Source organism: Phyllobates terribilis, unplaced genomic scaffold, assembly GCF_046119375.1.
Source record: "Phyllobates terribilis strain yellow unplaced genomic scaffold, ASM4611937v1 Scaffold_460__1_contigs__length_1441810, whole genome shotgun sequence".
NCBI classification, from domain to species: Eukaryota; Metazoa; Chordata; class Amphibia; order Anura; family Dendrobatidae; genus Phyllobates; species Phyllobates terribilis.
This window is the reverse complement of record NW_027363220.1, coordinates 722,211-794,299: the sequence shown is the minus strand read 5'-3', so window position 1 is coordinate 794,299 and position 72,089 is coordinate 722,211. Positions and strand designations below refer to the sequence as shown.

Below are 72,089 nucleotides of genomic sequence, written 5' to 3'. Positions count from 1 at the left end.
AAGGGACATGGAAGTGGACGTTCTGGTGATGGTGCATGCAGAGGACGGGGCCGTGGCCAAGGTGAAAATGTGCCACAACCAACAGCCATATCTTCTCGCTCCCACTTCTTGACCGAATTACTAGGGAAGCACAGAACAACACCAGATCAGTGTGAACAGGTTATTAATTGGATAGCAGATAATACTTCCAGTTACCTGGGCACCACCACCTCCGGTCTGTCTTCCACACGGTCAACTCTTAGTAGCCATGAGTCTCGACCGCATACTCCTCCTCACCCTGATGCTCCTCCCTCCCACCATGCCGAGTGTCGTCAGACAGCAACTGATCCCACACTTGGACACTCTGAAGAGCTGTTCACTGGTCCATTTCCAGATTTGTGCCCCTCGCCTGCTCCGCTTGAAGTGGTGGAAGAGGAGATCCCATGTAGAGATGCCCAAATATTTGAACAGCCACGGCCAGAGGAAGTCAACGCTGGCAATTTGTCACAAGAGGTTGACGATGACGAGACACAATTGCCAGGAAGTGAGGAGGAGGATCGTGGTGCGCAAGTGGAAGAGGAGGAGGTGGTGGATGATCTAGTAACTGACCCAATGTGGCAGGAGGACATGCAGAGCGAGGCCAGCAGCAGACAGGGTGAGGGAGGCAGAGTACCCCAACAGGCAAAAAAAAGCAGTGTGGTGGCCGCACACAGAAGGCCGGCAACAGTTCCCCGTAACACCAACACGAGGGACGTTGCCAGTACAACCTGTAGGTCTTCCAGAGTCTGGAATTTTTTTAAAGACTCTGCTGATATCCCCAAAAAGGCCATTTGTACCACCTGCCATGCCAGCATCAGCAGGGGTGACAAAACTACCAGCCTGACCACCACCAGCATGATCAGGCACATGGCAGCAAAGCACCCGACTTTGTGGGGCGAACCCCAGGGTCCATGACCAGTGTCAGCGGGTGTCACCTGTTGTGTGTGCATGGCAATCCCCTGTCCATACTGCATGCAAAGATGCCCCCTCCTCTCAGTCTTTATGGCAGTCTCTCAAGAGTGTGCAAAGCAGTCATCAAAGCAAAAGGTGGCTACTTTGAAGAACCTAGAATATAAGACATATTTTCAGTTGTTTCACGCTTTTTTGTTAAGTATATAATTCCACATGTGTTAATTCATAGTTTTGATGCCTTCAGTGTGAATGTACAATTTTCATAGTCATGAAAATACAGAAAAATCTTTAAATGAGAAGGTGTGTCCAAACTTTTGGTCTGTACTGTATGTACCATCTTGACAAACTTTGAGGAGTCCACCAAGATGGTGAGTGGCGATGACGCCATCATTAGCGTCAGCATTCCACTTGTCTGTCTTTTGCAATGCTCTCTGCAGAGAATTAAAGAGGAGGCATTGCTGCCAGAGTATGATGAAATGGATCAAGAAGCCGTAGCGGTCGATTACACACAGCCCAGCCTCATCTCATCCCAACGTGCATTGGGGGACAATGAGGGAGAGGAGGAGGAGGAAGAACAGGAGCTTGTATCATGCGCTGTAGACGGTAGTACCTGTACAACTGTCATACTGTCAGTTCAGCGTGGGTGGCCTGAGGACAGGGGGGGGGGGGGGGGGAGAGCATGGTCAGTCGTCATCTTGGTGAGGACACGGAAGTCTTGCCCGTTACCAGTCTGGCACGCATGGCTGACTTTATGTTACTCTGCCTTAACCGTGACCCTCGCGTTGTCAAAATGTTGGGTGACAGTCATTACTGGTTGGTGACACTTTTAGACCCCCGCTACAAGGAGAACTTTCACTCTCTTATTCCTGAGGTGGAGAGGTCTACGAAAATGGGGCAGTACCAGAAGGCCCTTGCTGCAGAACTGTTAAAAAAAAATTCCCATCTGAACACGCTAGCGGCAGAGGTCACAGTTCGTTGACCAACCAAGGCGTACAAGCGAGAGAGAGGCAACTCCAATCCAGCAGAGGCAGGGGAACACTGTCAACATTCTGGGACAGTTTTCTGAGACCTGCCCAGCTTACAGGCCCTGAGGCGCGGGGTACTCTCACAAGCAGTGGAAAGTTTCAAACGATGGTGAGGGAGTACCTTGCCGACCGTACCAGCGTCCTCCGTGATTCCTCTGTGCCTTTTAATTATTGGGTATCCAAGCTGGACACCTGGAATGAAATCGCTCTGTACGCCTTGGAGGTCCTGGCCTGCCCTGCCGCTAGCGTGTTATCGGTGCGTGTTTTTAGTGCTGCTGGGGTAATTATAACTGATAAGCGCACTCGCCTGTCAACTGACAATGCTGACAAGCTGACCCTTATCAAAATGAACAGTAGCTGGATTGGGCCAGACTTCTCATCACCACCAAATGACAGCAGAGTAACATAAAGTCAAATCCACTGTGTTATTTCGGAAGGTGTATTCACATGCACCGCTTCACACCCACACATGGGTATACGCTTCCTCATTTCGGCTGTTTTATGTTCTTCTCCTTATCCTCAGCCTCCACCACCACTATACCACCAGGGTGACCGTGGTCCGTGTTGCCATTATTGAAAGTTCCTCCGTCCTTATTTTTGTCAGCTTTTGCTTGGAAGGCATAAGCAAAGACTGTGGGAGACCCACTCCCCAATAATGGGAATAATATTTTTAAAATGCTGTACTGTATGGCTCTTGTAAGGGGCATTAAAAGCGTCTTGTTAAGCTACTGCGACCTCCACCACTTTTCCGAGGAGCATTAAAACCGTCTTGTTAATCTACTGGGACTTCCACATCTCTTCCAAGGGCCATTCAAACCGTCTTGTTAAGCTACTGGGACCTCCACGTCTCTTCTGAGAGGCATTAAAAGCGTATTGTTAAGCTACTGGGACCTCCACGTCTCTTCTGAGAGGCATTAAAAGCGTATTGTTAAGCTACTGGGACCTCCACCACTTTTCCGAGGGGCATTAAAACCGTCTTGTTAAGCTACTGGGACCTCCACCACTTTTCCGAGGGGCATTAAAACCGTCATTTTAAGCTACTGGTACCTCCACGTCTCTTCCAAGGGGCATTCAAACCATCTTGTTAAGCTACTGGGACCTGCACCACTTTTCCAAGGGGCATTCAAACAGTCTTGTTAAGCTACTACGACCTCCACCACTTTTCCAAGGGGCATTAAAACCATCTTGTTAAGCTACTGGGACCTCCACTTTTCCGAGGGGCATTAAAAGCATCTTGTTAAGCTACTGGGACCTCCACCACTTTTCCGAGGAGCATTAAAACCATCTTGTTAAGCTACCGTGACCTCCACGTCTCTTCCAAGGGGCATTCAAAGTATCTTGTTAAGCTACTGGGACCTCCACCACTTTTCCGAGGGGCATTAAAAGCATCTTGTTAAGCTACTGGGACCTCCACCACTTTTCTGAGGGGCATTAAAAGCGTCTTATTAAGCTACTGGTACGTCCACCACTTTTCCGAGGGGCATTAAAAACGTCTTGTTAAGCTAGTGGGACCTCCACGTCTCTTCCAAGGGGCATTCAAACTGTCTTGTTAAGCTACTGGGACCTCCACGTCTCTTCCAAGGGGCATTCAAACCGTCTTGGTAAGCTACTGCGACCTCCACCACTTTTTCGAGGGGCATTAAAAGCGTCTTATTAAGCTACTGGGACCTCCACCACTTTTCCGAGAAGCATTAAAACCGTCTTGTTAAGCTACTGGGACCTCCACGTCTCTTCCAAGGGGCATTCAAACCGTCTTCTTAAGCTACTGGGACCTCCACGTTTCTTCCAAGGGGCATTCAAACCGTCTTGTTAAGCTACTGGGACCTCCACGTCTCTTCTGAGAGGCATTAAAAGCGTATTGTTAAGCTACTGGGACCTCCACCACTTTTCCGAGGGGCATTAAAACCGTCTTGTTAAGCTACTGGGACTTCCACCACTTTTCCGAGGGGCATTAAAACCGTCATTTTAAGCTACTGGTACCTCCACGTCTCTTCCAAGGGGCATTCAAACCATCTTGTTAAGCTACTGGGACCTGCACCACTTTTCCAAGGGGCATTCAAACAGTCTTGTTAAGCTACTACGACCTCCACCACTTTTCCAAGGGGCATTAAAACCATCTTGTTAAGCTACTGGGACCTCCACTTTTCCGAGGGGCATTAAAAGCATCTTGTTAAGCTACTGGGACCTCCACCACTTTTCCGAGGAGCATTAAAACCATCTTGTTAAGCTACTGTGACCTCCACGTCTCTTCCAAGGGGCATTCAAAGCGTCTTGTTAAGCTACTGGGACCTCCACCACTTTTCCGAGGGGCATTAAAAGCATCTTGTTAAGCTACTGGGACTTCCACCACTTTTCTGAGGGGCATTAAAAGCGTCTTATTAAGCTACTGGTACGTCCACCACTTTTCCGAGGGGCATTAAAAACGTCTTGTTAAGCTAGTGGGACCTCCACGTCTCTTCCAAGGGGCATTCAAACTGTCTTGTTAAGCTACTGGGACCTCCACGTCTCTTCCAAGGGGCATTCAAACCGTCTTGGTAAGCTACTGCGACCTCCACCACTTTTTCGAGGGGCATTAAAAGCGTCTTATTAAGCTACTGGGACCTCCACCACTTTTCCGAGAAGCATTAAAACCGTCTTGTTAAGCTACTGGGACCTCCACGTCTCTTCCAAGGGGCATTCAAACTGTCTTCTTAAGCTACTGGGACCTCCACGTCTCTTCCAAGGGGCATTCAAACCGTCTTTTTAAGCTACTGGGACCTCCACGTCTCTTCTGAGAGGCATTAAAAGCGTATTGTTAAGCTACTGGGACCTCCACCACTTTTCCGAGGGGCATTAAAACCGTCTTGTTAAGCTACTGAGACCTCCACCACTTTTCCGAGGGGCATTAAAACCGTCTTTTTAAGCTACTGGTACCTCCACGTCTCTTCCAAGGGGCATTCAAACCATCTTGTTAAGCTACTGGGACCTGCACCACTTTTCCAAGGGGCATTCAAACAGTCTTGTTAAGCTACTACGACCTCCACCACTTTTCCAAGGGGCATTAAAACCGTCTTGTTAAGCTACTGGGACCTCCACTTTTCCGAGGGGCATTAAAAGCATCTTGTTAAGCTACTGGGACCTCCACCACTTTTCCGAGGAGCATTAAAACCATCTTTTTAAGCTACTGTGACCTCCACGTCTCTTCCAAGGGGCATTCAAAGCGTCTTGTTAAGCTACTGGGACCTCCACCACTTTTCCGAGGGGCATTAAAAGCATCTTGTTAAGCTACTGGGACCTCCACCACTTTTCCGAGGAGCATTAAAACCATCTTGTTAAGCTACTGTGACCTCAACGTCTCTTCCAAGGGGCATTCTAACCGTCTTGTTAAGCTACTGTGACCTCCACGTCTCTTCCAAGGGGCATTCAAACCGTCTTGTTAAGCTACTGGGATCTCCACTTCTCTTCTGAGGGGCATTAAAAGCGACTTGTTAAGCTACTGTGACCTCCACCACTTTTCCGAGGGGCATTAAAACCGTCTTGTTAAGCTACTGGGACCTCCACGTCTCTTCCAAGGGGCATTCAAACTGTCTTGTTAAGCTACTGGGACCTCCACGTCTCTACCAAGGGGCATTCAAACCATCTTGTTAAGCTACTGCGACCTCCACCACTTTTTCGCGGGGCAGTAAAAGCGTATTTTTAGCTACTGGGACCTCCACCACTTTGCCGAGAAGCATTAAAACCTTCTTGTTAAGCTACTGGGACCTCCACTTCTCTTCCAAGGGGCATTCAAACCATCTTGTTAAGCTACTGGGACCTCCACGTCTCTTCTGAGAGGCATTAAAAGCATCTTGTTAAGCTACTGTGACCTCCACAACTTTTCCGAGGGGCATTAAAACTGTCTTGTTAAGCTACTGGGACCTCCACGTCTCTTCCAAGGGGCATTCAAACCGTCTTGTTAAGCTACTGGGACCTCCACATCTCTTCCAAGGGGCATTCAAACCGTCTTGTTAAGCTACTGGGACCTCCACGTCTCTTCCAAGGGGCATTCAAACCGTCTTGTTAAGCTACTTGGACCTCCACGTCTCTTCCGAGGGGCATTAAAAGCGTCTTGTTAAGCTACTGCGACCTCCACCATTTTTCCAAGGGGCATTAAAACCGTCTTGTTAAGCTACTGGGACCTCCACCACTTTTCTGAGGAGCATTAAAACCGTCTTGTTAAACTACTGGGACCTCCACGTCTCTTCCAAGGGGCATTCAAACCGTCTTGTTAAGCTACTGCGACCTCCACCACTTTTCCTAGGGGCATTAAAACCGTCTTGTTAAGCTACTGGGACCTCCACCACTTTTCTGAGGAGCATTAAAACCGTCTTGTTAAGCTACTGAGACCTCCACGTCTCTACTGAGGGGCATTAATAGCGTTTTGTTAAGCTACTGTGACCTCCACCACTTTTCCAAGGGGCATTTAAACCGGCCAGTTAAGCTACTGGGACCTCCACGTCTCTTCCAAGGGGCATTCAAACAGTCTTGTTAAGCTACTGGGACCTCCACTACGTTTCTGAGGGGCATTAAAACCATTTTGTTAAGCTACTGGAACCTCCACCACTTTTCTGAGGAGCATTAAAACCGTCATGTTAAGCTGCTGGAACCTCCACGTCTCTTCTGAGGGGCATTAATAGCGTCTTGTTAAGCTACTGTGACCTCCACGTCTCTTCCAAGGGGCATTCAAACCGTCTTGTTAAGCTGCTGGGACCTCCACGTCTCTTCTGAGGGGCATTAATAGCGTCTTGTTAAGCTACTGCGACCTCCACCACTTTTCCAAGGGGCATTAAAACCGTCTTGTTAAGCTACTGGGATCTCCACGTTTCTTCTGTGGGGCATTAAAAGCGTCTTCTTAAGCTACTGTGACCTCCACCACTTTTCCGAGGGGTATTAAAACCGTCTTGTTAAGCTACTGGGACCTCCACCACTTTTCCAAGGGGTATTAAAACCGTCTTGTTAAGCTACTGGGACCTCCACATCTCTTTTGAGGGGCATTAATAGCGTCTTGTTAAACCACTCTGAACTCCACAGCTCTTCCAAGGGGCATTGATATGTTGTTTTTAATTAACTCTAACCTCCACGACTCTTCGAACGGGCATTGCAGTTCCTCTTAATTTTTGGCAGCTTTTTCTTGGAAGGCATAAGCAAATACTATGGGAGACCCACTCCCCAATAATGGGAATAATGTTTGTAATATGCTGTACTGCATGGCTCTTGTAAAGGGCATTGCAAGCTCCTTCGTCCTAATTTTTGGCAGCTTTTGCTTGGAAGGCATAAGCAAAGACTATGGGAGACCCACTCCCCAATAATGGGAATAATGTTTGGAATATGCTGTACTGCATGGCTCTTGTAAGGGGCATTGCAAGTTCCTCCGTCCCAATTTTTGGCAGCTTTTGCTTGGAAGGCATAAGCAATGACTATGGGATACACACTCCCCAATAATGGGAATAATGTTTGTACTATGCTGTACTGTATGGCTCTTGGAAGGGGCATTAAAAGCCCCTCTTCCGAGGGGCATTCAAACCGTCTGGTTAAGCTACTGGGACCTCCACGTCTTTTCCGAGGGGCATTAAAACCATCTTGTTAAGCTACTGTGACCTCCATGTCTCTTCAAAGGGACATTAAAACAGTCTTCTTAAGCCACTCTGAACTCCACAGCTCTTCCTAGGGGCATTGAAATGTTGTTTTTAATTATCTCTAACCTCCACAACTCTTCCAACGGACATTGCATTTCCTCCTAATTTTAGTCAGCTTTTGCTTTTCAATGCAAAGGCGAATACTAAGGGAGACCCACTCCCCAATAGTGGGTAGAAGGTTTTTAGTACGCTGTAATCCACGTCTGTTTCAAGGGGCATTGCAGTTCCTCATAATTTTTGGAAAGCCTTCCATTCACTGTTTAGGCCAACAGTGTACAGGAGACCCAGTTGCTATAAATGAAAAAAACTGTTTAGTTAAGGCCCTCTGACCTCCATGTCATTTCCAAGGTACATTGGAGTGCCTCGAAATTTTTGGTAGGCATTGCACTCACTGTATGCCCTATAACTGTGTAGCCAAACCGCTCCTTTTGTTACAGAAACATATCCTACAAGACATATGTGGTTGACTGGCCTGATATTGATGTGAATGGTCCCTGTTCCACCTGCTCTCCTTTGCCACCACCTCATCCATCATTCATCACCTGAAGCTTTGTTTTAACGGGAGTCATAGAACTGGGATAGTAGCAGGAAAACATCCAGCAATCCTCGGAGGAGGTAGGATATGCGCCAAAACGCTGACCACCTCAGGCCTTGCCGCTACTACATACATGCGCTTGCATTCCAACAAAACAAAGCAGATGCTAACTTGTATCATCATCATGGTCCTCACCTTGGCACTCTCAACTCCCCTGATGGAGAAGCCAGGGCCCACCGGAGGAGTCTGGTTCTCTGGTGGGCTCGTCCAATGCTGCCCTAAAGCAGGCCAGGCTAAGAAAAGTGTGTGGGGGGATGTTCCAAGGAGAAATAGGGGCGGCTGGGGACCGTTTATGGACACCCGGCTGCCCCCAGGCGGCTGGCGACCGATTATGGACACCCGGCCGCCCCCTGGCGGTTGGGGACCGAGTGTGGACACCCCGCCCCCGGGCGGCTGGGGACTGAGTATGGATACCAGGCCGCCAACGCTGCCATGACATGGTGGCCAAATTCCGCCTCCACATGCCTAAAAGGCCCAATTTCAAGTGCAAGCAAGCAGTATGGTATTGCAGTCTGGGGGTGGGTGGGTGGTTGGCTGCATATTTGCGCTTGCATTGCAAGGAATGGGGGAGGTACAATTGAACCCTGCCCTGGGACAAGAACTTGCACGGGGATAGTTGCAAGTCTGCATCTTCTGATGCGGCAAGGATGACTTCTGATGGGCACACTTTTAGGCAGTGACCGGGGAGTCAGAGATGCTTCCAGGGGTCTTCCCCATGCTGTCTCCATGTCTTTTCAGCACTGTATGCATGTGTCACACAGCACATGGCCAGATAAGGTTGTAAAATGTTAAAATGACATTTCCCGGTGAATGCATTTGTCACGGTTGAAGCAATACTAAAGTGCAAAAACGCATTAAAAATGCTACTTGTGAACATAGCCCAAGGTGTGGAGGAGTATTTTTTATTTTTTTTGTTATTTATTTTACCTTATACACAAGTCTTTACCCTGGAAAGGAACTTCCTTAACATATTTCACAGGAAAGCAGTTTCAGTTTAGTTTTTGAACGTTTTATTGTGAGCCCTTAAAAGTGGCTTAATACCTCTGACCACGTTGTTGACAGAAGTGACCTGGGGGTCAGAAATGCTTCCTGGGGCGATCCCCATGCTGTCCCCATGTCATTTGAGCACTGTCACTATCGTTTTGGGCACTTGTTAGGCTTTTAAAAGACAGCCGGGGATGCCGCCGCGAAAATGCTCGGGTCTCCCATAGACTAACTGTTAGAACCTTGCTGTTAGGTTTTTTTTCCTTTGCTGGTCACATGACCTTGTTGGCCTATTTAATCCTGCTCCGCCCTTCTGGCTTTGCTGGACTTCATTGTATATCTACTTTCTAGCTAGCCTGTGCTCTGTATCTACTCTGTTAGTTTGCTTGGTCTACGGACCTCTATGTTCTATCTATTTTGTTTGTTCGTCTGTCTGCTACTATTTCTGTTAGGAGGTGTCCCATATTCCTCCCAGTCCTTAGTACTTGTAGGGATTCCCTCCCCACATCTATAGGTCTTCGTACAGACTAGATTAGGACTTTAGCAGGTCTGATCGCAGGATCAGGTTCCCTGTTACATCGTAGGGATTCAGCTGAGTCCTATAGTAGGGACAGATCTCCTCTCTTTCCTTAGCTTTGGTAGCAGAACATAACAGTAAGTCCAGCCTGTAAATTCTCTAAGGAAAGATTTTTTTTTGTTCCATCATGGTGTCGGTTCAGGATTTGGCTAAACACCTGCAGGGACTCTCTCTGGAAGTGGCCGAGCTCCGTCAGCACGTGAGTAACTGTCCTGGAGCATATTTCTTGGAGCCTAAGGTATGTTTGCCGGATTTATTTTTTGGTGAACATCGAGAATTTTTTTCATTTAAAAATGCTTGCTTATTGTATTTTCGTTTGAGACCCAAGTCCTCTGGGGATGAATCCCAGCGCGTAGGGTTCATAATGTCACTTTTGCGCAAAGAGCCTCAGGAGTGGGCCTTTTCTTTGCAACCTAGTGATACATGCTTCAGATCAGTGGATAGTTTTTTTTCTGCTTTAGGACTATTATATGATGATCCTGACCGTGTGGCATCAGCTGAGACTGAGTTGAGACGTTTAAAACAAGGATCAGGTAATATGGAAAAATATTGTACACATTTTCGTCGTTGGTCCACTCAAACAGGGTGGAACGATTCTGCTCTGAAAAGTCTATTTCTTGCTGGGCTCAGTGAAAGGGTTAAAGACCTGCTAATTGCTTATCCTACACCTGAGGATTTGCAACAGGCTATGCAATTAGCTATACGGGTGGATAGAAGACTGCGTGCTAGGGTTAATGAGAGCAAATCCTCTGCTATGTCAGTTTCTGGTTATGATAATGTGTGTACTAACAGTGGTGAACCGATGGAGATTGGATCGGTGGCACCTCGCTCTCAAGAAAAACACCGTCGTTTTTCAGAAGGCTTGTGTTTCTATTGCGGGAAATCTGGTCATTTGATTAAAGGCTGTGAGCTTCGTATGAAGAAAGAAAAAAAAATGGTCAGTCACGCCCGTATTGCCTGTTTAAATTCCAAGGGTATATTTTTAGCTGCTTCCACGATTGCTCAGGAAAAATTAATGGAATTTCGGGTGTTTGTTGATTGCGGGTCTACACTGAATGTAATTGATGGGGGATTCGTGGAAAAACTCAATTTAAAACCTGAACCTTTATCATCCCCCATTGCTGTGGTTTCTGTGGATGGCTCCCCTTTGAAGAATATTACTCTCAAGGTCTGTGAATTTCCTCTCACTATTAATGGTGTTCACCATGAGAAATTGGATTTGGTAGTGTTGAATAACTTGCCTTCTCCAGTAATATTGGGTTTGCCCTGGTTAAAATTTCACAATCCTGTACTGGATTGGTCTACCAGTGAAATTAAATCCTGGAGCCATAAATGTTATGACAAGTGTTGTAACGGGCGTATTGCAGCTTTGGATAGGGGAGAATTGCCTGTTCCTATTCAGGATTTTTGGAGAGTTTTTTCTGAGAAAGAATCGCAGGTTTTGCCTCCCCATAGAGACTATGATTGTTCTATTGAATTTGTCCCTGGAGCGACTCTTCCTAAAAGTCGTTTATTTAACCTTACTATTCCTGAGAGGAAGGCTTTGGAGGAATACATACAGACAAGTTTGGCCGCCGGTCACATTAGGCCCTCTAAGTCTCCTGTGGCGGTTGGATTTTTTTTTGTAAAAAAAAAGGACGGCGGTTTACGTCCTTGTCTGGATTTTCGTGAGATTAACAAAATTACGGTACGCAATCCTTACCCACTGCCATTGATTCCTGATCTGTTTAACCAGTTATTGGGGGCCAAGTGGTTCTCTAAAATTGACCTTAAGGGGGCATACAATCTGTTGCGCATGAAGGAGGGTGATGAATGGAAGACTGCTTTTAACACTCCTGTGGGTCATTTTGAGAATCTGGTTATGCCTTTTGGTCTTACTAATGCTCCTGCATTTTTTCAGAATCTGATTAATGACATCCTTAGACCTTTGATCGGTAAAAATGTGGTTGTGTATTTGGATGACATTTTGATTTATTCGCCAGATCTGGAGTCTCATTGGCGGAGCGTGCGTGAGGTATTACAGTTATTAATGGACAATTCGCTTTTTGCTAAGCTGGAGAAATGTGAGTTCGCTGTACAGAGAATTAGTTTTTTGGGCTACATTATCTCCAGCAAAGGTTTTGAGATGGATCCGGTTAAGGTTCAGGCTGTGCAGGAATGGCCTAGGCCTATTGGTTTGAAATCGATACAGAGGTTTTTGGGTTTCGCCAATTACTATAGAAAATTCATAAAAATTTTTTCTAGTATTGTCAAACCTCTGACTGATCTCACCAGGAAAGGTGCTGATGCGGTTCAGTGGTCTTCTGAGGCCATTGAAGCTTTTGTGTATCTCAAGGAGAGGTTCACCTCTGCTCCCATCCTTATGCAGCCTGATGTTACTAGGCCGTTTTTGGTTGAGGTTGATGCTTCCTCTGTGGGGGTTGGCGCAGTATTGTCTCAGGATAACGGGGATGGATTTCATCCCTGTGCCTTTTTTTCAAAAAAATTTTCGGAGACTGAATTGAATTACGATATTGGTAATCGGGAATTATTGGCTATTAAACTCGCATTTGAACACTGGCGCCACTTCTTGGAAGGTGCGGAATTTCCCGTTCAGGTTCTTACGGATCATAAAAATCTGATATATCTTGACGCTGCCAAGCGCCTGAATGCCCGTCAGGCTAGGTGGGCACTGTTTTTCTCGCGGTTTAATTTCTCCGTTACTTACATCCCTGGTACTAAGAATGTTAAGGCGGATGCCTTGTCTCGCAGTTTTTCTCCCATAGTCGGTGCTGAGAAAGAGGAAAACATTTTACAAGAAGGTGTTGTGATAGCTGCTTTAGACTCCGTTTTGGAAGATGAGATTCTTAAAGCTCAGGAGAATGCCCCATCTAACACTCCTCATGGGAGGTTGTTTGTGCCTGGGACCTTTAGGAGAGATTTGTTTGTTGAGTGTCACGAATCTCGGTTGGCAGGTCATCCCGGAATCTCTGAGACCAAGAGACTGGTGGGTCGCAGTTTTTGGTGGCCTGGATGGCAGAAGGAAGTCATTAAGTGGGTGCGCCAATGTACTATATGTGCTAGATCTAAGTCCTCACATACTCCTGCTGCGGGGTTGCTTTGTCCTTTGGAGGTCCCCAGTGCTCCTTGGACACATTTGGCTATGGACTTTATAACTGACCTTCCCCCCTCTGAGGGTTTTACTGTCATCTGGGTGGTCGTGGACCGTTTTAGCAAGATGTGTCACTTGGTTCCCTTCGTCAAACTGCCCTGCGCTAAAACTCTCGCTAAGGCCTTTGTCAAGGAAATTGTCAGACTTCATGGCGTTCCGACTGACATTGTTTCTGATAGGGGTCCTCAGTTCGTGGCTCGTTTTTGGCGTGCCTTTTGTGACAGGTTGGGAATTCATTTGTCGTTTTCGTCCGGATATCATCCTGAATCTAATGGCCAGACAGAAAGGAAAAACCAGGATGTTGAGCAGTTCTTGCGTTGTTTTGTGGCAGACAATCAAGAGGGGTGGTCTGAGTTTCTGCCACTTGCCGAATTTGCTCTGAACAATCATACATCTTCTTCTGCTGGTTGTTCGCCTTTTTTTTGTTGTTCTGGGAGACATCCGTCGTTTGGGTCGTTCTCCAAGTTGGGATCTGCCGTGCCTGAGGAGGAGAATTTTTCCGGTGATTTGGAAAGAGTTTGGACGGATGTGCGTGGTAATCTTCAGGAGGCCAACAGAAAATCTAAAGACTACTTTGATAGGAAACGACAGGAGGTTTTGTTCGCTGTTGGTGACATGGTTTGGTTGTCCTCTAGGAATCTGCGGTTAAGGATTCCTTCTAAGAAATTGGGTCCCAAGTTTGTAGGGCCCTTTAAGGTGCTTCAGGTTGTCAACCAATCTGCTGTTAGGTTGGAGGTTCCTACCTCCTGGAGAATTAATCCGGTCTTTCATGTCTCTCTGTTAAAAAAAGCTGTTGTGTCGGATGGTGACGCCTCTGCCTCTGTTCCTCCGGTGGTGGAGGACAGGGAATATGAAATTTCTCGCATCCTTGACTCTAGACGGTATAGAGGTAGTTTGCAGTATCTTGTGGCCTGGAAAGGTTTCGGACCCGAGGATAACTCTTGGGTGAGGTCAGATGATGTTTCCGCGTCCAGACTTATCAGAGCGTTTCACAGGAGATTTCCTGATAAGCCTGGTCCTAGGGGATCCGGAGGATCCTCTTAGAAGGGGGGGTACTGTTAGAACCTTGCTGTTAGGTTTTTTTTCCTTTGCTGGTCACATGACCTTGTTGGCCTATTTAATCCTGCTCCGCCCTTCTGGCTTTGCTGGACTTCATTGTATATCTACTTTCTAGCTAGCCTGTGCTCTGTATCTACTCTGTTAGTTTGCTTGGTCTACGGACCTCTATGTTCTATCTATTTTGTTTGTTCGTCTGTCTGCTACCATTTCTGTTAGGAGGTGTCCCATATTCCTCCCAGTCCTTAGTACTTGTAGGGATTCCCTCCCCACATCTATAGGTCTTCGTACAGACTAGATTAGGACTTTAGCAGGTCTGATCGCAGGATCAGGTTCCCTGTTACATCGTAGGGATTCAGCTGAGTCCTATAGTAGGGACAGATCTCCTCTCTTTCCTTAGCTTTGGTAGCAGAACATAACACTAACATTGGGCTCGTGGCTCAGGTCGAGCAACCGAGTATCATGGCGAGCTCGGCCCGAGCTTTGAGCACCCGAGCATTTTAATGCTCGCTCTTCACTACTAAATACCCTTCATTATTTATTATTTTTGCACTTTGCGATTTACCCATTTACTTCTAGTTACTTGGGTATTTTGCTTGCCTTTGGTTTTTCTTTTTCTAGTGTCCTTGTGTGAACATGCATTTACATTTTGCATGCACATCAATTTATGTTTCAGTTCAGACTTCTAGGTTTTTTCTTTGTAGTGTGCTTTAGTACATATTAGGGTGTGGCCACCCTTTGTCTGAGCTGAAATGTTTATTCTGCCTCAGGTCTATGCTTCTACTAGGGGGTCAGTCTCTCTGCCCTTATCCATATGTACGTCACTTGACAAATGGTAAGGTTTTAATATTAGAGTTAGGACTGTCCCATAAGGGTTGCTATGACGTGGCGGGATAGCTTTTACATTATTTTGATCAAAATTATGTTAACTAAATACCCTTCATTATTTATTATTTTTGCACTGTGCGATTTACCCATTTACTTCCAGTTACTTGGGTATTTTGCTTGTCTTTGGTTTTTCTTTGTCTAGTGGCCGTGTGTGAACATGCATTTACATTTTGCATGCACATCAATTTATGTTTCAGTTCAGACTTCTAGGTTTTTTCTTTATATGATATATATGCTGTATGTGCGGGAAGGGAGCTTGTCTGTACACTGCTTGCTATGTGTGGGGGAGGGAAGCTGTCGGACAAAGAGGGGTCCTGCAAACATCCAACTAATGGCCCCCCATATATATTACAGGAAGGTAGGTCAAACCCAAGGATTTTTGCTGGAGCAGCCGACCATGTGCTGTGTATGGGGCCATCTCCCCCACACATATAACCACATTCATGTATATGGGGGAGTCGGGATGTGTTGTGTGGACAAGCGTCCGGTCTAAAGCTAACTAGTGTATGGGCATCTGAGACTAAGGCAAGTTATCATCCAGAAAGTCATTCTCCAGCCTGCTGCAAAAATACCGGATAGAGAAAGGCTTTTATCACCTAAGCCAGATCTCACTGGAGGGGAAGCAAGAAGAAAAAAGGAGAAATGTAAAATAAGACACAAGTTCAGACAGTTGTCATCCAAAACTTTATCTGGTATCGACCAAGAAAATTACAATCAGTAAAAGTATAATCCACATTTAGGAAAAACACAGATGAGCTGCGGGACCATCGCTTCTTCTTCTGGGACTTTTTGGCGGACAGGTTGCTCTGCTGTCGGAGGCCTTTCTTGTTCTTGGACTTCTCCTTCATGTGGATTCTGAAGACTAGGAGGCTCCTGAGGGTCCATCTCTCCTGCCGGCAGCTCAGAGTGACTTGGAGATATGTTTCCTTCAGTCCAGGAAAGCAAGAGAGGAAAAAGATGAATGTGATGTAATAACAAGACAAACCTAAAAAAAACCATGTATAAAAAATCATGTAACTGCAAACTGCACAAAAATGACCCCAATAACATAAGTGCTGTAGCATTAAAGAACCTGCAAAACGAGTGGTGTGAAAAGACCTGCGACTTGTCAGAAATATGTAATGTTTTGTCTAAAATGACAAAAAAAAAGAAAAGATTCAAGGGATGAGCAGCATTTTATAACAGGTAAAAAATATACAAATTTGTGACAAGTGACCGGTATTAAGTATTGTGGATGATAACCAGACGTTTATTTCAAATGAAGAGTTTAATGAACGTCTTGTATTCGGCCAATTGGAACCTTCCCGGAAATGTCTGCGCCGGTGATAAAATCTACTTACTAATAGAGTTCCCGACTGGACACAAAGAACTGCAGCTCATGGAGGAATGAAGCTTCTTTCCTTCTCAGCCAAGAACTTCTTATACCAGTCCCGTACGGCCTCTATCATGTCCTGATATCTAGCAGAAAGAGAAAAAATCAATTATAAACTAAATAAAATTTATTAAAGAAAAAAAAACCTCCTGCGAACATGAAGCATTTGTAGCAAAGCACAGCCATTATTTACAGAGCACAATTGTTTTACTTTATTCTATATTAGTGGCCTCTCTGTGCAAAAACTTGTGGGAAATTACTGCAGCACTAATATTGTCCACCCAGAGAGCACCCAAGTATTCCCCAATTTCTGACTCCACCGCCCGATTGCCCCCACAAGCACAATGCTGCACCGCTGTCACCTGCCTGGTACAGGCTCCTTTATAGGGTCCTTTCAGCTGTTGTTCACCAAGATGTGAAGTAATCCGAGTACAGGGTTTCCCATGTCTGAGTGCAGGGGTGGAGAGCAGAGAGGATCAGACAGGGACAGGCCCATACACAGACTGTTGGTATATAGAGGACAAATCTCACTGAACAGCAGCCACAAGAAGCTTCTGGATGGGGGCAGTGGGGGTGAGACAGCACTTCAGCAACGTGTTTGGGAGAGAAGGAAGAAAATAAGCAAATGAAGAAAATTTATAAAGTTCACAAGTCTGCAATGTGAGGAGGATAATTACATGAAGAAAACCCTCTAGGTGCAGCGTCCGCAACCGGAAAACCGCCCAAGGTCCACCTGTGTCATCAGCGCCCCCCTGCTGGACCCCTAATCAGTTGTACTGCAGACTCTGATGATTGATAGTGACACTAGGTCAGCTCTTTCCCAATGGCGGCACTAGCTGACCATCCTGTGGATAGGACAGGTGCCGGATCATTCAGTCCTTTCCCTCTTCCCCAACGTGAAGCAAACATCCCTCTGACCAGACAAACATCCCCCTGACCAGACAAACATCCCCCTGACCAGGCAAACATCCCCCTGACCAGGCAAACATCCCTCTGACCAGGCAAACATCCCTCTGACCAGACAAACATCCCCATGACCAGGCAAACATCCCTCTGACCAGGCAAACATACAACCCCTTTTTTTCTTTCCCATTTTACTTGCTTTATTAATTTCACCTCCAACATTACTGACAACTCCAAGTTCAATAGTTTGATAGTCTCATCTCCTGCCTTTGTATGTGGAGGAGGCAATAAACAGCCGTATACATCCTAAACCTGTCACAAGGACTTTCTCTGCAACTCCCTACTCTCAGCTGTCCCCCTGTAACAATCCACCTTTTTCTCTTTCTCGCTCATACATTTCAGACACTTTATTAACATGTTAATCATATTTCCAAACTTACTGCATTCCACTTCATCTGATCGTACATCACCGTTTAAAAGAATCACAATCACTTACTTGTCTGCTGCGGTAATTCTTGGATTGTTTTCTTGCTGTTGCTTGGTCTTATTTTGCTGTTTGCTGTCCTTAAACCACCATCTGCCGCACAGTGTCCACATCTTGTTCCACCGGGTCGCTCTTTTGATCCCTGCAACAACAGACACTATGCGAGTATGACTTCACATGTGACATTTCCAAGTCCCTTGACCATTGTGGTGCCAATGGAGTACCCCTTTTCTCGTTATCATGCCACCAAAGCACACCATTTCCAGCTAGCATGCCACCGTAGCACACCTTTTCCCGTTAGTATGCCACCGGGCACACCTATTCCAGTTAGCATGCCATCGGAGCACACCTATTCCCGTTAGCATGCCACCGGAGCACACCTTTACCATTAGCATGTGACCGCAGAACACCTTTACCGTTAGAATGCCACTGGAGCACACCTTTACCATTAGCATGCCACCGGAGCACACCTTTTACCGTTGGCTTGCCACCGGAGCACGCCACTTTCCCGCTGGCTTGCCACCGAAGCACGCCACAGTCCCGTTGGCTTGCCACCGGACCACGCCACAGTCCCGTTGGCTTGCCACCGGAGCACGCCACTTTCCCGTTGGCTTGCCACCGGAGCACGCCACTTTCCCGTTGGCTTGCCACCGGAGCACGCCACTTTCCCGCTGGCTTGCCACCGAAGCACGCCACAGTCCCGTTGGCTTGCCACCGGAGCACGCCACAGTCCCGTTGGCTTGCCACCGGAGCACGCCACTTTCCCGTTGGCTTGCCACCGGAGCACGCCACTTTCCCGTTGGCTTGCCACCGGAGCACGCCACTTTCCCGTTGGCTTGCCACCGGAGCACGCCACTTTCCCGTTGGCTTGCCACTGGAGCACGCCTTTACCATTAGCATGTGACCGCAGAACACCTTTACCGTTAGAATGCCACTGGAGCACACCTTTACCATTAGCATGCCACCGGAGCACACCTTTTACCGTTGGCTTGCCACCGGAGCACGCCACTTTCCCGCTGGCTTGCCACCGAAGCACGCCACAGTCCCGTTGGCTTGCCACCGGAGCACGCCACAGTCCCGTTGGCTTGCCACCGGAGCACGCCACTTTCCCGTTGGCTTGCCACCGGAGCACGCCACTTTCCCGTTGGCTTGCCACCGGAGCACGCCACTTTCCCGCTGGCTTGCCACCGAAGCACGCCACAGTCCCGTTGGCTTGCCACCGGAGCACGCCACAGTCCCGTTGGCTTGCCACCGGAGCACGCCACTTTCCCGTTGGCTTGCCACCGGAGCACGCCACTTTCCCGTTGGCTTGCCACCGGAGCACGCCACTTTCCCGTTGGCTTGCCACCGGAGCACGCCACTTTCCCGTTGGCTTGCCACCGGAGCACGCCACTTTCCCGTTGGCTTGCCACCGAAGCACGCCACTTTCCCGTTGGCTTGCCACCGGAGCACGCCACTTTCCCGTTGGCTTGCCACCGGAGCACGCCACTTTCCCGTTGGCTTGCCACCGGAGCACGCCACTCTCCCGTTGGCTTGCCACCGGAGCACGCCACTTTCACGTTGGCTTGCCACCGGAGCACGCCACTTTCACGTTGGCTTGCCACCGGAGCACGCCACTTTCCCGTTGTCTTGCCACCGGAGCACGCCACTTTCCCGTTGGCTTGCCACCGGAGCACGCCACAGTCCCGTTGGCTTGCCACCGGAGCACGCCACTTTCCCGTTGGCTTGCCACCGGAGCACGCCACTTTCCCGTTGGCTTGCCACCGGAGCACGCCACTTTCCCGTTGGCTTGCCACCGAAGCACGCCACTTTCCCGTTGGCTTGTCACCGGAGCACGCCACTTTCCCGTTGGCTTGCCACCGGAGCACGCCACTTTCCCGTTGGCTTGCCACCGGAGCACGCCACTCTCCCGTTGGCTTGCCACCGGAGCACGCCACTTTCACGTTGGCTTGCCACCGGAGCACGCCACTTTCCCGTTGTCTTGCCACCGGAGCACGCCACTTTCCCGTTGTCTTGCCACCGGAGCACGCCACTTTCCCGTTGGCTTGCCACCGGAGCACGCCACTTTCCCGTTGGCTTGCCACCGGAGCACGCCACAGTCCCGTTGGCTTGCCACCGGAGCACGCCACTTTCCCGTTGGCTTGCCACCGGAGCACGCCACTTTCCCGTTGGCTTGCCACCGGAGCACGCCACTTTCCCGTTGGCTTGCCACCGAAGCACGCCACTTTCCCGTTGGCTTGCCACCGGAGCACGCCACTTTCCCGTTGGCTTGCCACCGGAGCACGCCACTTTCCCGTTGGCTTGCCAACGGAGCACGCCACTCTCCCGTTGGCTTGCCACCGGAGCACGCCACTTTCACGTTGGCTTGCCACCGGAGCACGCCACTTTCACGTTGGCTTGCCACCGGAGCACGCCACTTTCCCGTTGGCTTGCCACCGGAGCACGCCACTTTCCCGTTGGCTTGCCACCGGAGCACGCCACTTTCTCGCTGGCTTGCCACCGGAGCACGCCACTTTCCCGTTGGCTTGCCACCGGAGCACGCCACTTTTCCGTTGGCTTGCCACCGGAGCACGCCACTTTCCCGTTGGCTTGCCACCGGAGCACGCCACTTAACCGTTGGCTTCCCACCGGAGCACGCCACTTTCCCGTTGGCTTGCCACCGGAGCACGCCACTTTCCCGTTGGCTTGCCACCGGAGCACGCCACTTTCCCGTTGGCTTGCCACCGGAGCACGCCACTTTCCCGTTGGCTTGCCACCGGAGCACGCCACTTTCCCGTTGGCTTGCCACCGGAGCACGCCACTGTCCCGTTGGCTTGCCACCGGAGCACGCCACAGTCCCGTTGGCTTGCCACCGGAGCACGCCACAGTCCCGTTGGCTTGCCACCGGAGCACGCCACAGTCCCGTTGGCTTGCCACCGGAGCACGCCACTTTCCCGTTGGCTTGCCACCGGAGCACGCCACTTTCCCGTTGGCTTGCCACCGGAGCACGCCACTTTCCCGTTGGCTTGCCACCGGAGCACGCCACTTTCCCGTTAGCTTGCCACCGGAGCACGCCACTTTCCCGTTGGCTTGCCACCGGAGCACGCCACTTTCCCGTTGGCTTGCCACCGGAGCACGCCACAGTCCCGTTGGCTTGCCACCGGAGCACGCCACATTCCCGTTGGCTTGCCACCGGAGCAAGCCACAGTCCCGTTGGCTTGCCACCGGAGCACGCCACTTTCCCGTTGGCTTGCCACCGGAGCACGCCACTTTCCCGTTGGCTTGCCACCGGAGCACGCCACAGTCCCGTTGGCTTGCCACCGGAGCACGCCACAGTCCCGTTGGCTTGCCACCGGAGCACGCCACTTTCCCGTTGGCTTGCCACCGGAACACGCCACTTTCCCGTTGGCTTGCCACCGGAGCACGCCACTTTCCCGTTGGCTTGCCACCGGAGCACGCCACTTTCCCGTTGGCTTGCCACCGGAGCACGCCACTGTCCCGTTGGCTTGCCACCGGAGCACGCCACTGTCCCGTTGGCTTGCCACCGGAGCACGCCACTGTCCCGTTGGCTTGCCACCGGAGCACGCCACTGTCCCGTTGGCTTGCCACCAGAGCACGCCACTGTCCCGTTGGCTTGCCACCGGAGCACGCCACTGTCCCGTTGGCTTGCCACCGGAGCACGCCACTTTCCCGTTGGCTTGCCACCGGAGCACGCCACTTTCCCGTTGGCTTGCCACCGGAGCACGCCACTTTCCCGTTGGCTTGCCACCGGAGCACGCCACAGTCCCGTTGGCTTGCCACCGGAGCACGCCACTTTCCCGTTGGCTTGCCACCGGAGCACGCCACTTTCCCGTTGGCTTGCCACCGGAGCACGCCACTTTCCCGTTGGCTTGCCACCGGAGCACGCCACTTTCCCGTTGGCTTGCCACCGGAGCACGCCACTTTCCCGTTGGCTTGCCACCGGAGCACGCCATTTTCCCGTTGGCTTGCCACCGAAGCACGCCACTTTACCGTTGGCTTGGCAACGGAGCACGCCACTTTCCCGTTGGCTTGCCACCGGAGCACGCCACTTTCCCGTTGGCTTGCCACCGGAGCACGCCACAGTCCCGTTGGCTTGCCACCGGAGCACGCCACTTTCCCGTTGGCTTGCCACCGGAGCACGCCACTTTCCCGTTGGCTTGCCACAGGAGCACGCCACTTTCCCGTTGGCTTGCCACCGGAGCACGCCACTTTCCCGCTGGCTTGCCACCGGAGCACGCCACTTTCCCGTTGGCTTGCCACCGGAGCACGCCACTTTCCCGTTGGCTTGCCACCGGAGCACGCCACTTTCCCGTTGGCTTGCCACCGGAGCACGCCACTTTCCCGTTGGCTTGCCACCGGAGCACGCCACTTTCCCGTTGGCTTGCCACCGGAGCACGCCACTTTCCCGTTGGCTTGCCACCGGAGCACGCCACTTTCCCGTTGGCTTGCCACCGGAGCACGCCACTTTCCCGTTGGCTTGCCACCGGAGCACGCCACAGTCCCGTTGGCTTGCCACCGGAGCACGCCACTTTCCCGTTGGCTTGCCACCGGAGCACGCCACTTTCCCGTTGGCTTGCCACCGGAGCACGCCACTTTCCCGTTGGCTTGCCACCGGAGCACGCCACTTTCCCGTTGGCTTGCCACCGGAGCACGCCACTTTCTCGTTGGCTTGCCACCGGAGCACGCCACTTTCTCGTTGGCTTGCCACCGGAGCACGCCACTTTCTCGTTGGTTTGCCACCGGAGCACGCCACTTTTCCGTTGGCTTGCCACCGGAGCACGCCACTTTCCCGTTGGCTTGCCACCGGAGCACGCCACTTTTCCGTTGGCTTGCCACCGGAGCACGCCACTTTCCCGTTGGCTTGCCACCGGAGCACGCCACTTTCCCGCTGGCTTGCCACCGGAGCACGCCACTTTCCCGCTGGCTTGCCACCGGAGCACGCCACTGTCCCGCTGGCTTGCCACCGGAAGCACCCCACTTTCCCGCTGGCTTGCCAAGGGAGCACGCCATCATCCATTTAATAAAATGGGCCACACTTAGCTTTTTCTTTTATATAATGGGTCCATATAGTTTTTCATTGAATATATTGGGCCCTACATAACCTTACATTTAATATATATAATCGTCTTATCATGTCTGTCTGTCCTTCTGTCCAGGAAGTCCTGCGTCGCTGATTGGTCCGACCGTGGTCAATCAGCTACGTGGGATTTCAGAAAAAGATGGCGGCCATTAGCAGCTCATCTACCGCACGGAGGTCAGCGGCGATGTAGCCGGGAGATGACCGGCGCTAGCAGCAGAAGTACCCCGACCAGCGGCGCCGCTGACCTCCATGCGGCTACCGTCGGGAGATCAGCGGTTAGGGCCGCTGATCTTCCGACGGAAAGTGTGAAGGGAGGACCGGGGAGCGGCGCCACCGGTCGGGATACTTCTGCTGCGAGCAGCCGGTCATTTCCCGGCTGCTCGCAGTGGAAGTACCCGCACAGGCAGCGCCGCTCCCCTGTCCTCACTAATACGATTCGGCGGCCACGACCAATCAGCGATATTGGCTCCAAATTTAAACACCGCTCTGCACAGAGGTCAGTGGCGATGCAGCCGGTCATCTCCCGGCTGCTCGCAGCAGAAGTACCCCGACCTGCGGCGCCGCTGACCTTCATGCGGCTACCTTCGCTAGATCAGCGGCTAGGGCCGCTGATCTCCCGACGGCAAGTGTGAAGGGAGGACCGGGGAGCGGCGCCGCTGGTTGGGATACTTCTGCTGCGAGCAGCCGGTCATCTCCCGGCTGCTCACAGTGGAAGTACCCGCTCCCCGGTTCTCACTAATACGATTCGCTGATTGGTCGCGGCCGCCAGCCGTGACCAATCACCGGTTTTGGCGCCAAATTTAAACATGCTCTCCGGTCCTCACTAACACGGTTCGCTGATTGGTCGCGGCCGGCCGCATACATATTCTAGAATACCCGATGAGTTAGAATCGGGCCACCATCTAGTTTAATATAATGGGCCACAAATTGCCTTCTAGTTATTACAAGAGGTCCTGCATAGTCTTCCATTTATTTTAATAGGCACCATATAACCTTTCAGCATCTGAAACAACGGATACTGAAAGCCTGTGCTAGCATTTCTTCTGCGGTGTTGCTATCAGTGTGTCAAGAGTGGGAGAAGAGGGTTGCATTGACAATCCAACACAATGGGCAGCACTTTAAACACATTTTATAAGTGGTCATAAACTTGTAAAAAATTCATGAAAGAATAAAGTTATGTTAAAACCAAGCACACCATTGTATTTTCTTATGAAATTCTCAATGAGTTTGATGTGTCACATCACCCTCTTCCCATTGAAAAAAATAAAGTTAGATCTAAAATGGCCGACTTCAAAATGGCCGCCATAGTCACCACCCATCTGGAAAAGTTTCCCCCTCCCATATACTAATGTGCCATAAACAGGAAGTTGACATCACCAACCATTCAATTTAATTTAGGTGTATCCATATAAATAGCCCACCCTGTATTATTACCATTTTTATTATTGCTGTACATACTGTAGCTTTTCATTTAATTTATTGGGCCCCATATAGGCTTCCATTTAATATAATGGGCCCCACATAGCCTTCCATTTAATTTAATGGGGTCCACATAGCCTTCCATTTAACTTAATGGGGTCCACATAGCCTTCCATTTTATTTAATGGGGCCCACATATGTTTTTATTTAATATAAAGAGCCCCACATAAGCCCCTAATTCATATAATGGGCCCCACCTTGCTTTCCATATAAAATAATGGGTCCCACATAGCCCTCCCTTTTGTTATGATGAGCCTTACATATCACACCATTTCCCGATGGTCTGCCACCGAAGTACACCATTGGCTGCTGGGGTGCCACTGGAACACACTCTTTACAGTTGGGGTGCCAAAAGAGCACACCTTTCACCATTAGCATGCCACCGGAGTACACTTTTTGCCACTGGCATGCCACTGAAGCACACCCTTTACCATTGGAGTACCATCGGGCACACCCTTTACCGTTGGTGTGCCATCGGAGAACTCTATTTCCCGTAGGCCTACCAGAGGGGCCCAATATGTGACCTTTTTTGCTTACCACCGGGGCACCCATCTTGGGCTTTTTAGCTTCCACCGGGGTGCACTCTTTGGCCTTTTAGCTTACCACCGGGGCACCCAACTTGGGCTTTTTAACTGCGACCGGGGTACACTCTGACCATTTTGCTTACCACCGGGGCACTCATTTTAGGCTTTTTTAGCCTGCCACCGGGGTGCACTTTTTGGCCTTATTGCTTACCACTGGGGCGCACTCTAGGGCTTTTTAGCCTACCACCAGGGTACATTCTTTGGCCTTATTGCTTATCACTGGGGCGCACTCTAGGGCTGCTCAGTCTGCCACCAGAGTCTACTCTTTGGCCTTTTTGCCATTGGTGTGCCACCAGAGCACACCCTATGACGTTGGAGTGCCACCGGAGCACACCCTTTACCTTTGGAGTGCCACCGGAACACACAATTTGCCATTGGCAAAAGTATAATGGACCCCCACATAGAATTCTATAAAGTATAATGGCCCCCACATAGCCCTCTATATAGTATAATGAGCCGCACATTGCCTTCCATGTACTATAATTTAATTTATTGGGCTCCACATAGCTTTTCATTTAATTTATTGAACCCCACATAACCGTCAATTTAATATAATAGGCCGCACTGGACTCCATTTAATATATTGGACCTGACATAGCCTTCCATTTAATAAAATGGGGCCAAAATATCCCTCTATTTAATATAATGGGCACCAAAAAGCCTTCCATGTTTTATATTGGGCACCACATAGCCCTCTATTTAATACAATTGGCCCCACTTAACCTTCCATTTAAAATATTGGGCCCCACATAGCTTTACATTTAATTTACTGGGCTCCATATAGGCTTCCATTTAATATAATGGGCCCCACATAACCCTCCATTTAATATAATGGTCCCCACATTGCCTTCCATTTATTATAATGGAGCCAAGATACATCTCTATTTAATATAATGGACAAAACACAGGCTTCCATTTAATATAATTGGCGCTACATAGCCCTTTATTTGATAAATGCGCCTCACATAGCCCTCCATATAATATTATGGGCCCCGCAACGCTTTCCATTTAATTTAATAGGCCTCACATAGCCCTCAATTTAATACAGAGGGCCCCACAAAACCTTCCAGATAACATAGTGGGCCCCAATATAGCTTTCTTTTTAATGTATTGGTCCCCACATAGTCCTCTATTTAATATAATGGGCCTCACATAGCCTTCCATTAAATATCATGGGCCCCATATAGAATTTATCATATACGTAGATGTCCCTTTAAGATAACGGGCCCCACATAGCTTTCCCTTTAATATAATGGGCCCCACATAGCTTTCCCTTTAATATAATGGGCCCCACATAGCTTTCTCTTTAATATAATGGGCCCCACATAGCTTTCCCTTTAATATAATGTGCACCACATTGATTTTATTATTATATAATGGGCCCCACATAGCTTTCCCTTTAATATAATGGGCCCCACATAGCTTTCTCTTTAATATAATGGGCCCCACATAGCTTTCTCTTTAATAAAATGGGCCCCACATAGCTTTCTCTTTAATATAATGGGCCGCACATAGCTTTCCCTTTAATATAATGGGCCCCACATAGCTTTCCCTTTAATATAATGGGCCCCACATAGCTTTCCCTTTAATATAATGGGTCCCACATAACTTTTTCTTTAATATAATGGGCCCCACATAGCTTTCTCTTTAATATAATGGGCCCCACATAGCTTTCTCTTTAATATAATGGGCCGCACATAGCTTTCTCTTTAATATAATGGGCCCCACATAGCTTTCTCTTTAATATAATGGGCCCCACATAGCTTTCTCTTTAATATAATGGGCCCCACATAGCTTTCTCTTTAATATAATGGGCCCCACATAGCTTTCTCTTTAATATAATGGGCCCCATATAGCTTTCTCTTTAATATAATGGGCCCCATATAGCTTTCTCTTTAATATAATGGGCCCCACACAGCTTTCTCTTTAATATAATGGGCCCCACATAGCTTTCTCTTTAATATAATGGGCCCCACATAGCTTTCTCTTTAACATAATGGGCCCCACATAGCTTTCCCTTTAATATAATTGGCCCCACATAGCTTTCTCTTTAATATAATGGGCCCCACATAGCTTTCTCTTTAATATAATGGGCCCCACATAGCTTTCTCTTTAATATAATGGGCCCCACATAGCTTTCTCTTTAATATAATGGGCCCCACATAGCTTTCTCTTTAATATAATGGGCCCCACATAGCTTTCTCTTTAATATAATGGGCCCCACATAGCTTTCTCTTTAATATAATGGGCCCCACATAGCTTTCCCTTTAATATAAAAGGCCCCACATAGCTTTCCCCTTAATATAATTGGCCCCACATAGCTTTCCCTTTAATATAATTGGCCCCACATAGCTTTCCCTTTAATATAATGGGCACCACATAGATTTATTATAATATAATGGGCCCCACATATCCGTCCCTTTAATATTATGGACCCCACATAGATTTATTATAATATTATGGACCCCACATAGATTTATTATAATATTATGGACCCCACATAGATTTATTATAATATAATGGGCCCCACATAGATTTATTATAATATAATGGGCCCCACATATCCGTCCCTTTAATATTATGGGCCCCACATAGATTTATTATAATATAATGGGCCCCACATAGATTTATTATAATATTATGGACCCCACATAGATTTATTATAATATAATGGGCCCCACATAGATTTATTATAATATAATGGGCCCCACATAGATTTATTATAATATAATGGGCCCCACATAGATTTATTATTATATAATGGGCCCCACATATCCGTCCCTTTAATATTATGGACCCCACATAGATTTATTATAATATTATGGACCCCACATAGATTTATTATAATATTATGGACCCCACATAGATTTATTATAATATTATGGACCCCACATAGATTTTATTATTATATAATGGGCCCCACATATCCGTCCCTTTAATATTATGGACCCCACATAGATTTATTATAATATGATGGGCCCCACATAGATTTATTATAATATAATGGGCCCCACCTAACCCTCCAGTTTATACACTGCAGTCGCTCTCTTTCTTCTCTTCTTTACCTAGTCCAGTCTTTCGTGACGACTTCCCGCCATGATTCGTCTTTGCAGTTTGCTGTCCAGGTTTCGGCTGCTCCGCACTTTTCAGCAGATCACCGCACTCCTGAAAAACAAAAATGTTACAAATATAAGCGACTTAAATAAATAATGCCGCCCACTGTGCCACCAAATGCAAATATGTGCCACACTGTGCCCATGAGTATATCATTCACCGCAATGAAGTCTGCTCCACTGAGAATATAAATCAGTCACTAGCTTGTGCCCCCGTTATAAATAGTGTTGAGCGAGCACTAAAATGCTCGGGTGCTCGAAGCTCGGCCCAAGCTCGCCGTGATACTCGGGTGCTCGACCTGAGCAACGAGCCCATGTTAGTCTATGGGAGACCCGAGCATTTTTGCGGAGGCACCCCCGGCAGTCTGTAGAAAGCCTAAAAAGTGCCCAAAATGATAGTGACAGTGCTCAGATGACATGGGGACAGCATGGGGATCGCCCCAGGAAGCATTTCTGACCCCCAGGTCACTGTTGTCAACAACGTGGTCAGAGGTATTAAGCCACTTTTACAGGCTCATAAGAAAATGTTCAAAAACGAAAGTGAAACTTTTTTCCTGTGAAATATGTTAAGGAATTTCTTTTCCAGGGTAATGACTTGTGTATAAGGTAAAATAAATAACCAAAAACAAAAATACTCCTCCACACCTTGGGCTATGTTCACAAGTAGCATTTTTTATGCGTTTTTGCACTTTTGTATTGCTTTCAACTGTGACAAATGCATTCACTGGGAAATGTCATTTTAACATTTTACAACCTTATCTGGCCATGTGCTGTGTGACACATGCATATAGTGCTGAAAAGACATGGGAACAGCATGGGGAAGACCCCTGGAAGGATCTCTGACTCCCAGGTCACTGCCTAAAAGTGTGCCCATCAGAAGTGATCCTTGCCGCATCAGAAGATGCAGACTTGCAACTATCCCCGTGCAAGTCCTTGTCCCAGGGCAGTGTTCAATTATACCTCCCCCATTCCTTGCAATGCAAGCGCAAATATGCAGCCAACCACCCACCCACCCCCAGGCTGCAATACCATACTGCTAGCTTGCACTTGAAATTGGGCCTTTTAGTTTTGAGGAGGCCGAAGCTGGCCACTACCTCATGGCTGCTTCGGCAGCGAGGTATCCATACTCAGTCCCCAGCCGCCCGGCGGCCGGGTGTCCACACCTGGTCCCCAGCCGCCTGGGGGCGGCGGGGTGTCCATAGACGGTCCCCAGCCACCCCGATTTCTCCGCGGAACATCCCGACACACTTTTCTTAGACTGGCCTGCTTTAGGGCAGCATTGGACAAGCCCACTAGAGAAACCGACTCCATCAGGGGAGGTGAGAATGCCAAGGTGAGGAGCATGATGATGACAGAAGTTAGCATTTGCTTTGTTTTGCTGGAATGCAAGCATAAGTGTGCAACCTGCCACCAACCCACCCTGAGGCTGCAATACCATACTGCTAGCATGCGTGCACTTGAAATTGGGCCTTTTAGGCATGTGGAGGCCAGAGCTGGCTACTACCTCATGGGTGCTTCGGCAGCGAGGTATCGATACTCAGTCCCCAGCCGCCCGGCGGCCGGGTGTCCATGCTCGGTCCCCAGCCGCCAGGGGGCGGCCGGGTGTCCACACTCGGTCCCCAGCCGCCCCGCGGCCAGGTGTCCATAAACGGTTCCAAGCCGCCGCGATTTCTCCGCGGAACATCCCCACACACTTTTCTTAGACTGGCCTGCTTTAGGGCAGCATTGGACGAGCCCACCAAAGAACCCGACTTCTCCGGTGGGCCCTGGCTTCTTTATCAGGGGAATTGAGAGTGCCAAGGTGAGGAGCATGATGAGGATGATAGAAGTTAGCATCTGCTTTGTTTTCAAGGAATGCAAGCGCATGTATGTAGTAGCGGCTAGGCCTGAGGTGGTCAGCGTTTTGGCGCATATCCTACCTCCTCCGAGGATTGCTGGATGTTTTCCTGCTACTATCCAAGTTCTATGACTCTCGTTAAAACAAAGCTTCAAGTGATAAATGATGGATGAGGTAGTGGCAAAGGAGAAAGAGCAGGAGGAACAGGGACCATTCACATCAATATCAGGCCAGTCAACCACATATGTCTTGTAGGATATGTTTCTGTAACAAAAGGAGCGGTTTGGCTACACAGTTATAGGGCATACAGTGAGTGCAATGCCTACCAAAACTTTTGAGGCACTCCAATGCCCCTTGGAAATGACATGGAGGTCAGAGGGCCTTAACTAAACCTTTTTTTCCATTTATGGCAACTGGGTCTCCTGTGCACTGTTGGCCTAAGCAGTGAATGGAAGGCTTTCCAAAAATTATAAGGAACTGCAATGCCCCTGGAAACAGATGTGGATTACAGCGTACTAAAAACCTTCTACCCATTAATGGGGAGTGTGTCTCCCTTAGTTTTCACCTTTGCATTGAAAAGCAAAAGCTGACTAAAATTAGGAGGAAATGCAATGCCCGTTGGAAGAGTCATGGAGATTAGAGGTAAGGTAATTAAAAACAACATTTCAATGCCCCTTGGAAGAGCTGTGGAGTTCAGAGTGGCTTAAGAAGACGCTTTTAATGCCCCTTTGAAGAGACGTGGAGGTCACAGTAGCTTAACAAGACGGTTTTAATGCCCCTTACAAGAGCCATACAGTACAGCATCTTAAAAACATTATTCCCATTATTGGGGAGTGGGTCTCCCATAGTATTTGCTTATGCCTTCCAAGCAAAAGCTTCCAAAAATTATGAGGAAATGCAATGCCCGTTCGAAGAGTCGTGGAGGTCCCAGTAGCTTAACAAGACGCTTTTAATGCCCCTCAGAAGAGACGTGGAGGTCAGAGTGGCATAACAAGACGGTTTTAATGCCCCTTACAAGACACGTGGAGGTCAGAGTGGTATAACAAGACGCTTTTAATGCCCCTCAGAAGAGACGTGGAGGTCAGAGTGGTATAACAAGACGGTTTTAATGCCCCTTACAAGAGACGTGGAGGTCAGAGTGGTATAACAAGATGGTTTTAATGCCCCTCAGAAGAGACGTGGAGGTCAGAGTGGTATAACAAGACGGTTTTAATGCCCCTCTGAAGAGACGTGGGGGTCAGAGTGGTATAACAAGACGGTTTTAATGCCCCTTACAAGACACGTGGAGGTCAGAGTGGTATAACAAGACGGTTTTAATGCCCCTTACAAGACACGTGGAGGTCAGAGTGGTATAACAAGACGGTTTTAATGCCCCTTACAAGACACGTGGAGGTCAGAGTGGTATAACAAGACGGTTTTAATGCCCCTTACAAGAGACGCTCATTATTCTGGCATTTGGCAAATATTAAAAATGATGGTAATCCTAATTGACCTAAAATGGGAAAGGTTTATTCTGATTTCATGTCAGATATTGAGAAAAACATGCAGATGTGTCTATTTATACAGTGTATGGAAACTTCTGATTTCAACTCTGTATATATATATATATATATATATATATATATATATATATATATGTGTATAATATATACACAGCGAAGCTCACACAACACAACACCCACAGCAGAGGAACTGGCTGCACACACACCTGCTCCTGTCAGTGCTGTGAGCGCTCCTCATATCGCTGCTGGCTCCGTTCCTCATATCGCTGCTGGCTCCGCCCCTCACATCGCTGCTGGCTCCGCCCCTCATATCGCTGCTGGCTCCGCCCCTCACATCGCTGCTGGCTCCGCATCTCATATCACTGCTGGCTCCGCCCCTCATGTCGCTGCTGGCTCCGCCCCTCATATCGCTGCTGGCTCTGCCCCTCACATCGCTGCTGGCTCCGCCCATCAGCCGCTCACAGTCCTCAGCAATATGGAGACATCCGCACTGATCAGAATCCTCGGGGGCGTGGCCTGTCACTGTAGTCACACAAGGGTTGTCATGGAGATCTCAAGGGAAGGCAGGTGGGCGGGGCTTAGAGCAGGAAGTAGAAGCCGTGCAGTGTGATTGGCTCCTTACCTTCTGCCAGTAATGGAGCAGATATATGGCTCCTATATAATGGAGGGGGCTCAGGAGGGGTTCCCCACCCAAAAGGTCAGGGGATAAATAATACTGGACATGAGCGAGGGCAGGAGGACATTATTCTATATTGTAAGAAATCTGATTTCTTCTTTCCTCACAGTTTTTCCTGTGCAAGGCCACATGTATTGTGCGATAATCTGTGAATATGGGGGGATCTGCTCCTCACATCCACATCAATCCCCCCACGTCTGAGCTCTCCCTTACAGGGGTCTTCTGCTCTGCACATTGATGCCGTATCCATGGAGATGACATCATGGCCGGTACATGCGGATCTCCCCGATGGGACCCTCATGTATCTGGAGGACGAGGCACTGCTGCTCCTCGGGGAGAGGGGGCACAATTCCTGTACACATGATACAGGGGCTTCTGCCATCTCTGGGCTGAGAATAATGCTGGCAGCGCGCAGTCTACATGATGTGAGGATTACAAGTCTGCAGTCACAGAGAGTCACACAGATGACTGCAGCCTTCAGCTTCACACCGGACAATCCCTTTAAATACATGTATATTGGTCTAAAAATACTTTTTACTATTTCTCTTCATGTAATATTTGCTCTGTTCGGCCTTTACCAGCTTTTTGTTTCCCAGCAGCACATTGATGGCTGCAGAATGAGTTAACTTGAGATTCAGTCAGTGAGCTCCTTATGATGTGGAGTTTCCAGCGCTTTTATTTCTGCGATGATTTATGACTGCATCAGAGATCAGCCCAACTTTCATGCTGGTCTGTGAACATAATCAGCACAGAGAAGGTCAGAATGAGCTCACTGATAAATTCTCAGTGAGCTCATTCTGCAACTAGCAATGCAAAGGAAATAAAAAAGCCAAATTGTTTATGAAACGTTATTGAAAAAATATTTGTATGTATATATTTAGCCCAAAATGTCTGAGTGTCCATATCCTTAGTACCAGCACAGCTGAGGATTTGGTATAATTAGGGGCGTACATAGGAATCATGGGGCCCCATAGCAGAAGTTCTAATTGGGCCCCCCCCCAAAAAAAAATTTAAAAATGTAAATAATTGTCGGAGTCACAGAAGAGCAGATCTCACAACCTTCCAGCCTTTACATAGTAATTTTCCTCCTGCTGAAGTCCTAGATCCCTTTTTCATTGCCCATAAAGTGTGGTGCCAACAAAAGTGCCCCCCAAACACGGTATGATACCCCCATGGTGAATTCCTCCATATGCACAGTATAATGACCCTACTGTACCCCACCTCAACTCCCAGGGTAAAGTATGATGACACCAACACAGTATGATCCCCCAACCGCCCCACACCTCTACATACTCCATAGAGTACAATGCACTCGCCATGGTCCTCCACACAGTATAAGGCACTCGCCATGGTCCTCCACACAGTATAAGGCACTCGCCATGGTCCTCCACGCAGTATAATACAGTCCCCATGGTCCTCCACGCAGTATAATGCACTCCCTCGTGGTCCTCCACACAGTATAATGCATTCCTTCGTGGTCCTCCACGCAGTATAATGCACTCCCACGTGGTCCTCCACACAGTACAATGCACTCCCCCATGGTCCTCCACACAGTACAATGCACTCCCCCATGGTCCTCCACACAGTACAATGCACTCCCCCATGGCCCTCCACACAGTACAATGCACTCCCCCATGGTCCTCCACACAGTACAATGCACTCCCCCATGGTCCTCCACACAGTACAATGCATTCCCCCATGGTCCTCCACACAGTATAAGACTCTTGCCATGGTCCTCCACACAGTATAAGGCACTCGCCATGGTCCTCCACGCAGTATAATACAGTCCCCATGGTCCTCCACGCAGTATAATGCACTCTCTCGTGGTCCTCCACGCTGTATAATGCACTCCCTCGTGGTCCTCCACGCAGTATAATGCACTCCCACGTGGTCCTCCACACAGTACAATGCACTCCCCGTGGTCCTCCACACAGTATAATGCACTCCCCCATGGTCCTCCACACAGTACAATGCACTCCCCCATGGTCCTCCACACAGTACAATGCACTCCCCCATGGTCCTCCACACAGTATAATGCACTCCCCCATGGTCCTCCACACAGTATAAGACACTCGCCATGGTTCTCCACACAGTATAATGCATTCCCCTATGGTCCTGTACGCAGTATAATGCAGCCCCCCATAGGGTAAAATGCAGCCCCCCCCACCCGTAGGGTAAAATGCAGCCCCAGTCCTCCAGTATTATCAGTACACAATGATTTAAAAAATAAATACATACTTACCGCTCCTCGTTCCCCGCTGCTTCAGTCTCTGCAGCTGATCACCTCAGCAGCTGCCAGCTCCACTGTCTGACACAGCGTGGCGCGTCATCATGCCGCTGCGTCAGACGCAGAGGAGGAATGATGGGAGAGGGAGTGTCACATGATGCTCCCTCCTCCAGGTTTTCGTGGGCCCCGGGCGAAAGAGTCTCAGTGGCCCCTTTAACACATCCAACCATTCATGATGCACAGATACAGCAGAGAAATTATAGATATAGATATAGTACAATGCCAAACATTTCACTGACTTCTTACATTTCATGAGTGATATCTTCTGTAAATTCTACAATAGCTCAGAAACCGGTGAATCCTGACAGCGCACAGTGCAGTCCGGACAGTATAGTCCTCCATACAGTGTAATTGCACCACATAGTCCTCCATACAATATTATGGGTACCACATAGTCCTCCATACAGTATTATGAGCCCCATATAATGCTCCATACAAAATACTGGATCCCATATAATTCACCATAGAGAATACTGCCTGGTCCCCATGTAATGCCATATGCAGACTGGACCCCATACAGAGGCCCCACAAGCCCGCTGCATCCTCCCCGGGGCGCCCACAAGCCGGCTGCATCCCCCAGGGGCCCCCACAAGCCTGCAGCACCCCCCCCCCCAGAGGACCCAGAAGCCTGCACCATCCCCCCCAGAGCCCCCACAAGCCCGCAGCATCCCCCCGGAGCACCCACAAGCCCGCAGGATCCCCCCCCAGAGCACCCACAAGCCCACAGCATCCCCCCCAGAGCACCCACAAGCCTGCAGCACCCCCCCCCAGAGCACCCACAAGCCCACAGCATCCCTCCCAGGGCCCCACAAGCCCGCAGCATCCCACCCAGGGCACCCACAAGCCCACAGTATCCCCCCAAGGGCCCCCACAAACCCACAGCATCCCCCCCAGGGCCCCAGAAGCCCACAGCATCCCCCCCAGGGCCCCCACAAGCCCACAGCATCCCCCCCAGGGCCCCACAAGCCCGCAGAATCCCCCCCAGAGCACCCACAAGCCCACAGCATCCCCTCCAGGGCCCCACAAGCCCGCAGCATCTCCCCCAGGGCCACACAAGCTCGCAGCATCCCCCCCAGAGCCCCCGCAAGACCGCAAAATCCCCCTTAGGGCCCCCACAAGCCCGCAGCATCCCCCCCAGATCCCTCACAAGCCCACAGCATCCCCTTAGGGCCCCCACAAGCACACATTATCCCTGCATTATTCCCCAGAGCCCCTAAGATCTCCACAAGCATTAATTAACCCCACCAGACTGCCCTCCAGCATTAACCCCCCCAAATCCCTCACTCGCAAGTATCAAGCCCCCTCACCCCAAAAACAACAAGAAGAAAAGACATCAGACCTGCAATTAATAGAACAATCTCCTGTTTCTCAGCTTAGGATACTGACCTCCTCCTGCAGCTTCACCGGCAGCTCTGTCTCTGCATGAGACTCTGGCGTCTGGTGCTGAACTAGAACACGCCCCCGGAAATGACATCATACCTGGAAGGATCCCATACATTCTAGCGTCTAGGGCACGGGAAGAGGTAAGTATTGTGCCGGCCGGGGCCCTGAGCAGGAGGGGGGGCCCATGGCGCGCCGGGATGCCCGACGGCGAGTAAGCCCCCCGCCTGCTCAGGGCCCCGCCTCTTGCCTGGGTGCAGGAGGGGGACCCGATGCGGGGGTACACAGTGCAGGCGACTGCTATGGGGCCCCCCCAGCTCACGGGCCCCATAGCAGTCGCGTGGCCTGCCGCCATTGGCGGGACGCCACTGGGTACAATGGTGTCTGGCCTGGACAATCCTCTGTAAGGGAAACCAAGTCCGAACTGATAGATTTTCCCTGCACTGATACATTGTAGCAAACGGTCAGGACAGGAGGGGGATTGTCTACACTGAATACCATTGTAATAAATGCTCCGCTGCTGTCAGGATTAGATTTTTTTCAGGTTCTGGATATTAACAAGAATGATTTTATTCTCAGACAACAAGCAGAGATCTTACAAATGGCAGAAAAGTTGAATAATCCTTCATTGCAGAGAGGAGAACTTTCCTCCTGTATCCGGCGGATCGTCCTGTGGCTGAGAACAGTCTTTGCGGAGCGATTCCTCCCTATGAGGGGAACGTCGGCGCGGTGGAGCTGCTGTATCAGCCACGGAGGGGAATGAAGAGCAAGAAAGATTTATCCCTCATCCTGGAGGATCCGGAACTGAAGACTGCGGAGATCAAAGCTGAAGGTGAAGCCACATGTGATCTGTATACATCGGCAGAGGGGTCGTCACATGAGGAAATCCCCCCATATATATATGGAGATGGCGATCTGTGGGGGCCGGACACAGAATCGGTGTGTGGTGTAACCAAAGAGAACACTAAGTCAGCACAGGAGCTGTGTACACAAAACGGAAGCATTCTGCAAAGTTACTTTATTCTCTTTATCCCCTTCCCGACATCCGCAGAATTTAAGTGTCGCAATTCCAATGAGTTGTGGATTTTTGGTTCAAGTTGCCCAACGGGAGCAAAAAATAATGTGATAGAAAAGGATTAAAATTAAAATTTATATATATAAAAAAAATCCTTTTAAATTTCCTCCCTCCATTTGTCAATACAAAGCAAGACTAAACGATTATATATATATATTTATTTATTTAGTATTGACACACTGACAAAAAGTCCATCTATCAAATCATAAATATATTAACCCGTACAGCAAATGCCCAACAGCAAAGATAATCTAAACACCCAATTTTTTTTTCTTTTTGGGTAATTTTACCTCCCAAAAAATGCATCAAAAAGAGATGAAAAGTTTGTAGACGGCAGAGAATGGCATCAATAACCCCCGCAGGTCGGCGAGCAGAAAGCGAACCTCGCCCAGATTCATCAGCAGAAACATGGAACAGATGCAGGGTCTCACAAAATGGTGACACAATACCGGGTTATTTATTACTGTTTGGTGACACCATAATACGGCAATTCTGGCTTCTTAATTTATTTTTCCGCTATTTAACGTGCGGTTTAAATAATTTGGGCTTTGATAGGTCGGACTTTTACAGACACGACAATATAAAATGTTTCTTTTTTAATTTCTTTTTTTTTACCTCGGAAAATAGGGGTGATTTAACATTTTTGTTTATTTTTTTTCTTTTATAAAACTTTTTTCTTTTTTTTCCATTTTTACTTTCTTTTTTTATGTCCCCTTAGGGCACTTGAACCTGCCATCTCTTGACTGCTTATTCTATATACAGTAATCCTCTAGTAATGCAGTATACAGTTTATAAGATTAAGTCCAGACTGTGGATGAACTTCACAGGAGTACCAAGATGGCAGCCATGCAGGCCTTCACCATTCCCCTGACTGCCATTGTCATCCATTTCCTGGCGATAGCGCAATGTAAATGCCGCTGTTGGCTCAGGTGGCCACAGTCTACTCAAGTCGCTGCTGTCGGCTCAGGTCACCGCTGTTCTGGGCTGGCTGGCAAATTGCACACAGTAGCAACCCATCCTTACTGAGTTTTATCTGTGGCTGATTCATAAAGTGAGTAAAGGTTACAAAGCTTTAAAAAGATAAAGCCGGTGTTATGATGTAATAGTTGAGGTCAAATGCCGACTAGATTCTCATCCACTTCTATCAGTGGGCTACTCAGAGAGGTGTCTGAGACTCTAGTCAGCATGTGACCAGGCTCGGACTGGCCTGCTGGGGAATTCCCCGTTGGGCTCCACTGCAGGGCCAGCACTGACAAGAGAAGGAAGGCTCCTCCCACTCCTACCCTACCACAGCTATGCACTTGTCTATATACCGTATGCTGTGTGTGTGGGGGGGTGTGGTTTGACTTGTCTATATACCGTATGCTGTGTGTGGGGGGGACTTGTCTATATACTGTATGCTGTGTGTGTGGGGGGGGACTTGTCTATATACCGTATGCTGTGTGTGTGGGGGGGGGCTTGTCTATATACCGTATGCTGTGTGTGGGGGACTTGTCTATATACTGTATGCTGTGTGTGGGGGATTTGTCTATATACCGTATGCTGTGTGTGGGGGACTTGTCTATATACCGTATGCTGTGTGTGGGGGACTTGTCTATATACTGTATGCTGTGTAGGGGGGACTTGTCTATATACCGTATGCTGTGTGGGGGACTTGTCTATATACTGTATGCTGTGTATGGGGGACTTGTCTATATACCGTATGCTGTGTGTGGGGGACTTGTCTATATACCGTATGCTGTGTGTGGGGGACTTGTCTATATACCGTATGCTGTGTGTGGGGGACTTGTCTATATACCGTATGCTGTGTGTGGGGGACTTGTCTATATAACGTATGCTGTGTGTGGGGGACTTGTCTATATACCGTATGCTGTGTGTGAGGGACTTGTCTATATACTGTATGCTGTGTATGGGGGACTTGTCTATATACTGTATGCTGTGTGGGGGACTTGTCTATATACCGTATGCTATGTGGGGGACTTGTCTATATACCGTATGCTGTGTGTGGGGGACTTGTCTATATACCGTATGCTATGTGGGGGACTTGTCTATATACCGTATGCTGTGTGTGGAGGACTTGTCTATATACCGTATGCTGTGTGTGGGGGACTTGTCTATATACCGTATGCTGTGTGGGGGGGACTTGTCTATATACCGTATGCTGTGTGTGGGGGACTTGTCTATATACTGTATGCTGTGTATGGGGGACTTGTCTATATACTGTATGCTGTGTGGGGGACTTGTCTATATACCGTATGCTATGTGGGGGACTTGTCTATATACCGTATGCTGTGTGGGGGGGACTTGCCTATATACCGTATGCTGTGTGGGGGGGACTTGTCTATATACCGTATGCTGTGTGGGGGGGACTTGTCTATATACTGTATGCTGTGTGGGGGGGACTTGTCTATATACCGTATGCTGTGTGTGGGGGACTTGTCTATATACCGTATGCTGTGTGTGGGGGACTTGTCTATATACCGTATGCTGTGTGTGGGGGACTTGTCTATATACTGTATGCTGTGTGAGGGGGACTTGTCTATATACTGTATGCTGTGTGGGGGGGACTTGTCTATATACCGTATGCTGTGTGGGGGGGGACTTGTCTATATACCGTATGCTGTGTGGGGGGGACTTGTCTATATACCGTATGCTGTGTGGGGGGGACTTGTCTATATACCGTATGCTGTGTGGGGGGGACTTGTCTATATACCGTATGCTGTGTGTGGGGGACTTGTCTATATACTGTATGTGGGGGACTTGTCTATATACCGTATGCTGTGTGAGGGGGACTTGTCTATATACTGTATGCTGTGTGGGGGGGACTTGTCTATATACCGTATGCTGTGTGAGGAGGACTTGTCTATATACTGTATGCTGTGTGGGGGGACTTGTCTATATACCGTATGCTGTGTGGGGGGGACTTGTCTATATACCGTATGGGGGGGACTTGTCTATATACCGTAAGCTGTGTATGGGGGACTTGTCTATATACTGTATGCTGTGTGTGGGGGACTTGTCTATATACCGTATGCTGTGTGGGGGGGACTTGTGTATATACTGTATGCTATGTGTGTGGGGGACTAGTCTATATACTGTATGCTGTGTGTGGGGGACTTGTCTATATACCGTATGCTGTGTGTGGGGGACTTGTCTATATACCGTATGCTGTGTGTGGGGACTTGTCTATATACTGTATGCTGTGTGGGGGGGACTTGTGTATATAAGTGAAGAGTCTCCGCGAGCTCAAAGAACACTGGATTTTGGCTGTTGGAGCTGAAAAGAGGACATTGGTAAACCAGGGGAGGAGTCCTGAGGAGATAATTTGCATATTCCCACTGCATTTTGGGGTAAGTGAAGAGTCTCCGCGAGCTCAAAGAACACTGGATTTTGGCTGTTGGAGCTGAAAAGAGGACATCGGTAAACCAGGGGAGGAGTCCTGAGGAGATAATTTGCATATTCCCACTGCATTTTGGGGTAAGTGAAGAGTCTCCGCGAGCTCAAAGAACACTGGATTTTGGCTGTTGGAGCTGAAAAGAGGACATCGGTAAACCAGGGGAGGAGTCCTGAGGAGATAATTTGCATATTCCCACTGCATTTTGGGGTAAGTGAAGAGTCTCCGCGAGCTCAAAGAACACTGGATTTTGGCTGTTGGAGCTGAAAAGAGGACATCGGTAAACCAGGGGAGGAGTCCTGAGGAGATAATTTGCATATTCCCACTGCATTTTGGGGTAAGTGAAGAGTCTCCGCGAGCTCAAAGAACACTGGATTTTGGCTGTTGGAGCTGAAAAGAGGACATCGGTAAACCAGGGGAGGAGTCCTGAGGAGATAATTTGCATATTCCCACTGCATTTTGGGGTAAGTGAAGAGTCTCCGCGAGCTCAAAGAACACTGGATTTTGGCTGTTGGAGCTGAAAAGAGGACATCGGTAAACCAGGGGAGGAGTCCTGAGGAGATAATTTGCATATTCCCACTGCATTTTGGGGTAAGTGAAGAGTCTCCGCGAGCTCAAAGAACACTGGATTTTGGCTGTTGGAGCTGAAAAGAGGACATCGGTAAACCAGGGGAGGAGTCCTGAGGAGATAATTTGCATATTCCCACTGCATTTTGGGGTAAGTGAAGAGTCTCCGCGAGCTCAAAGAACACTGGATTTTGGCTGTTGGAGCTGAAAAGAGGACATCGGTAAACCAGGGGAGGAGTCCTGAGGAGATAATTTGCATATTCCCACTGCATTTTGGGGTAAGTGAAGAGTCTCCGCGAGCTCAAAGAACACTGGATTTTGGCTGTTGGAGCTGAAAAGAGGACATCGGTAAACCGCGCGCCGGTAGGCGCGCGCATTTTGAAGCTTTTTTTTAAGCTTTTTTCACTGTTTTCAGAACATTAACAGTAAGAACATGGAAGAGTCCAGGAGCCATTTGGTGAGCTGCATATCCTGCTACATGTTCACAGACTTGCCAGTGGAAAAGCCAAACTTCACATGCCAGAAATGCAAGCTTGTGTCCCTGTTGGAGGAAAAGTTGCGAAATCTAGAAGAGAGGTTAACTACCTTGAAAATCATTAAGGAAGGTGAAGAGTTCTTAGACAGAGCAGAATTATCTCTTCATGATTCAGAAAGAGAAGAAATTCGAACTGCACCTGACGAAACAGAGAAATGGAAGCATGTGACACAGAGAAGCAGGAGGATCGAGAGGCAGTCAGCACCCATACTGCTCAGGAACCATTACCAGGCTCTCACGCAGGAGAACCATGAAGAAATACAGCAAAATAAGACTTTGCCAGCAATGAATAACCTTGTAAGCCCTCAGAATCCTCCTGGATGGAGAAAGAAGAATGTTGTGAAGAAAAAACGGAGAGTGGTGGTTATGGGGGATTCCCTGTTAAGAGGAACAGAGGCCACTATCTGCAGACCAGACATAACCTCAAGAGAAATGTGCTGTCTTCCAGGAGCAAAAATTAAAGATGTGTCTGACAGGATATCAAGACTCTTCAGACCTACAGATCACTACCTATTCCTGCTAATACATGTGGGGACAAATGACACCGCAGGAAAGGACCTGGAAACCATCTGCAGTGACTTTGAAGACTTAGGCAAGAAAGTGAAAGAATTGGGAGCGCAGGTGGTCTTCTCATCCATCCTCCCAGTGGATGGCCATGGAACAATGAGGTGGAATAAGATTCTACAGGTGAACAACTGGCTACGTCGATGGTGCCGTCAACAAGGATTTGGATTTCTGGATCACGGAATGAATTACCTATACGATGGACTACTTGCTAGAGATGGGGTGCACCTTACGAAGACTGGAAAACATGTATTTGGAAGTCGTCTTGCTACACTCATCAGAAGAGCTTTAAACTAGAACAATGTGGGAAGGGAAGCAAAAGGCCTGAAAAAGCCATACAGCTGACAAATACTATTGAGATCTCTGCTACTGGAAGTGGAAAAGAAGAACAAAGACAAAACAATTTAAATAATAAAAATATGGGAGGAAGAGAAACCAATCACAAACTAAAATGTTTTTATACAAATGCACAAAGCATGGGCAACAAACAAGGAGAATTGGAACTACTAATGAAGGAAAAGGAATATGATGTCATTGGAATCACTGAAACTTGGTGGGACGATACACATGATTGGACTAAAAGGCTAAAAGGATACAACTTATTTGCAAGAAACAGACTTGATAAACGAGGAGGAGGTGTTGCATTGTATGTTAGAAAAGCGTATATCTGCACAGAGATTGAAGCTTCAGAGACTGGGAGTTCTGTGGAAACTGTTTGGGTAAGAATACAAGGAGAGAACAACGGAAAGGACACCATTGTAGGCATTTACTACAGGCCACCTGGGCAAGCTGAAGATATGGATGAACTCTTTATGTATCAAATGACCAAGTTCTCCAAAAAATATGACGTAGTGGTCATGGGAGATTTCAACTATCCAGACATTTGTTGGGAATCTCTCTCAAGTAAAACTAACAGGTCAAGCAAATTCTTATCCTCTCTTGCTGACAACTTTATCTTCCAAAAGGTAGGGGAGAAAACAAGGGGATCTGCTACTTTGGATCTAATCCTTATAAACAGGGAGGAAATGGTTGAGGAGGTAAAGGTGGCTGGGACCCTAGGAGGCAGCGATCATGCTATTATAGAATTTTGGATAACTAGAGGAGGAAGACATGTGAAGACTCAAACTTCAAGGTTAGATTTTAGAAAGGCAGATTTTAAGAGACTCAGAAAGAGAATAGGAGGGATCCAATGGCTGGATGTCCTTAAGGACAAAAATGTCCAGGAAGGATGGGAAATTTTTAAAAATGAGATTCTCAAAGCACAATCGTTAACAATCCCGAAAAGTAGGAAGAATGGGAAGCATTTAAGGAAACCAGGATGGATGAACACAGAACTTAAACACATGCTAAAAAGAAAGAAAGAAATGTTTATTAAATGGAAAGAGGGAGGCATATCTAAAGAAGATTATAATGCAGTCTGCAGATCCTGTAGGGCACGTATCAGGTTAGCTAAAGCTGACAATGAATTAAGGCTTGCAAGAGATGTCAAAAGCAATAAAAAAGGATTTTGGGGGTATGTCAAAAGTAAAAGAAAAGTCAAAGATGCTATAGGATTTTTACAGGATGAAAATGGAGAAATGGTAAGAGAGGATGTTGAGAAGGCCGAACTTTTTAATTCCTATTTTGCATCTGTTTTCTCTCAGAAAGAAAATGTAACATCAACTGATCTTCACTGTCCTTTTAAAGGAATAGAGGAATCCAAGTTATCTGTAAACCGAAAGATTGTGAGGGAATATTTAGCTAACATAAATGAGTTCAAGTCTCCAGGTCCAGATGAATTACACCCCAGAGTACTGAAGGAGATCGTAGAAGAAATTTTAGAACCACTCTCCATAATCTTTGAAAATTCTTGGAGAACAGGAGAAGTCCCAGAAGACTGGAGAAGAGCAAATGTTGTTCCTATCTTCAAAAAGGGGAAGAAGGTGGACCCAGGGAACTATAGGCCGGTGAGTCTGACTTCTATACCAGGAAAGATCTTTGAACAAATTATTAAACAACATGTATGTAAGTACATGGATAAGAATGAAGTGATTAACCAGAGTCAGCATGGGTTTGTAACTAACAAGTCATGTCAGACTAACTTAATTTCCTTCTATGACAGAATCACTGACTGGGTGGATCAGGGAAATGCTGTAGATATAGTATATCTTGACTTCAGCAAAGCATTTGACAAAGTATCTCACACCATCCTTATTGAAAAAATGACCAAGTATGCAATGGACCAGGCAACTGTTAGGTGGATTCATAACTGGCTTAGTGATCGGACTCAAAGGGTGGTTGTAAATGGCTTCACATCCAGCTGGATGAATGTCTCAAGTGGGGTACCACAGGGCTCCGTCCTGGGACCTGTATTGTTCAACATCTTTATCAATGATTTAGATGAAGGAATTGAGGGTAAGCTGATTAAATTTGCTGATGACACAAAGCTAGGAGGGATAGCTAATACTAGAGAAGAGAGAGAGAGGATTCAAAAAGACCTAAATAAACTGGAGCATTGGGCAGCAACCAACAGAATGGTTTTTAACAGGGAAAAATGCAAAGTACTACATCTGGGCAATAAAAATGAAAAAAGCATATACAGAATGGGAGGAATAGAGCTAAGCAACAGTACATGTGAAAAAGACTTAGGTATACTAATAGATCATAGACTGAACATGAGTCAACAGTGTGATGCAGCAGCAAAAAAGGCAAATACAATTCTGGGATGTATTAACAGAAGCATACAGTCTAGATCACGTGAAGTCATTATCGGTCTTTACTCCTCTTTGGTCAGACCTCATCTGGAATACTGTGTACAGTTTTGGGCACCACATTTTAAAAAAGACATAGACAAACTGGAGCAAGTTCAGAGAAGAGCGACCAGAATGGTGACTGGTCTGCAAACTATGTCCTATGAGGAACGGTTGCAGGATTTGGGAATGTTTAGCTTGCAAAAAAGAAGACTGAGAGGAGACTTAATAGCTGTCTACAAATATGTCAAGGGCTGTCACATTGTAGAAGGATCATCTTTATTCTCATTTGCACAAGGAAAGACTAGAAGCAATGGGATGAAACTAAATGGGAGGAGACACAGATTAGATATTAGAAAAAACTTTTTGACAGTTAGGGTGATTAATGAGTGGAACAGGCTGCCACGAGAGGTGGTGAGTTCCCCTTCAATGGACGTCTTCAAACAGAGGCTGGACAGACATCTGTCTGAGATGATCCTGCTTTGAGCAGGGGGTTGGACCAGATGACCCAGGAGGTCCCTTCCAACTCTACCATTCTATGATTCTATGATTCTATGATTCTACTGTATGCTGTGTGTGGGGGACTTGTCTATATACTGTATGCTGTGTGGGGGACTTGTCTATATACCGTATGCTGTGTGTGGGGGACTTGTCTATATACTGTCTGCTGAGCCGTGTATCTAATCCTATGCTGTGTGATACTGTCTACTGAGCTGTGTATCTAATCCTGTCCTGTGTGATACTGTCTGATGAGCTGTGTATCTAATCCTCTCCTGTGCGATACTGTCTGATGAGCCGTGTATCTAATCCTCTCCTGTGTGATACTGTCTGCTGAGCTGTGTATCTAATCCTATCCTGTGTGATACTATCTGCTGAGCTGTGTATCTAATCCTATCCTGTGTGATACTATCTGCTGAGCTGTGTATCTAATCCTCTCCTGTGTGATACTGTCTGCTGAGCCGTGTATCTAATCCTATCCTGTGTGATACTATCTGCTGAGCTGTGCATCTAATCCTATCCTGTGTGACACTATCTGCTGAGCAGTGTATCTAATCCTCTCCTGTGTGATACTGTCTGCTGAGCCGTGTATCTAATCCTCTCCTGTGTGATACTGTCTGCTGAGCTGTGTATCTAATCCTCTCCTGTGTGATACTGTCTGCTGAGCCATGTATCTAATCCTATCCTGTGTGATACTATCTGCTGAGCTGTGCATCTAATCCTATCCTGTGTTATACTATCTGCTGAGCAGTGTATCTAATCCTCTCCTGTGTGATACTGTCTGCTGAGCCGTGTATCTAATCCTCTCCTGTGTGATACTGTCTGCTGAGCTGTGTATCTAATCCTCTCCTGTGTGATACTGTCTGCTGAGCCGTGTATCTAATCCTACCCTGTGCGATACTGTCTGCTGAACCGTGTATCTAATCCTGCCCTGTGTGATACTGTCTGCTGAGCCGTGTATCTAATCCTATCCTGTGTGATACTGTTTGCTGAGCCGTGTATCTAATCCTATCCTGTGTGATACCATCTGCTGAGATGTGTATCTAATCCTCTCCTGTGTAATACTGTCTGCTGAGCTTTGTATCTAATTCTATGCTGTGCTAAACTGTCTACTGAGATGTGTATCTAATCCTATCCTGTGTGATACCATCTGCTGAGCCGTGTAACTAATCCTCTCCTGTGTGATACTGTCTGCTGAGCCCTGTATCTAATCATATCCTGTGTGATACCATCTGCTGAGCCGTGTATCTAAACCTATCCTGTGTGATACCAGCTGCTGAGCTGTGTATCTAATCCTATCCTTTGTGATACTCTCTGCTGAGCTGTGTATCTAATCCTCTCCTGTGTGATACTATCTGCTGAGCAGTGTATCTAATCCTCTCCTGTGTGATACTGTCTGCTGAGCTGTGTATCTAATCCTCTACTGTGTGATACTATCTGCTGAGCTGTGTATCTAATCCTGTCCTGTGTGATACTGTCTGCTGAGCTGTGTATCTAATCCTGTCCTGTGTGATACTGTCTGCTGAGCTGTGTATCTAATCCTCTCCTGTGTGATACTGTCTGCTGAGCTGTGCATCTAATCCTATCCTGTGTGATACTATCTGCTGAGCAGTGTATCTAATCCTATCCTGTGTGATACTGTCTGCTGAGCCGTGTATCTAATCCCGCCCTGTGCGATACTGTCTGCTGAGCCGTGTATCTAATCCTCTCCTGTGTGATACTGTCTGCTGAGCTGTGTATCTAATCCCCTCCTGTGTGATACTGTCTGCTGAGCTGTGTATCTAATCCCGCCCTGTGCGATACTGTCTGCTGAGCCGTGTATCTAATCCACTCCTGTGTGATACTATCTGCTGAGCTTTGTATCTAATCCTGTGCTGTGTGATACTGTCTGCTGAGCCGTGTATCTAATCCTCTCCTGTGTGATACTGTCTGCTGAGCCGTGTATCTAATCCACTCCTGTGTGATACTGTCTGCTGAGCTGTGTATCTAATCCCGCCCTGTGCGATACTGTCTGCTGAGCCGTGTATCTAATCCTCTCCTGTGTGATACTGTCTGCTGAGCCGTGTATCTAATCCTCTCCTGTGTGATACTGTCTGCTGAGCCTTGTATCTAATCCCGCCCTGTGCGATACTGTCTGCTGAGCCGTGTATCTAATCCACTCCTGTGTGACACTATCTGCTGAGCTTTGTATCTAATCCTGTGCTGTGTGATACTGTCAGCTGAGTTGTGTATCTAATCCTATCCTGTGTGATACCATCTGCTGAGCTGTGTATCTAATCCTCTCCTGTGTGATACTGTCTGCTGAGCTATGTATCTAATCCTCTCCTGTGTGATACTGCCTGCTGAGCTGTGTATCTAAGCCTATCCTGTGTGATACTGTCTGCTGAGCCGTGTATCTAATCCTATGCTGTGTGATACTGTCTGCTGAGCTGTGTATCTAATCCTATGCTGTGTGATAATGTCTGCTGAGCTGTATCTCTAATCCTACCCTGTGTGATACTGTCTGCTCAACCGTGTATCTAATCCTCTCCTGTGTGATACCGTCTGCTGAGCAGTGTATCTAATCCTCTCCTGTGTGATACCGTCTGCTGAGCAGTGTATCTAATCCTCTCCTGTGTGATACTGTCTGCTGAGCTGTGTATCTAATCCTTTCCTGTGTGATACTGTGTGCTGAGCTGTGTATGTAATCCTCTGTGTGATACTGTCTGATGAGCTGTGTATCTAATCCTGTCCTGTGTGATACTGTCAGCTGAGCTGTGTATCTAATCCTCTCCTGTGTGATACTGTCTGCTGAGCTGTGTATCTAATCCTCTCCTGTGTGATACTGTCAGCTGAGCTGTGTATCTAATCCTCTCATGTGTGATACTGTCAGCTGAGCTGTGTATCTAATCCTCTCCTGTGTGATACTGTCTGATGAGCTGTGTATCTAATCCTCTCCTGTGTGACTCTGTCTGCTGAGCCGTGTATCTAATCCTATGCTGTGTGATACCGTCTGCTGAGCAGTGTATCTAATCCTCTCCTGTGTGATACTGTGTGCTGAGCCGTGTATCTAATCCTCTCCTGTGTGATACTGTGTGCTGAGATGTGTATCTAATCCTGTCCTGTGTGATACTGTCTACTGAGCTGTGTATCTAATTCTATCCTGTGTGATACTGTGTGCTGAGCTGTGTATCTTATCCTCTCCTGTGTGACACTGTCTACTGAGCTATGTATCTAATCCTCTCCTGTGTGATACTGTCTGCTGAGCTGTGTATCTAATTATCTCCTGTGTGATACTGTCTGATGAACTGTGTATCTAATCCTATCCTGTGTGATACTGTCTGCTGAGCCGTGTATCTAATCCCGCCCTGTGCGATACTGTCTGCTGAGCCGTGTATCTAATCCACCCATGTGATACACTCTGCTGAGCTGTGTATCTAATCCTCTCCTGTGTGATACTGTCTGATGAACTGTGTATCTAATCCTATCTTGTGTGATACCGTCTGCTGAGTCGTGTATCTAATCCCGCCCTGTGCGATACTGTCTGCTGAGCCGTGTATCTAATCCACTCCTGTGTGATACTGTCTGATGAACTGTGTATCTAATCCTCTCCTGTGTGATGCTGTCTGCTGAGCTGTTTATCTAATCCTCTCTTTTGTGATACTGTCTGCTGAGCAGTGTATCTAATCTTATCCTGTGATACTGTCTGCTGAGCTGTGTATCTAATCCCCTCCTGTGTGATTCTGTCTGCTGAGCCGTGTATCTAATCCTATGCTGTGTGATACTGTCTGCTGAGCTGTGTATCTAATCCTATGCTGTGTATCTAATCATCTCCTGTGTGATAATGTCTGCTGAGCCGTGTATCTAATCCTATCCTGTGTGATACTGTCTGCTGAGCTGTGTATCTAATCCTATCCTGTGTAATACCATCTGCTGAGCAGTGTATCTAATCCTATCTTGTGTGATACTGACTGCTGAGCTGTGTATCTAATCCTCTCCTGTGTGATACTGTGTGCTGAGCTGTGTATCTAATCCTATCCTATGTGATACTGTCTGCTGAGCAGTGTATCTAATACTCTCCTGTGTGATACCGTCTGCTGAGCTGTGTATCTAATCCTCTCCTGTGTGATACTGTCTGCTGAGCTGTGTATCTAATCCTACCCTGTATGATACTGTCTACTGAGCTGTGTATCTAATCCTCTCCTGTGTGATACTGTCTGATGAACTGTGTATCTAATCCTGTCCTATGTGATACTGTCAGCTGAGCTGTGTATCTAATCCTCTCCTGTGTGATACTGTCTGCTGAGCTGTGCATCTAATACTGTCCTGTGTGATACCGTCGGCTGAACTATGTATCTAATCCTTTCCTGTGTGATACTGTCTGCTGAGCTGTATCTCTAATCCTCTCCTGTGTGATACTGTCTGCTGAGCAGTGTGTCTAATCCTTTCCTGTGCGATACTGTCTGCTGAGCTGTGTATCTAATCCTCTCCTGTGTGATACTGTCTGCTGAGCAGTGTATCTAATCTTATACTCTGTGATACTGTCTCCTGAGCTGTGTATCTAATCCCCTCCTGTGTGACACTGTCTGCTGAGCTGTGTATCTAATCATCTCCTGTGTGATACTGTCTGCTGAGCCGTGTATCTAATCCTATGCTGTGTGATAGTCTGCTGAGCAGTGTATCTAATCTTATACTGTGTGATACTGTCTGCTGAGCTGTGTATCTAATCCCCTCCTGTGTGATACTGTCTGCTGAGCTGTGTATCTAATCCTCTCCTGTGTGATACTGTCTGCTGAGCTGTGTATCTAATCCTCTCCTGTGTGATACTGTCTGCTGAGCTGTGTTTCTAATCCTCTCCTGTGTGATACTGTCTGCTGAGCCATGTATCTAATCCTCTCCTGTGTGATACTATCTGCAGAGCAGTGTATCTAATCCTCTACTGTGTGATGTTGTCTTCTGAGCCATGTATCTAATCCTCTCCTGTGTGATACTGTCTGCTGAGCCGTGTATCTAATCCTCTGTGTAATACTGTGTGTTGAGCCGTGTATCTAATCCTCTCCTGTGTGATACTGTCTGCTGAGCTGTGTATCTAATACTCTCCTGTGTGATACTGTCTGCTGAGCAGTGTATCTAATCTTATCCTGTGTGATACTGTCTGCTGAGCTGTGTATCTAATCCCCTCCTGTGTGATACTGTCAGATGAGCTGTGTCTCTAATCCTCTCCTGTGTGATACTGTGTGCTGAGCTGTGTATCTAATCCTCTCCTGTGTGATACTGTCTGCTGCGCCGTGTACCTAATCCTATGCTGTGTGATACTGTCTGCTGAGATGTGTATCTTATCCTATGCTGTGTATCTAATCCTCTCCTGTGTGATACTGTCTACTGAGCCGTGTATCTAATCCTCTCCTGTGTGATACTGTCTGCTGAGCCGTGTATCTAATCCTATCCTGTGTGATACTGTTTGCTGACCTGTGTATCTAATCCTATGCTGTGTGATACTGTCTGGTGAGCTGTGTATCTAATCCTGTCCTGTGTGATACTGTCTGCTGAGCTGTGTATCTAATCCTATGCTGTGTATCTAATCATCTCCTGTGTGAAAATGTCTGCTGAGCCGTGTATCTAATCCTATCCTGTGTGATACTGTCTGCTGAGCTGTGTATCTAATCCTATACTGTGTAATACCATCTGCTGAGCAGTGTATCTAATCCTATCCTGTGTGATACTGTCTGCTGAGCTGTGTATCTAATCCTCTCCTGTGTGATACGGTCTGCTGAGCCGTGTATCTAATCCTCTCCTGTGTGATACTGTGTGCTGAGCTGTGTATCTAATCCTCTCCTGTGTGATACTGTCTGCTGAGCTGTGTATCTAATCCTCTCCTGTGTGATACTGTCTGCTGAGCTGTGTATCTAATCCTCTCCTGTGTGATACTGTCTGCTGAGCCGTGTATCTAATCCTCTCCTGTGAGATACTGTCTGCTGAGCCGTGTATCTAATCCCATCCTGTGTGATACTGTCTGCTGAGCTGTGTATCTAATCATGTAATGTGTGATACTGTCTGCTGAGCTGTGTATCTAATCGTCTCCTGTGTGATACTGTCTGATGAACTGTGTATCTAATCCTATCTTTCGTGATACTGTCTGCTGAGCCGTGTATCTAATCCACTCCTGTGTGATACTGTCTGATGAACTGTGTATCTAATCCTGTCCTATGTGATACTGTCAGCTGAGCTGTGTATCTAATCCTCTGCTGTGTGATACTGTCTGCTGAGCTGTGCATCTAATCCTGTCCTGTGTGATACCGTCTGCTGAGCTATGTATCTAATCCTTTCCTGTGTGATACTGTCTGCTGAGCTGTGTATCTAATCCTCTCCTGTGCGATACCGTCTGCTGAGCTGTGTATCTAATCCTCTCCTGTGCGATACTGTCTGCTGAGCTGTGTATCTAATCCTCTCCTGTGTGATACTGTCTGCTGAGCAGTGTATCTAATCTTATACTGTGTGATACTGTCTGCTGAGCTGTGTATCTAATCCTCTCCTGTGTGATACTGTCTGCTGAGCTGTGTATCTAATCCTCTCCTGTGTGATACTGTCTGCTGAGCTGTGTATCTAATCCTCTCCTGTGTGATACTGTCTGCTGAGCCGTGTATCTAATCCTATGCTGTGATAATCTGCTGAGCAGTGTATCTAATCTTATACTGTGTGATACTGTCTGCTGAGCTGTGTATCTAATCCTCTCCTATGTGATACTGTCTGCTGAGCAGTGTATCTAATCTTATACTGTGTGGTACTGTCTGCTGAGCTGTGTATCTCATCCCCTCCTGTGTGATACTGTCTGCTGAGCCGTGTATCTAATCCTCTCCTGTGTGATACCGTCTGCTGAGCTATGTATCTAATCCTGTCCTGTGTGATACTGTTTGCTGAGCTGTGTATGTATCTAATCCCCTCCTGTGTGATAATGTCTGCTGAGCTGTGTATCTAATCCTCTCCTGTGTGATAATGTCTGCTGAGCTGTGTATCTAATCCTCTCCTGTGTGATACCGTCTGCTGAGCTGTGTATCTAATCCTACCCTGTGTGATATTGTCTGCTGAGCTATGTATCTAATCCTGTCATGTGTGATACTGTCTGCTGAGCCGTGCATCTAATCCTATCTTGAGTGATACTATCTGCTGAGCCGTGTATCTAATCCTCTCCTGTGTGATACTGTCTGCTGAGCTTTGTATCTAATCCTATCCGGTGTGATACTGTCGGCTGAGCCGTGTATCTAATCCTCTCCTGTGTCATACTGTCTGCTGAGCTGTGTATCTAATCCTCTCCTGTATGATACTGTCTGCTGAGCCGTGTGTCTAATCCTCTCCTGTGTGATACTGTCTGCTGAGCCGTGTATCTAATCCTCTCCTGTGTGATACTGTCTGCTGAGCCGTGTATCTAATCCTCTCCTGTGTGATACCGTCTGCTGAGCCGTGTATCTAATCCTCTCCTGTGTGATACTGTCTGCTGAGCTGTGTATCTAATCTTCTCCTGTGTGATACTGTCTGCTGAGCTGTGTATCTAATCCTATCCGGTGTGATACTGTCTGCTGAGCAGTGTATCTAATCTTCTCCTGTGTGATACTGTCTGCTGAGCTGTGTATCTAATCCTCTCCTGTGTGATACTGTCAGCTGAGCTGTGTATCTAATCTTCTCCTGTGTGATACTGTCTGCTGAGCAGTGTATCTAATCTTCTCCTGTGTGATACTGTCTGCTGAGCTGTGTATCTAATCCTCTCCTGTGTGATACTGTCAGCTGAGCTGTGTATCTAATCTTCTCCTGTGTGATACTGTCTGCTGAGCTGTGTATCTAATCTTCTCCTGTGTGATACTGTCTGCTGAGCTGTGTATCTAATCTTCTCCTGTGTGATACTGTCTGCTGAGCTGTGTATCTAATCCTATCCGGTGTGATACTGTCTGCTGAGCAGTGTATCTAATCTTCTCCTGTGTGATACTGTCTGCTGAGCTGTGTATCTAATCCTCTCCTGTGTGATACTGTCTGTTGAGCCATGTATCTAATACCGCCATGTGCGATACTGTCTGCTGAGCCTTGTATCTATTCCACTCCTGTGTGATACTGTCTGCTGAGCTGTGCATCTAATCCTCTCCTGTGTGATATTGTCTGCTGAGCTGTGTATCTAATCTTCTCCTGTGTGATACTGTCTGCTGAGCTGTGTATCTAATCTTCTCCTGTGTGATACTGTCTGCTGAGCTGTGTATCTAATCCTATCCGGTGTGATACTGTCTGCTGAGCAGTGTATCTAATCTTCTCCTGTGTGATACTGTCTGCTGAGCTGTGTATCTAATCTTCTCCTGTGTGATACTGTCTGCTGAGCTGTGTATCTAATCCTCTCCTGTGTGATACTGTCTGCTGAGCTGTGTATCTAATCCACTGTGTGATACTGTCTGCTGAGCCGTGTATCTAATCTTCTCCTGTGTGATACTGTCAGCTGAGCTGTGTATCTAATCCTATCCGGTGTGATACTGTCTGCTGAGCTGTGTATCTAATCCTATCCGGTGTGATACTGTCTGCTGAGCTGTGTATCTAATCCTATCCGGTGTGATACTGTCTGCTGAGCTGTGTATCTAATCCTATCCGGTGTGATACTGTCTGCTGAGCTGTGTATCTAATCCTCTCCTGTGTGATACTGTCTGCTGAGCTGTGTATCTAATCCTCTCCTGTGTGATGCTATCTGCTGAGCAGTGTATCTAATCCACTCCTGTGTGATACTGTCTGCTGAGCCGTGTATCTAATCTTCTCCTGTGTGATACTGTCTGCTGAGCTGTGTATCTAATCCTATCCGGTGTGATACTGTCTGCTGAGCTGTGTATCTAATCCTATCCGGTGTGATACTGTCTGCTGAGCTGTGTATCTAATCCTCTCCTGTGTGATACTGTCTGCTGAGCTGTGTATCTAATCCTCTCCTGTGTGATACTGTCTGCTGAGCAGTGTATCTAATCCACTCCTGTGTGATACTGTCTGCTGAGCCGTGTATCTAATCCTCTCCTGTGTGATACTGTCTGCTGAGCTGTGTATCTAATCCTCTCCTGTGTGATACTGTCTGCTGAGCCGTGTATCTAATCCTATGCTGTGATAATCTGCTGAGCAGTGTATCTAATCTTATACTGTGTGATACTGTCTGCTGAGCTGTGTATCTAATCCTCTCCTGTGTGATACTGTCTGCTGAGCAGTGTATCTAATCTTATACTGTGTGGTACTGTCTGCTGAGCTGTGTATCTCATCCCCTCCTGTGTGATACTGTCTGCTGAGCCGTGTATCTAATCCTCTCCTGTGTGATACCGTCTGCTGAGCTATGTATCTAATCCTGTCCTGTGTGATACTGTTTGCTGAGCTGTGTATGTATCTAATCCCCTCCTGTGTGATAATGTCTGCTGAGCTGTGTATTTAATCCTCTCCTGTGTGATAATGTCTGCTGAGCTGTGTATCTAATCCTCTCCTGTGTGATACCGTCTGCTGAGCTGTGTATCTAATCCTACCCTGTGTGATATTGTCTGCTGAGCTATGTATCTAATCCTGTCATGTGTGATACTGTCTGCTGAGCCGTGCATCTAATCCTATCTTGAGTGATACTATCTGCTGAGCCGTGTATCTAATCCTCTCCTGTGTGATACTGTCTGCTGAGCTTTGTATCTAATCCTATCCGGTGTGATACTGTCGGCTGAGCCGTGTATCTAATCCTCTCCTGTGTCATACTGTCTGCTGAGCTGTGTATCTAATCCTCTCCTGTATGATACTGTCTGCTGAGCCGTGTGTCTAATCCTATCCTGTGTGATACTGTCTGCTGAGCCGTGTATCTAATCCTCTCCTGTGTGATACCGTCTGCTGAGCCGTGTATCTAATCCTCTCCTGTGTGATACTGTCTGCTGAGCTGTGTATCTAATCTTCTCCTGTGTGATACTGTCTGCTGAGCTGTGTATCTAATCCTATCCGGTGTGATACTGTCTGCTGAGCAGTGTATCTAATCTTCTCCTGTGTGATACTGTCTGCTGAGCTGTGTATCTAATCCTCTCCTGTGTGATACTGTCAGCTGAGCTGTGTATCTAATCTTCTCCTGTGTGATACTGTCTGCTGAGCAGTGTATCTAATCTTCTCCTGTGTGATACTGTCTGCTGAGCTGTGTATCTAATCCTCTCCTGTGTGATACTGTCTGCTGAGCTGTGTATCTAATCTTCTCCTGTGTGATACTGTCTGCTGAGCTGTGTATCTAATCTTCTCCTGTGTGATACTGTCTGCTGAGCTGTGTATCTAATCCTATCCGGTGTGATACTGTCTGCTGAGCAGTGTATCTAATCTTCTCCTGTGTGATACTGTCTGCTGAGCTGTGTATCTAATCCTCTCCTGTGTGATACTGTCTGTTGAGCCATGTATCTAATACCGCCATGTGCGATACTGTCTGCTGAGCCTTGTATCTATTCCACTCCTGTGTGATACTGTCTGCTGAGCTGTGCATCTAATCCTCTCCTGTGTGATACTGTCTGCTGAGCTGTGTATCTAATCTTCTCCTGTGTGATACTGTCTGCTGAGCTGTGTATCTAATCTTCTCCTGTGTGATACTGTCTGCTGAGCTGTGTATCTAATCCTATCCGGTGTGGTACTGTCTGCTGAGCAGTGTATCTAATCTTCTCCTGTGTGATACTGTCTGCTGAGCTGTGTATCTAATCTTCTCCTGTGTGATACTGTCTGCTGAGCTGTGTATCTAATCCTCTCCTGTGTGATACTGTCTGCTGAGCTGTGTATCTAATCCACTGTGTGATACTGTCTGCTGAGCCGTGTATCTAATCTTCTCCTGTGTGATACTGTCAGCTGAGCTGTGTATCTAATCCTATCCGGTGTGATACTGTCTGCTGAGCTGTGTATCTAATCCTATCCGGTGTGATACTGTCTGCTGAGCTGTGTATCTAATCCTATCCGGTGTGATACTGTCTGCTGAGCTGTGTATCTAATCCTATCCGGTGTGATACTGTCTGCTGAGCTGTGTATCTAATCCTCTCCTGTGTGATACTGTCTGCTGAGCTGTGTATCTAATCCTCTCCTGTGTGATACTGTCTGCTGAGCAGTGTATCTAATCCACTCCTGTGTGATACTGTCTGCTGAGCCGTGTATCTAATCTTCTCCTGTGTGATACTGTCTGCTGAGCTGTGTATCTAATCCTATCCGGTGTGATACTGTCTGCTGAGCTGTGTATCTAATCCTATCCGGTGTGATACTGTCTGCTGAGCTGTGTATCTAATCCTCTCCTGTGTGATACTGTCTGCTGAGCTGTGTATCTAATCCTCTCCTGTGTGATACTGTCTGCTGAGCAGTGTATCTAATCCACTCCTGTGTGATACTGTCTGCTGAGCCGTGTATCTAATCCTCTCCTGTGTGATACTGTCTGCTGAGCTGTGTATCTAATCCTCTCCTGTGTGATACTGTCTGCTGAGCCGTGTATCTAATCCTATGCTGTGATAATCTGCTGAGCAGTGTATCTAATCTTATACTGTGTGATACTGTCTGCTGAGCTGTGTATCTAATCCTCTCCTGTGTGATACTGTCTGCTGAGCAGTGTATCTAATCTTATACTGTGTGGTACTGTCTGCTGAGCTGTGTATCTCATCCCCTCCTGTGTGATACTGTCTGCTGAGCCGTGTATCTAATCCTCTCCTGTGTGATACCGTCTGCTGAGCTATGTATCTAATCCTGTCCTGTGTGATACTGTTTGCTGAGCTGTGTATGTATCTAATCCCCTCCTGTGTGATAATGTCTGCTGAGCTGTGTATTTAATCCTCTCCTGTGTGATAATGTCTGCTGAGCTGTGTATCTAATCCTCTCCTGTGTGATACCGTCTGCTGAGCTGTGTATCTAATCCTACCCTGTGTGATATTGTCTGCTGAGCTATGTATCTAATCCTGTCATGTGTGATACTGTCTGCTGAGCCGTGCATCTAATCCTATCTTGAGTGATACTATCTGCTGAGCCGTGTATCTAATCCTCTCCTGTGTGATACTGTCTGCTGAGCTTTGTATCTAATCCTATCCGGTGTGATACTGTCGGCTGAGCCGTGTATCTAATCCTCTCCTGTGTCATACTGTCTGCTGAGCTGTGTATCTAATCCTCTCCTGTATGATACTGTCTGCTGAGCCGTGTGTCTAATCCTATCCTGTGTGATACTGTCTGCTGAGCCGTGTATCTAATCCTCTCCTGTGTGATACCGTCTGCTGAGCCGTGTATCTAATCCTCTCCTGTGTGATACTGTCTGCTGAGCTGTGTATCTAATCTTCTCCTGTGTGATACTGTCTGCTGAGCTGTGTATCTAATCCTATCCGGTGTGATACTGTCTGCTGAGCAGTGTATCTAATCTTCTCCTGTGTGATACTGTCTGCTGAGCTGTGTATCTAATCCTCTCCTGTGTGATACTGTCAGCTGAGCTGTGTATCTAATCTTCTCCTGTGTGATACTGTCTGCTGAGCAGTGTATCTAATCTTCTCCTGTGTGATACTGTCTGCTGAGCTGTGTATCTAATCCTCTCCTGTGTGATACTGTCTGCTGAGCTGTGTATCTAATCCTCTCCTGTGTGATACTGTCAGCTGAGCTGTGTATCTAATCTTCTCCTGTGTGATACTGTCTGCTGAGCTGTGTATCTAATCTTCTCCTGTGTGATACTGTCTGCTGAGCTGTGTATCTAATCTTCTCCTGTGTGATACTGTCTGCTGAGCTGTGTATCTAATCCTATCCGGTGTGATACTGTCTGCTGAGCAGTGTATCTAATCTTCTCCTGTGTGATACTGTCTGCTGAGCTGTGTATCTAATCCTCTCCTGTGTGATACTGTCTGTTGAGCCATGTATCTAATACCGCCATGTGCGATACTGTCTGCTGAGCCTTGTATCTATTCCACTCCTGTGTGATACTGTCTGCTGAGCTGTGCATCTAATCCTCTCCTGTGTGATACTGTCTGCTGAGCTGTGTATCTAATCTTCTCCTGTGTGATACTGTCTGCTGAGCTGTGTATCTAATCTTCTCCTGTGTGATACTGTCTGCTGAGCTGTGTATCTAATCCTATCCGGTGTGATACTGTCTGCTGAGCAGTGTACCTAATCTTCTCCTGTGTGATACTGTCTGCTGAGCTGTGTATCTAATCTTCTCCTGTGTGATACTGTCTGCTGAGCTGTGTATCTAATCCTCTCCTGTGTGATACTGTCTGCTGAGCTGTGTATCTAATCCACTCCTGTGTGATACTGTCTGCTGAGCCGTGTATCTAATCTTCTCCTGTGTGATACTGTCAGCTGAGCTGTGTATCTAATCCTATCCGGTGTGATACTGTCTGCTGAGCTGTGTATCTAATCCTATCCGGTGTGATACTGTCTGCTGAGCTGTGTATCTAATCCTATCCGGTGTGATACTGTCTGCTGAGCTGTGTATCTAATCCTATCCGGTGTGATACTGTCTGCTGAGCTGTGTATCTAATCCTCTCCTGTGTGATACTGTCTGCTGAGCTGTGTATCTAATCCTCTCCTGTGTGATACTGTCTGCTGAGCAGTGTATCTAATCCACTCCTGTGTGATACTGTCTGCTGAGCCGTGTATCTAATCTTCTCCTGTGTGATACTGTCTGCTGAGCTGTGTATCTAATCCTATCCGGTGTGATACTGTCTGCTGAGCTGTGTATCTAATCCTATCCGGTGTGATACTGTCTGCTGAGCTGTGTATCTAATCCTATCCGGTGTGATGCTGTCTGCTGAGCCGTGTATCTAATCCTATCCGGTGTGATACTGTCTGCTGAGCTGTGTATCTAATCCTATCCGGTGTGATACTGTCTGCTGAGCTGTGTATCTAATCCTATCCGGTGTGATACTGTCTGCTGAGCAGTGTATCTAATCCTCTCTCATGTTATGTCTTCATCTTTTAATATTTCTAACGGCACCAGGCAGGGATGCCCGCTTTCCCCTCTCCTTTTTATTCTTACACTACAACCTTTACTACAAAAGCTCAGAGAGGAGGGGAGGATCGTTGGCATCAAATCAGCTGGTTCTGAACATAAAATCGCAGCATACGCAGACGATCTACTGATCATGACCTCTAACCCGAGAATATCTGTCCCAGTTATCCTGACATTACTCAAGGAATACGGTGCACTATCAAATTTTAAGGTGAATCTTAGCAAATCTCAAGTCTTAAATATAAATATCCCAGAACCACAAAAAACACAAATGGCAATCGGGTCCCCCTTTACCTGGTCCCCCCCCATCAATACGTTTCTTGGGAGTTGAGATTTCTCCAAACCTACAAGAACTTTATAAGTTAAACTTCCCACCGCTATTGCAGAAAATCCAGAAACTTACCCCCAACTGGAATATCTCATACATCTCCTGGTTGGGTAGGAAAAATCTCCTTAAATGTATGATATGGCCAAAAATAACTTATCTAGTGCAAGCCCTTCCAATCCACCTACCTAATTATTTTTTCATTGACATACAAAAACTCCTCAGCCGTTTTTTGTGGCACAACCAAAAACCCAGACTTCCCTTACAAATATTATCCCTCCCACACTCTGAAGGAGGTATAGATCTGCCAGATCTAAAGATACTTCAACAAGCCACTCATCTCCAAAGAGTCGTGGATGGATCAGGCTCCCACCACAGAAGCAATGGATTAAAGTAGAAGAAACAATCCTTAAATTCCCCCTTAGACAGCTCATCCTCACGCCCTCAAGTAGTACTAGGTATACATCAATTAAAAACCCTTTCACCGCCACTACTTTTAAAATCTGGTCCAATCCCCATATAAGACAAATATGCTCCCCGTTTCCCTCCCCTCTCCTACAAGTTACAGACCTAGTTCTCTCCTTTCTCCAGCCCATAATGCCACAATACACAACTCAATTCGCAACTTGATAACACCACTCCAAAAAATTACAGATAATGGGGTCATGCCCTGCTTGGCAGAACTCAATCAAATGCTAGATACTATCTCTTTTCACCCCTTTATGTACCAGAAATTTATGTCTAACTTAAAACTAGTCTTTAAAACTCCAAATTATATTAGGGAAATGACTGATTTTGAAAAACTTATAGCTGCAAAAAACCCCTAAAAAAGAACGTTATCAGCTCTACAAAAACAATTATGCCTAGCCAGAACCCCTAAGAAACTGCCATATGTAATGAAGTGGGAACAGGATCTGAATAGGCCTTTCACCCCATCTGAAATTAAAAGATTACTACTAGCACCTAAAGTCTCCTCTAGATGTGTTAGAGTACAAGAGAATGGCTATAAAGTTCTCTCCAGGTGGTATATGACTCCATCAAAACTTCAGAAATGTTACAAAGGACTTGATCCTAACTGCTGGAGATGCTCTTCTGATGTGGGCACTATGCTCCACATGTGGTGGAACTGTACATTGATTAAGCCCTTCTGGACAAAAATAATTCAAACTATTAGGCTGAGTTCACACGATGCGTTTTTCGTGCGTTTCCGCGGCGTTTTTGCAGTTGCGTAAACGCCGCGGAAAAGCATGAAAAACGCATGGTAGAAGGGAAGCAATGTTCCCCAATTGAAATCCGCATGTACTGTGCCCATGATGCGGATTTTTCCTGCGGCCAGCAGGGTATGACGAGAGGTGAGTATTTCAAACACCGTAAAGCACGGGGGGGGGGGGGGTTACACCGGGCCCCCCCAACTCACAGGCCCAATAGCGTTCCAGTGTCCCCAACTGTGAGTGGGGCCCCCCTCTTGCCCGGGGCCCTGGCACTTGCCCTGGTGCAATGGGTGGATATGCCGGCTCTGGCCCTGTAGCTGGTGCAGGATCAGTCTGGGGCAGGGGTCTGTATAGTAAGGTCTGAAGTGTCTCTATCTCAGGTCCGATGTGATTTGAACATTCATACAGATCGAGAGCCGATGATCTCACACTGACAGCACGACCCCAACCTGCTTGAAGGGTCCATCTGCTACAATAAATCTTTCTGATCCTCAGCAGAGCGACCATAGATAACATTCAGGATCTGGCCCTGGACTTGTCAGGAGGTGAGCAGCATCCTGCCACTTCCACACTCTACAAAAAGTATAAATCTCCTGTCCTGACCACTATCCGGCCCCACTATCAGTATTTGGTCAGTATATTTTCTCAGGAGTGGGAGCCAAAACCAGGTCAGTAACAATCAGAGAAAAGGTATAATAGAAACAAGTCACCAATTCTGCATTTATCACCAACTCCTGGTTTTGTCTCCCACTCCTGTGATAAAATACTGACCGAATACTGACCAAATACTGATAGTGTGGTCGTGGCCTTACAAGAATCAAAGATGTCTGCCCTCTCGTACTGCTCAGCGGCTGAAGCTTCTCTCCGGCAGGCATAAGAACGTGGCCTGTGCCTGCTGTTCTGGGCTGCAGATGCCCAGCTGGCACATGTACACAATGAAAGATACAGGGCCGCCCTGCAGTCTGTAAAGAAGCAGCTGCTTGGCGACCGGCTTGGAGGGCATGTGCCCCTCTGGCCCACCTCGCCCCTGGTCAATATGATACCATCTTTTTCATTAGCTGGTGAGGTTAGAAGAAATTTCACTCCAAGACAGTGGATTTTGTACTTTATTCCAGTATATTTATACATAGAAAACATGGCAATGAAAAACAAGTAGATGCACGTGCATAAAAATGTCCCAACATTAATTAAAAAAGCCTTTAAGATACAGATAATACTTGTATACAAAAATATTAACACATTCTCAAATTGTATATAAAGTGCACAAAAGTCAATAGCCCTGACATATAGTGTACACAGGGTCCCCCACATGGTATACACAAAATACAATGTCATCCAGGAAATAACAAAAAATAACAAATACATTTAATCTATTCTGAAATCCCATGTCTATGCAAGATAATAATATGTAAAATTCTACAGTGTCAAAGAAATGAGCTAGAGACTACTACATGGTGATGATGCCTACAAACAAGATAATGCCCAGCGAATGCTGTAAATGATACAAATATTACCAGTCACCCAATTAGACACATGAGGTCCGGGCAAGTGATTTTCTACAGTTCATTGACCTCTATGATGACATCTAATATTTTCAATCATTTATAGAGCGGGGTACATTGGGCCTCATTAATAAATCTGCTCACTAGAAAACTAGTAGCCCATACTAACCAATTAGAGCTCAGCTAAGGTTGTTTTAACTGACCTGGAAAAGTAAAAGCTGTTCTGTGATTGGCTGGGATAAGTAAAAAGGCTGTTTTAATAAATGATTCCCAATGTACCAAGCCCCGCCATAAATGTTATTGATTACAGTAGGGGCCACAATATCCCATGTGTAAAGTCATCACATTCATCTTATTGTCAGCGGTTACCTTGGGACATGCTATATTGAAATGTAAGATGATATCAGTGGGGTCCATGAGGCAGAGCAGTGTGTGGTACGTGTGACATTTCCTAATATCGAGCAATCAATACTGTACCTTGGTCTGGAATGCAAAGTCTGCGTGGACAAGGAAGGGGCTCCCAGATGCCAGCTGTAAAACCCGTCGCTCCACCATCACACGCTCATCACCGTCAGCAAGCAGGGCTCTTTTGCAGATGATCTTAACAGCAAAATGTTTGCGGGTAGATGAATCTTCCGCCAGCAGGACCGTTCCATAGCATCCCCGGCCAAGCACTTGATGGAATAATAATCTCCTCTTGATGGTATCAGAGACTGTGCTTTTGGAGCCGGTTGGCCGAACACCGCTGCTTCCTTCAGCTTCTTCAGCCTTCTGCTTTAGATCCATGGGTTTCTGTCCTAATGTAATCCTTCTTCTTTTCTTCTCCTTTTTGTCCCCTGATGAGATGAAGATGGCTCCTCTCTTCTTGGCTCCCATCTTCTGACTTTCTACCTTCTCCTTTTCTTCCACTTCTTCTTTCTTCTGGACTGGTGGTTTTGTCCTGTTGACTGAAGACTTCCTCTCATCATCAGATGTGTCATGGGAAGGTCTTAGTCTCTTCGCTCCTTCTCTCCTCACCACGTTCTCCTCTACTTCTTCTTTCTTCTGGACTGGTGGTTTTGTCCTGTTGACTGAAGACTTCTTCTCATCATCAGATGTGTCATGGGAAGGTCTTCGTGTCTTCACTCTTTCTCTGCTCACCACAATCTCCTCCTCTTTTATATCCATATTATTGCTTTGCTTAGAGTTAGCCGACATCTCCTCCACTGTTGTTGGTCAATTCCAACTGTCACTTCCAACTGTCACTCAGTGCATTTCATATGGAATCATCATGCATGCACCACCACTGGTCATGTGATCAGCATCTGACCAATGATATTTAAGAGATAAATGAACATTAGCTGAGATTAAATATTCAGGTAATATTCAGATATTCTGTGGAACACAAGGTGCCACATTTACTAATAGTAATAGAACTGCACTAAGTCGCCAATTTAATTTACATTGTTACTACAGAGCATCAGATGAATGTAATATAATAAATATTAGCAAGATGTATGATTTCCATCCACTCTACGTATCATAGAAATACAGATGTACTATCTTTTTATATAGAGATGTAGCAGAAGCCATCCTGATTGTTTGCAGCATGCTATGGTGATAGAGAAGCATGCATGACTGTGCCATGCAAATGGTGAGGAGCACCAAAATGGGACATATGATTCACGTAGCCAGGGGCGTAATGTCCGCGGTCGCAGTGGCAGTCACTGCGACCGGGCCCAGGGGGGGTTGGGGCTTGTAAACGGCAGCAGAAATTTCAACAGGATGTGTGTATCGCAGGGCACAGTCGCTTCAGGTCCGTGCGTGACAAATCAGGGGCGGGCTGGGGCGGGGGCAGAGCCGGACTGGGGTGTCTGGGGCCCACCAGGGACATTGACTCCAGGGCTCCTGCCCATCACTGTGCGCTCACCAGAACTGCGATGTACAATTACTGTAGTTTGCATTAAAGGGTTTTTATTGGTGAAAACAAGTTATCAGCGATGCACAGGTTGGGAAGGGGATCACTTATTTATTGGTGGAATCCGCACTGTCAGAAGATTGTGGCACTTTGAGTATTTGGTGAGATTTTTACCTCAGTATTTATAAGACAAAACCAGGAGTGGAGCAATCCGAGGTCATGTTTTATGCATTTCTCACCCACTCCTGGTTTTGTCTTATAAATACAGAGGTGAAAATCTCACCAAATGCCAACTTGCTTTCTCTGGTGAACCTCTGTAACTGCATCTCTGCTGCTGTGTAATAGTCACAGGGCAGGGAGGGGTTAAACATCCAAGTATTTAATATCTATTGGAAATAAAGAGGTTTCCCCTTATTGATATCAGATAAAACAAATGACCAACCACAATCCACTCTACCAAGACCAATATTACCAGATAGAAGGCAGAAATACCACCACACCGTGACCAGATCACATATTACCACCACATAGTGCCCAAATAATGCCACATACAAGGCACAAATACCGCCACACCATGACCAAAGCACATAATATCACCACATAGTGATCAAATGCTACCAGATACAAGGTATAAATACTGACACACCATGAGACCACATATTACCACCACATAGTGACTGAATAATACCACATAGAAGGGACAAATATCGTCATGTCATGACCAAAGCACATAATGCCACCACATAGTGACAAATAATGCTAAAATAATAAAAATGTAAAAAAGCTCAGTATATTGGGTCAGTGTACAGGTTATACAGTGATCACCAGTGACATTATGCACAGGAGCTCTGTATATAGTGTACAGGTTATACAGTCATCACCAGTGACATTATACACAGAAGCTCTGTATATAGTGTCAGTGTACAGGTAATGCAATGATCACCATTGATATTATACACAGGAGCTCTGTATATAGTGTCAGTGTACAGGTAATACAGTGATCACCAGTGACATTATGCACAGGAGCTCTGTATATAGTGTCAGTGTGTGTGTATAGGTAATACACATACTCACCAGTGATGTCTCTAGGTGAAATTCTTTATCTGCAGACCGATATATCACATCTTCTATGCGGACTTATCTCTGCAGAAAATAACAGTTAGCTATAACTGATCACTTCCAGAGCACAAGCCACACTTTTCCCAAGATTTCTACACTGCATGAAATGACAAAATGCAACATAGTGCCGCACTACACAGTAAAAATAAAACACAAAATACATTTAGGGACTCCATCTTTAATAAAAAAAAAACATCATGAGAGATCAGAGATTATGGGGCCCAGTCAGGGATCGTACATAGAAATCATGTGGCTCAGTCAGCGGCGTACATAGAGATCATGGGGCCAATCAGGTTAGGGGTGTACATAGAGATCATGGGGCCCCCTCAGCGGCGTACATAGAGATCATGGGGCCCAGTCAGCGGAGTACATAGAGATCATGGAGCCCAGTCAGCGGCATACATAGAGATCATGGGGCCCAGTCAGCGGTGTACATAGAGATCATGGGGCCCAGTCAGCGGCGTACAAAGAGATCATGGGGCCCAGTCAGCGGCGTACATAGAGATCATGGGGCCCAGTCAGCGGCGTACATAGAGATCATGGGGCCCAGTCAGGGATCGTACATAGAGATCATGGGGCCCAGTCAGCGGCGTACATAGAGATCATGGGGCCAATCAGGTTAGGGGTGTACATAGAGATCATGGGGCCCAGTCAGCGGCGTACATAGAGATCATGGGGCCCAGTCAGCGGCGTACATAGAGATCATGGGGCCAATCAGGTTAGGGGTGTACATAGAGATCATGGGGCCCCCTCAGCGGCGTACATAGAGATCATGGGGCCCAGTCAGCGGAGTACATAGAGATCATGGAGCCCAGTCAGCGGCATACATAGAGATCATGGGGCCCAGTCAGCGGTGTACATAGAGATCATGGGGCCCAGTCAGCGGCGTACAAAGAGATCATGGGGCCCAGTCAGCGGCGTACATAGAGATCATGGGGCCCAGTCAGCGGCGTACATAGAGATCATGGGGCCCAGTCAGGGATCGTACATAGAGATCATGGGGCCCAGTCAGCGGCGTACATAGAGATCATGGGGCCGAGTCAGCGGCGTACATAGAGATCATGGGGCCCAGTCAAAGTCGTACATAGAGATCATGGGGCCCAGTCAGCGGCGTACATAGAGATCATGGGGCCAATCAGGTTAGGGGTGTACATAGAGAACATGGGGCCTCCTCAGCGGCGTACATAGAGATCATGGGGCCCAGTCAGCGGAGTACATAAAGATCATGGGGCCCAGTCAGCGGCGTACATAGAGAACATGAGGCCCCGTCAGCGGTGTACCTAGAGATCATGAGGCCCCGTCAGCGGTGTACCTAGAGATCATGGGGCCCAGTCAGCGGCGTACATAAAGATCATGGGGCCCAGTCAGCGGCGTACATAGAGATCATGGGGCCCAGTCAGAGGTGTACATAGAGATCATGGGGCCCAGTCAGCGGCGTACATAGAGATCATGGGGCCCAGTCAGAGGTGTACATAGAGATCATGGGGCCCAGTCATCGGCGTACATAGAGATCATGAGGCCCCGTCAGAGGTGTACATAGAGATCATGGGGCCCAGTCAGCGGCGTACATAGAGATCATGGGGCCCAGTCAGCGGCGTACATAGAGATCATGGGGCCCAGTCAGGGATCGTACATAGAGATCATGGGGCCCCATGAGGTGAGGCTCACACCTCCCCAGTATGGTGACCTCAGGGAGGTCTCACAGGACATCACAGGCCTTAGTACGAAGCAATACTAGAAGACTTGTGGAATTGCTTCATACTAAGGCCTGTGATGCCCTGTGGGAGCTCCTGAGGGCACCATACTGGCGAGGTGAGATCCTCACTTGGCAGTAGTAGGAGCAGCATCTCCATAGTGTGGCATTCACATCACACTACATGCTGCACTGTACAGGACTCCCAGCCGGCAGCAGGACAGATGAGGAGGTAACTGTCTGGCACCAGCGCCGGACTGGAGTACCTGGGGCCCACCAGGAAAAAATCAATCTTGGGGCCCACCAGCACCATGCAGTTACCGTATATAGGAATAACATAAGTCCACAAACTCTTTCAAAATGAATCAACTTTATTAACCAATAAATCTCTGCTGCTGTGTAGTAGTCACAACACAGGGAGAGGTTAAACATCCAAGTATTTAATATGTATTGCAAATAAAGAATGTTCCCATTCTTAATATCCGAAAAACAAATGACTGACAACCATCCACTATACCTAGACTAATAATACCATATAGAAGAGAGAAATACCGCCACACCATGACCAGAACACATACCACCACATAGTGATCAAATACTACCAAGTACAAGGTATATATACTGCCACACCATGAGAAGACCACATATTACCACAACATAGTGACTGTCTGAATAATACCACATACAAGGGACAAATACCGCCACGCCATGACCATGGCTCATAATGGCACCAGATAGTGACTGATAATGAAAATGTAAAAAAGCTCTGTATATAGAGTCAGCGTACAGATAATGTAGAGATTATCAGTGACATTATACACAGGAGCTCTGTGTATAGTGTCAGTGTAGAGGTAATACAGTGATCATCAGTGACATTATACACAGGAGCTCTGTATATAGTGTCAGTGTACAGGTAATACAGTGATCACCAGTGACATTACACATAGGAGCTCTGTATATAGTGTCAGTGTACAGGAAATACAGGGATCACCAGTGACATTATGCATAGGAGCTCTGTATATAGTGTCAGTGTACAGGTAATATAGTGATCACCAGTGACATTATGCATAGGAGCTCTGTATATAGTGTCAGTGTACAGGTAATATAGTGATCACCAGTGACATTATGCACAGGAGCTCTGTATATAGTGTGAGTGTACAGGTAATATAGTGATCACCAGTGACATTATACACAGGAGCTCTGTATATAGTGTCAGTGTACAGGTAATATAGTGATCACCAGTGACATTATACACAGGAGCTCTGTGTATGGTGTCAGTGTACAGGTAATACAGGGATCACCAGTGACATTATGCACAGCTTTGTATATAGTGTCAGTGTGTGTGTGTATAGGAAATACAGGGATCACCAGTGACATTATACACAGGAGCTCTGTATATAGTGTCAGTGTACAGGTAATACAGTGATCACCAGTGACATTATACACAGGAGCTCTGTATATAGTGTCAGTGTACAGGTAATACAGTGATCACCAGTGACATTATGCACAGGAGCTCTGTATATAGTGTCAGTGTGTGTGTGTATAGGTAATACACATACTCACCAGTGATGTCTCTAGGTGAAGTTCTTTAACTGCAGACCGATATATCACATCTTCTATACAGGACTTATCTCTGCAGAAAATAACATAGTTAGCTATAACTGATCACTTCCAGAGCACAATCCACACTTTTCCCAAGATTTCTACACTGCATGAAATGACAAAAAAAGAAACATAGCACTGCACTACACAGTAACAGTGCTCCAGTGTCATTCTGTGCCTGCTCATCTGTCAGCAGACATATTTGTCTGATGGCAAAGATCTAAGAGAGATGAAGACAGAAGACCTATGGATTCCGTTGGGAGTGAGGATTTTTCTTTATTAAAGATGGAGTCCCTAAATGTGTTTTATTTTTAATAATAATAAAAAAAAAAAATTCTGTCTTTTTTTTTTCTGTTTACTAGAAATTGATGGTGGCTATGTCTAATTTGGCGTGAAACCATGAATTTCGGGCTTAGTACCAGCTGATAAGGCAAAGATGGCCTGGTACTAACCCTATTATTACCCAGGGTGCCACTCACCACCAGGGCCGCTGGAAGAGCCGGGTAAAGCACTTGGAAATGGTGCCATGATGAATGCGCCATTTTCAGGGGTGGCTGTGGGCTGCGATTTTCAGCGTGGAGGGCCAAGAACGCTTGGGCCTTACCATGCTGCGAATCCCAGCCCCCAGCTGCCTGGTTTTATCTGGCTAGCGATTAACATATGGCGGGAAAAAAAAAAGTTAAGTTTAAAACAAATATTCGGCTTCTCTGTCTTTTGATCGCCAGCCAAGGTAAAGCCAGGCAGCTGGGGGTGGCAGTACGTAGCTGTCTGCTTTATCTGCGGTGAGAATCAAAAATTCATTTTTAAAATTTTCTTTTCACACTTTTATATGTGACAGACCCAACAGTCAATCGCAGATGCGGTCAAAGAGGATGGGCGTCTGTGATTGGCTGTTTGAGTAATGTACAATCAGCCCATACATTCTAGTATGGTACTATGTATGGGCTGCTTTCAGGTTACTCAAGCAGCCAGTCACAGATGCCCATTCTCTGTGTCAGCGTCTGTGATTGGCTGTTGGGACTGTCACACATATAGAAGTGTGAAAATAAATAAATAATAAAACAAAAATGACATAGCACTCTGCAGAAATTTTGATTCTCAGCGCAGATAGAGGTGGCAGCCCGTAGCTGTCTGCTTTATCTGCCTGGTTTTACCTTGACTGGCGATCAAAAGTCAGGAAAGCCCAATGTTTTTTTTAAATTATTTAAAAAAATAATTTAAAAAAAAAAATGCGTGGGCTCCCGCCATATTTTGATCGGGGGGGCTGGGGGCTGGGATTCTCAGCATGGTAAGGCCCAAGCATTCTGGGCCCCCCACGCTGAAAATGGCAGCCTGCAGCCACCCCTGGAATTGGCGCATTCATCGTAGCGCCATTTCCAGGCACTTTATCCGGCTCTTCCAACGGCCCTGGTGGGGGGTGGCACGCTGGGTAATAATGCAGTTAATACCAGCTTTGTATTATCAGCTGGCACTAAGCCTGAAATTCATGGAGTCACGCCAAACTAGACATGGCCACAATGAATCTCTAGTAAACAGAAAAAAACACAACACAGAATTTTTTTTTTAATAAAAATAAAACACAAAACACATGTAGGGACTCCATCTTTAATTAAAAACAAAACCCTTGCTCTGACGTAATCCACGGATCTTCTGTCTCCAGCTCTGCTACATCTTTGCCATCAGACAAATATGCCTGCTGACAGAGATGAGCAGGCACAGAATAACACTAGAGCACAGTTGTCAGAGAAGTGCTCAGCTGGCCTCCAGCCGCCGACCATGTTTTCCTGTGCGTTGCAAATAATGCATACTTTCAAACACATGCCTATTTTTGCTATGCAAGTCTACGGTACATTGCGTCTGCGCTGATTTACAACGGATCCGTTGTAACGCACAGCATAAACGCAATGTTAACCCAGCCTAACAGCAGCGAGAAGGGGAGACGGAGCCCTGGAGACCGCCTAGTCAGTCTACTGGTGGTACTATCATGCCCATTGCCCAGTATGTACTGCCAGCCTCTGTGGTATTAGCATTCAAGCTCACATGGCATGTCCTGCCAGCCAGCCACTGGTGTTAGTACTAGCATGATAGTACCACACCACCAGTGGCTGGGTAATGGGCATGCATGATGGTACCACCAGTGGCTGGGTAATGGGCATGCATGATGGTACCACCAGTGGCTGGCAGGACATGCTGGGCATGATTCATGCCTAGTATGTCCTGCCAGCCTCCTTGGTACTATCAGGCCCACCCACTATGTCCTGCCAGCCCCTGGTGATAGTACATGCTGCTGGGCATAGTACCAGTAACCAGAGGCTGGCAGCAGGACATGCTGGGCAATGGGCATGATGATAATCATGCCCATTGTCCAGTAGTATTTACTGCCAGCCTCGGCCAGGGGTCCTCCCAGTCCCCCCTCCCCCCTATCCCTTCCTCCCTCCCTCCCCGTTTCATACTCACGCGTGGAGATGAGCTGCAGCCGCTGCCTGGAGCGACGCAGGGTCCGTACTCCACAGCGCGCACAGGAAGCAGTCCCAGGGCGATGACGTCATCACCCTGAGACTGACCTCCTGCGCACGCGCCGGCAGTGTCGCGCTGCGCAGAGGAGGCAGAGGGCCCATCACTAATCATATCGGCAGTGCTGCGAACCGGGGGGGGGCCCTCTGTTCTCTGTACAGGGCCCAGGAGGTGTAGAGGGGCGGGGCTTGTGGAGTGGCCATCGGGACCCGGGGGTTTTCCCGATCCTCCGGTGGGCCAGTCCCCCCTGCAGAGGGGCATATGTATACATGCAGGTCGGCCACATCCCAGTGGTGCAGACACATCCACACTGCACCCTGTATACTTGTGCACTGCCGTCTGCTGCAGTGGTAGGAGCCGCCTGAATGCATCTTCTTCCTGCCGGAGAGGAGCTTGTGGGCCTGTGCGGTGAGGAGGTGGACGCTGCGCACCTCCTGAGAAGTATATGGCACTCCATGTATCTGTGCACATAGTATACCACTCTAGTATATAGCAGAAAGGAGACATCGACCAGAAGAGTCCAGGCATGTGGGTGATGCTAATAATTATTATATTGATAACCAGGTGGAAGAGGAGGAAATGCAGAAAAAGGGGGGAATTAAAAACTATACGCAAAGGGGACGTCGAGACAGGAATTACAATTAACACCAGTGGGAATGGATCATGATTAGAACAGCAAAGGGATAATACAGAGAATCAAGCCACAAATTAATCCAGTATATAAAAATATATATACATATCATTAGTTAGATATATCTGTACATATGATTGTTTAATTATCATAAACTTTACATAAAGTGCAAGTGCCTCCAAAGAATAAATCTACATAAATTATATATCTCATATGTGAACAAATACAGGTGTTTCTCACTAAATTAGAATATAATCAAACAGTTATTGTTTATTTCTGTTAATGCTGATGATTATGGCTATACGAGTTTCACTTTTTTGTATTGAAGAACTGAAATAAATTAACTTTTTGATGATATTCTAATTTAGTGAGATGCACCTGTGTATGTATATATACAAGGGCTGGTCCCTTATTATTTGGATGTCGGTGTGAATCCTGTAGAGAGTAGTGCACTGACTTGGGCAGGGCCGGCGTCAGCACCCAGCGCACCCGGGCAAATGCCGGGGCCCTGAGCAGGCAGAGGGGCCCACTGGCGGTCGCGCACCCCGCTGGGCTATGGGCGGAGGAGAGCGGTGTCAGCGCCCGCCCTTCTCCGCCGCTTGCTCAGGGCCCCGGCAGCCCGATACTTACCTCTCCCCGTGCCTCCGCAGATCAGCTGTCTTCCTGCTCTGCGCTCCCTGTGACGTCTCAGGTCAGAGGGCGCGGTGACGTCTTTACACCGCGCCCTCCCCTGAGCC

The 72,089-nt window shown here is 47.3% G+C and overlaps 1 long non-coding RNA gene across 1 annotated transcript; it reads right to left on the bottom strand.

Moving 5' to 3' along the window:
* Window positions 1-27,813: 27,813 nt before the first annotated feature.
* LOC141229221 (uncharacterized) lies at window positions 27,814-68,240 on the bottom strand. The gene is made up of 3 exons (XR_012295950.1): window positions 68,169-68,240; window positions 64,868-64,936; window positions 27,814-27,927 (listed from the first exon to the last, which is right to left on the bottom strand). It is a non-coding gene; the product is annotated as an uncharacterized lncRNA (long non-coding RNA).
* Window positions 68,241-72,089: the final 3,849 nt, after the last annotated feature.